The sequence below is a fragment of the Pleurodeles waltl genome, chromosome 11 (assembly GCF_031143425.1).
Source record: "Pleurodeles waltl isolate 20211129_DDA chromosome 11, aPleWal1.hap1.20221129, whole genome shotgun sequence".
In the NCBI taxonomy this organism is placed as follows: domain Eukaryota; kingdom Metazoa; phylum Chordata; class Amphibia; order Caudata; family Salamandridae; genus Pleurodeles; species Pleurodeles waltl.
Genome location: NC_090450.1, coordinates 464,027,275 through 464,099,363, shown reverse-complemented (window position 1 = coordinate 464,099,363; position 72,089 = coordinate 464,027,275).

The window sequence follows — 72,089 nt, the reverse complement described above, 5'->3', positions numbered from 1 at the left end:
CCGTAGCGCTAACTATAATTCAAAGACAGCACTTTTGATTGGCACCCTTTACTTATGCTTTCAGTGGTCTGCAAGTAAAATAATTCCACTGCCAGCTGCTGCGTTTTCCCATCATGAGACACAGTCAAATTACTTTAAAATATTTAACACATTTTAATGTAAACTACAATTTAATTTATTTAAAATAATTATTTTTATCCGAGTACTAATAATGAAATAATATATAAGCACATTAATTCCTCAAAATAAATGTTAATTATATGTTCTAAATATACTAATTTAGTGGATACTATTATTGAAAAAAATACCACGTTACTATTTTTATTTTTATTATTAATCAGTGAATTTAATTAAAATGTGTTTAGTTAATGTAAATAATGTTTAAGGTTCAAAATATTTATAATCTACAGTATATGTGTATGTAATTAAGAATTGAAATAATGTAATTATGTGAGAAGTACAGCCGCATCACTACTTCATGTACTACAAAATTCAGAATACGCTCTAATTGTGTCTTTCTAAGTTGTGTAAGTTTCTCGTAGTCATGGCACGGAGGTAAGACTTTACAACTTTTAGAAGGTACTTAAAAGCATGTGTAACAGTTAAAACTATCAGTAATACTATTTGCTGACTGTTTATTGAATTTCTATGAGAAGGCCGCATTTTCACCGACTATGCCACTTCAGGTACAAAAGGCTCCATTCCTGTAAATTATCTGTTTTTCAGTTATCAATTAAGGAACACTAAAGGAAATTGCTCCTTGTTAATTATAGCAAGGTTCGTGTTAGCACAACATGTTCCCGTAATTACCTCCCTGCTAAAGGAAGGATTATGGGGAGATGGAAGTTCATCTTTCGACGCACCCGCGGCGCACTTCGGGAGGACAGAAGTTGAGCCAATTAGAAACGCGAAGGGCTTGCAAATGAGATTAACATTCACGCTCTAGGTTAGCACTGCGCAGGCCAGTGGGGCGGAAGATGAGGTTGAATTTGGGCCTCCGGGTGAGGGGTACAGATTACATATATTATGCGAAATGCAAACTGCAGCATGCGTGATAATTGTGCACGAGGGCACACCTTGGGCCGTATTTATACTTTTTGACGCAAAACTGCGCTAACGCAGTTTTGCGTAAAAAAAATTAGCGCCGGCTAACGCCATTCTGAAGCGCCATGCGGGCGCCGTATTTATTGAATGGCGTTAGCCGGCGCAAGCAGACCGGCGCTGCCTGGTGTGCGCGAGAAAAACCACGTACACCAGGCAGCGCCGGCGTAGGGGGAAAATGGCGCATGGGCGTCTTAAAATGGGGCAAGTCAGGTTACGTCGAAAAAATCATCGTAACCCGACTTGCGCCATTTATTTTCGACGCCCATCCCCCATCAACATGACTCCTATCATTGTAAAGATAGGAGTCATGCCCCCTTGCCCAATGGCCATGCCCAGGGGACTTCTGTCCCCTGGGCATGGTCATTGGGCATAGTGGCATGTAGGGGGGCACAAATCAGGCCCCCCTATGCCACAAAAAAAAAAAAAAAAAAATACTTACCTGAACTTACCTTAATGTCCATGGGATGGTCCCTCCGTCCTTGGGTGTCCTCCTGGGGTGGGCAAGGGTGGCAGGGGGGGTCCCTGGGGGCAGGGGAGGGCACTCTGGGCTCATTTTGAGCCCACTTGTCCCTTAACGCCATCCCTGACCCAGGCGTTAAAAAGCGGCGCAAATGCGCCGTTTTTGGCCACGCCCACTCCCGGGCGTCATTTTTGCCCGGGAGTATAAATACCACGTAAAGGCCTGGGAGTCATTTTTTAAGACGGGAACGCCTCCCTTGCATATCATTAACGCAAGGAAGGGGTTCACGCTAAAAAATGACGCACATTCCGGGGAACTTTGGCGCTAGACGCGTCTAGCGCCAAAGTATAAATATGGCGTTAGTTTTGCGTCGAATTTGCGTCGAAAAAAACTACGCAAATTCGGCGCAACCAGAGTATAAATATGCCCCCTTGTTTACTAAAGTCACGTGCCATAGAAGCGGCAGGCTCGTTCTTCTCACTCCTTGGCACATCAGTTCCCGTGAGACATATTTTTTAATAAAAAAGGAATCAGTATTTTTTGAGTGAGAAATATAAAGGTTACACTGAGGTAAAAAGAAAATGGGTCAGCCTCGTTTTAAACCAAATGTACCCTGTTTCACTGTTTCGGTATGTGGTGTTGCCAACATTTTGAGTGCATTACTGGGGAGGGCTAGGAGACCCAAAACACTGAACGCCTTACACCGTTCACACTAACAGTGACTTTTTGCGTTTTTATAAAAGAGAGATGGGCAATTTGTGAATATTTTGGGTGAGTCTGATTCGGTAGGTATAGTGTTCATGATTATGTCTGGGTACGTATGTGTTTGTGTTTAGTACTGTGAGTGCTTGTTTAGCCATTTTATGTATAGGCACTCATGAGCATAACACAGGCCCTTGCAGCCCCTGTGGCATGAAGGGGGATGGGGGTAGGGGGGGAGGAGGGGCGGGGGTAACAATTCTTCAGAGGAGCTCGGGCCAATGAATAGGATCTTTAGGTCAGAAGGGGTAGGACGGAAAGACTCAAGGGAGTGGTACTTTAATGGGGTGCTGGTGTTCAAACTGTTATGTAACATGTTGCCAGTTAGGGTAGCATTGAAGGCAACAAGTTAGCCTCAGCAATGCATGAGGTCATACCATTCACATTAGAGCAGCCTCTTACTATGTAGGCCTCGTTTGTTCATTGTGCCATTCATTTCACAGACAAGTGTAAGGAGAATGAAGGTCCATCGATCATCATTTGACAGTGCTTGCAAAGGCATAACTTAAAGTGACAGGCCTCGCCTGCAGAACGTGAAGAGGGGCCTCTGAATCCCCCACATTGCACACGTATTTAACATGACCGAGGGATGTTGCCACGTTTGTCCAAATTCTCTTTTACTCCCTAGTCTTTTCTTTTCATCTTGGACTTATACTTTCCTCACATCCTGAACTTACCACAACCCTCCACACCACGTGCCCGCTTTTATCTTTTTCCAAACCTGTCAGACTGTCTTGCATATTGGCTCAGTAGACTACCATCAGTGTGACAGAGAGGACTTATTTTAAAATCTTTACCTATGTTTGATCAGAATTCTTTTTTAAATTGCTCGGAGAACATGTTTTATGAAAGGATAGTTTCTGTTTTTAAAATGTTTTAACAATATTTACCACTTCTACTTGGCATTTAATAGTACTTGCCAAGCCTTAAACTCCCCCTTTTCTACATATAAGTTGCCCCTTAGGTTGGCCCTGAGTAACCCAGAGGGCAGGGTGCTGTGTGGGTAAAAGGCACAACATATATCTGTGTGTTTAATGTCCTGGTAGTGGAAAACTCCTAAATTCGTTTTCAACTGCTGTGAGGCCTGCTCCTTTCAGAGGCTAACATTACGGCTACCCTTATAATCTGTTTGAGTGGCAGAGTATCATTACAAAGAGGTAAATAGGTCATATTTAGTATGTCCAGAATGGTAATACAAAATCCTGCTGACTGGTGAGGTTGGATTTTATATTACTATTTTAGAAATGCTACTTTTAGAAAGTGAGCAGCTCTCTGCACTTAAATCCTTCTGTGCCTTACAGCCTGTCTCCTATCCACATCTGGGCTGGTTGACAGCTCACTTGTGCATTTCACCCAGACAACCACAAACACAGGATGCTTAGTCACACCTGCACCCATCTGCATACTGAATGGGTCTTCCTGGGCTGGAAGGGTGGAAGGCCTGACACTTACATTTCAAAGGACACTGGCCTGCCCTCACACAACGGTCTGCCAAACACTGTACTGGGACCATGGCAGACAGGGTTGTACTGAAAGGGGACCTTGTGCACTTCGAAACCACTCTTTGAAGTCTCCCCCACTTTGGAGGTACTTTTGGATATATAAACTGGATCCCTGACTCTACCAAACTGGACACTTCTTGGGAAAGAAACTCTGCACTAGAACCTGCAACCTGCCAAGAGAAGCTGCCTGGCTGCCCAAAGGAATCACCTGGACTGCTTTGCTGTAAAGGACTGCTGCCTGGCTGTTGCCCTGCTGACTTGCTGGCCTCTGGCTCTGCTGAGAAGTGCTCTCCAAGGGCTTGGATTGAGTTTGCATCCTGTTTCCTGAAGTCTCAGGGCCAAAAAGATTTCATGTCTGCAAAGAAACTCCTTGTGCGGCGAAAATTGACACACAGCCTGCCAGAACTGACACACAGCCTGTCCAGCGGTGAGAAAATCACTGCATTGCCGAACCGGAATGACGCAGCCTGGCTCCCCGAGTCAAGATCGATGCAGCGCCAATGTTGCGATCAGAACTTTGACGTACAGGCCACCGAAGCGACGCATCGCCAAGCCGGAACAATGCAGCCCAACTTCCTGTGAGAGGAATCGACGCAGCGCCAGCCGCATCACCCACCGGATCGACTCAACAGCTTTGACCTCGCCCCGAACGCCCAGGATTTCCTTGCATTGTCCCTGGGCATCAAAAAACCCCACATCGCAAAGAAGAATCAAACCTGCACGCTGGAAAATCAATGTAATGCCCTTGGCTCATGGAAAAGAATCATCGCATTGTCTGTGTGCGCCGAAAAACCGGCGCACCCTTACCTTTTCCCACGCATCTACTCCTCAGCGGGCCTCGGGCATGTAATTGTGACGCAAACCAGATACTTTGTGCTTGCAGGAGACAATTATTGCTTTTAAGACTTAAAGACTCTTCTTATCATTTCAAATGTAATATTTTAACTTGTAATTATTAAATCTTGATAGTTTTGACCTTAATTTAATCAGATAAATATCCTATATTTTTCTAAACCTGTGTGGTGTCTTTTTTTGGTGTTCTCACTGTTATTGCATGATTTATTGCACAAATACTTTACACATTGCTTTCTAAGTTAAGCCTGACTACTCAGTGCCAAGCTACCAGAGGGTGGGTAAAGGATACTTTGGATTGTGTGTGACTTACCCTAACTAGGATTATGGAGCTTACTTTGACAAGGGTGTAGACCCCATTTCTAACACCCTAAAATTTGAATAGGAGCGAGTGTAGTATCATTGTATTAATAGGTATTAAATAATGTAGAAACATTAAAAACAGCGTCAAACATTGTAAAATAATTTCCAAAGAGGTATATGATGCTTAAATATATGATAAACAATGAGCATCTCAAGTCACCCTTGTTCTTTGCAATACACTGTAGATTTATAGACTTGCCAAAGATGTGACTGCATGAGTATGTAGAAATAGGAATCCCACTGATTTTTTTTAATGGACAGGCAGATTATTGTAATGCATAGCTAAATGAGTATGTAAAAAGTAGCATAACATTGGCATGGTGCTGTGGGCGTTGTCCTTTCGTAGGGATTGGCACGAATTAGGAGTAGACTTTTGTGTGTCATGGTTACTCCTCAAAACTTTGGGACCATTTCAACAATTGTTTTCTATGCCGAAGAGTCCAACATCAATGTAAATGGCTGTGTTGTGTTGAGAGTGGATGGAGGGCTGTGAATTCTCTGGAATAAGGACATATAACTTTGCTTTGGTGGGACTCAAAAAGAGAAAGATTAATGCTAAGTCAGTGGAGTCACACATCATTATCATCATCATCACCAACAGCACCCGTTCAAACACCTCAGAGAGCATAAGGAGTCAGAATAGGAGGATTTAGATCTCTTCTGAAAGCCACAGTGTAGAAGGCTGGACTGGCTTGTAGTGAGTACCAAGGGGTACTTGCACCTTGCACCAGGCCCAGTTATCCCTTATTAGTGTATAGGGTGTCTAGCAGCTTACGCTGATAGATAATGGTAGCTTAGCAGAGCAGCTTAGGCTGAACTAGGAGACGTGTGAAGCTACTACAGTACCACTTAGTGTCATATGCACAATATCATAAGAAAACACAATACACAGTTATACTAAAAATAAAGGTACTTTATTTTTATGACAATATGCCAAAGTTTCTTAGAGTGTACCCTCAGTGAGAGGATAGGAAATATACACAAGATATATGTACACAATACCAAAAATATGCAGTATAGTCTTAGAAAACAGTGCAAACAATGTATAGTTACAATAGGATGCAATGGGGACACATAGGGATAGGGGCAACACAAACCATATACTCCAAAAGTGGAATGCGAACCACGAATGGACCCCAAACCTATGTGACCTTGTAGAGGGTCGCTGGGACTATTAGAAAATAGTGAGAGTTAGAAAAATAACCCTCCCCAAGACCCTGAAAAGTGAGTGCAAAGTGCACTAAAGTTCCCCTAAGGACAAAGAAGTCGTGTTAGGGGAATAATGCAGGAAAGACACAAACCAACAATGCAACAACGATGGATTTCCAATCTAGGGTACCTGTGGAACAAGGGGACCAAGTCCAAAAGTCACAAGCAAGTCGGAGATGGGCAGATGCCCAGGAAATGCCAGCTGTGGGTGCAAAGAAGCTTCTACTGGACAGAAGAAGCTGAGGTTTCTGCAGGAACGAAAAGGTCTAGAGACTTCCCCTTTGGTGGACGGATCCCTCTCGCCGTGGAGAGTCGTGCAGAAGTGTTTTCCCGCAGAAAGAACGCCAACAAGCCTTACTAGCTGCAAATCGTGCGGTTAAAGTTTTTGGACGCTGCTGCGGTCCAGGAGGGACCAGGAGGTCGCAAATTGGACCAGGAGGTAGAGGGGACGTCGAGCAAGACAAGAAGCCCTCTTAGCAGCAGGTAGCACCCAGAGAAGTGCCAGAAACAGGCACTACAAGGATGCGTGAAACGGTGCTCACCCAAAGTTACACAAAGGAGTCCCACGTCGCCGGAGACCAACTTAGAAAGTTGTGCAATGCAGGTTAGAGTGCCGTGGACCCAGGCTTGGCTGTGCACAAAGGATTTCCGCCGGAAGTGCACAGGGGCCGGAGTAGCTGCAAAAGTCACGGTTCCCAGCAATGCAGTCTAGCGAGGTGAGGCAAGGACTTACCTCCACCAAACTTGGACTGAAGAGTCACTGGACTGTGGAAGTCACTTGGACAGAGTTGCTGGATTCGAGGGACCTCGCTCGTTGTGCTGAGAGGAGACCCAAGGGACCGGTAATGCAGCTTTTTGGTGCCTGCGGTTGCAGGGGGAAGATTCCGTCGACCCACAGGAGATTTCTTCGGAGCTTCTAGTGCAGAGAGGAGGCAGACTACCCCCACAGCATGCACCACCAGGAAAACAGTCGAGAAGGTGGCAGGATCAGCGTTACAGAGTTGCAGTAGTCGTCTTTGCTACTATGTTGCAGTTATGCAGGCTTCCAGCGCGGTCAGCAGTCGATTCCTTGGCAGAAGGTGAAGAGAGAGATGCAGAGGAACTCGGATGAGTTCTTGCATTTGTTATCTAAGGAATCCCAAGAGACAGAGACCCTAAATAGCCAGAAAAGAGGGTTTGGCTACCTAGGAGAGAGGATAGGCTAGCAATACCTGAAGGAGCATATCAGGAGGAGTCTCTGACGTCACCTGATGGCACTGGCCACTCAGAGCAGTCCAGTGTGCCAGCAGCACCTCTGTTTCCAAGATGGCAGAGGTCTGGAGCACACTGGAGGAGCTCTGGGCACCTCCCAGGGGAGGTACAGGTCAGGGGAGTGGTCACTCCCCTTTCCTTTGTCCAGTTTCACGCCAGAGCAGGGCTAAGGGGTCCCTGAACCGGTGTAGACTGGCTTATGCAGAAATGGGCACCAAATGTCCCCATGAAAGCATTTCCAGAGGCTGGGGGAGGCTACTCCTCCCCTGCCTTCACACCATTTTCCAAAGGGAGAGGGTGTAACACCCTCTCTCAGAGGAAGTCCTTTGTTCTGCCATCCTGGGCCAGGCCTGGCTGGGCCCCAGGAGGGCAGATGCCTGTCTGAGGGGTTGGCAGCAGCAGCAGCTGCAGTGAAACCCCGGGAAAGGCAGTTTGGCAGTACCAGGGTCTGTGCTACAGACCACTGGGATCATGGGATTGTGCCAACTATGCCAGGATGGTATAGAGGGGGCAATTCCATGATCATAGACATGTTACATGGCCATATTCGGAGTTACCATTGTGAAGCTACATATAGGTAGTGACCTATATGTAGTGCACGCGTGTAATGGTGTCCCCGCACTCACAAAGTCCTGGGAAGTGGCCCTGAACAATGTGGGGGCACCTTGGCTAGTGCCAGGGTGTCCTCACACTAAGTAACTTAGCACCCAACCTTTACCAGGTAAAGGTTAGACATATAGGTGACTTAAAAGTTACTTAAGTGCAGTGTAAAATGGCTGTGAAATAACGTGGACGTTATTTCACTCAGGCTGCAGTGGCAGGCCTGTGTAAGAATTGTCAGAGCTCCCTATGGGTGGCAAAAGAAATTCTGCAGTCCATAGGGATCTCCTGGAACCCCAATACCCTGGGTACTTCAGTACCATATACTAGGGAATTATAAGGGTGTTCCAGTAAGCCAATGTAAATTGGAAAAATTGGTCACTAGCCTGTTAGTGACAATTTGTAAAGAGAGAGCATAACCACTGAGGTTCTGGTTAGCAGAGCCTCAGTGAGACAGTTAGGCATCACACAGGGAACACATACCTATAGGTCACAAACTTATGAGCACTGGGGTCCTGACTAGCAGGGTCCCAGTGACACATAACAAACATACTGAAAACATAGGGTTTTCACTATGAGCACTGGGCCCTGGCAAGCAGGATACCAGTGAGACAGTGAAAACACCCTGACATACACTCACAAACAGGCCCAAAGTGGGGGTAACAAGGCTAGAAACAGGCTACTTTCTCACACAACCCCCCCCCCCCCCAAACGAAGGACAATAAGGCTAACCTTGGCCAGTTGAGACTTTATTGTCTAAGTGGTGATAAGTAGAGAGTAGCTCTGCAATAGACTGGTTACTCCCTTTATCATCCACTATATGGTTACTTCCCTGTGGGGATGTAAACCACCCTGTTTGATGTTTTTTAGCTAAGTAACAATGTGAAGATGTATTTTCAGAGTTTCTATCAGTAAGTTTTAGTTTAGAGCAGTGGGAATTGTCCACTGAACCTATTTGTAGTGATGGAAATGCCAGACAGGGATGCTGTCTCAGAAAAGCCATAGCTGGGCAAAAACATTGTCCATATGGCTGGAAGAGAGAACAGGGATGCTGTTTCTCTTGGGTTGGAGCAGGGCAGGGATGCTGTCCTATCAGCTCCACACTAGGGCAGAGATGCTGTCCTAAGTGTTGTGAGGCAGTGCAGAGTTTCTGCACTAAAGTTTCTCTGGGAGGGTTGGAGGGATGCTCCATGTTAACTAAAATGGTGCTCTGTTTCTCACCAATGTCAATTATCCCACAGAGAGGTACTTCTACCTCAGGGAGTACAGCTTTGCCAGCTGACGCTTCCCTTGGAACAGGTGTCACCCCAGGAGAGGTTTCTCCCACCACAGGAATGGTATCCTGAATGGCAGGGTGGTTAGGGGATACTGTGATACCCTTTTTACCTGTTGATGGAGAGGGATCCTGAGTTTTCAGGCCTTCTCTCCATTGCTTTTTCATTTCAGTAGAAATGAGAGGGAACAATTCCTTTGGGATGCCCAGCATGGCTGCATGGGCATAAAACTCTACATCAGCCCAACCTGAGGCCTCTAGGTCATTACCTAAGAGACAGTCTACAGGTAAGCTAGGTGATACCACCACCTGCTTAGGGCCAGTCACTCCACCCCAACAAAACTGAATTAAAGCTAAGGGAAGAAACTTAGTGGAGTTATGGACATCAATAATCTTATACTGTTGTCCAATGATGTGTTGTTCAGGAGGCACTAGGTTTTCAGTCACCAAAGTGATACTGGCACCTGTGTCCCTGTAGGCCAAGGCCTCAACACCATTTATTGAAACTGTCTGCCTGTACTTATCCATTGTAAGGGTACAAGCAGCCAGTGTGGCAAGGCCAATGCCACTAGGTGTGACACAAACTGTCTTGGGACTGACTACCCCAGTTTCTATGATGGACCCATAAGTGAACCCAACTACACCCTTTGCTTGACTGTTGCCAGCAGTCCCACCACTAGTACCACTACTGCTAGGGGCACTAGAGCTTGACGTATTAGTGGTGGTAGGCTCAGGGGGTTTACCTGGACAGGACTTATCCCCTGGCCTATGGCCTCTATTTTTACACACAAAGCACCAAGGCTTTTTAAATTGTGTAGGTTGAGAAGAAGAGGAAGAATTTGTTTTATCCCCACCCCCTGAAGAGTGTTTAAGATTTGAAGTGGGATCTTTGGTTTTACCCTTATCCCCATGCTTATCTTGAGATTTTTCACCATCTTTCTTCTTATTGTTCTCTTTGTCACCCCCTGTATGAACTTTTCTGTTCACCATTGTTCTGACCCATTTGTCTGCCTTCTTTCCCAATTCTTGGGGAGAGGTCAGATCAGAGTCCACCAAGTACTGGTGCAACAAATCAGACACACAATTATTAAGAATATGCTCTCTCAGGATCAAGTTATACAGGCTGTCATAATCAGTAACTTTACTGCCATGTAACCACCCCTCCAAGGCCTTCACTGAATGGTCAATGAAATCAACCCAGTCTTGTGAAGACTCCTTTTTGGTCTCTCTGAACTTTATCCTGTATTGTTCAGTGGTTAAGCCATAACCATCCAGGAGTGCATTCTTAAGAACTTTGTAATCATTAGCTTCATTTTCTTTTACAGTAAGGAGCCTATCCCTACCTTTTCCACTCAATGATAGCCATAGGATAGCAGCCCACTGCCTTTGAGGGACATCATGTACAACACAGGCCCTCTCAAGTGCAGCAAACCACTTGTTAATGTCATCCCCCTCCTTATAAGGGGGAACTATCTTGTGCAGATTCCTAGAATCATGCTCTTTTGCAGGATGACTATTGGGAATACTGCTGCTGCCACCATGAGTTTCTAAACCCAGTTTCTGTCTCTCCTTCTCTACTTCTAAGGACTGTCTATCCAAATCCAGCTGTTGCTTCTTGAGCTTCAGTCTGGTTTGTTCCACTCTCAATCTATTGAGCTCCCTTTCTAACAATCTGTCATCAGGGTGGGTGGGAGGGACATTCCTAGACACAGAAGTATGATGAGAATGAACAGAAGGAGACCTGTCCCTTACAGAGGGCACCCTAACAGCTTGGCTGACAGTGTAATGTGAGAGCACACCATCTGTATGATGTGACTCCACCTCAGTACCAACTATGCTAGACTGTCTAGTAATGGGCAGGCTAAGAAGTTTCTTTCCTGAATCTTTTCCTGGGGGAGTCCCTGGATCAGATTGTGAACCATTAGCTACTTTTTCAACAGATGGGGCACTTTTAGCCTTATCTTGTTATCTAAGCATGTTAAGTAACAGTTCCAAGGATGGATTCTTCCCTACACTCAAACCTCTCTCTCTGCAGAGACTCCTTGCTCCTTTCCAGCTAAGGTGATCATATGCAAGTTTGGACAGATCAACATTTTGGCCTGTGCCAGACATTTTTAGAGAGAGTTAAAGTGATAGACAAAGAAAAAAAGTTTTCAGAACTTTTTAGAAAGACAGAAAAAAAAACTTTTAAAACTTTTTAGAACTTTTTAGAAAGTTTAGGAGTACTTTTCAGCACTTAGAAAAGAGTGAAAAGAGGAAATGCAAAACTTTTTGGTTATGTGTATATACACTGAACTTGTTTTGTATATTTTTCTCTTATGAAAAGTACAATGACAAGAGTGGTAAGCAGTCTCAAAGCACTTATCCCACTGCTGCACAACCAATGTAGGAGGCTGGACTGGCTTGTAGTGAGTACCAAGGGGTACTTGCACCTTGCACCAGGCCCAGTTATCCCTTATTAGTGTATAGGGTGTCTAGCAGCTTAGGCTGATAGATAATGGTAGCTTAGCAGAGCAGCTTAGGCTGAACTAGGAGACGTGTGAAGCTACTACAGTACCACTTAGTGTCATATGCACAATATCATAAGAAAACACAATACACAGTTATACTAAAAATAAAGGTACTTTATTTTTATGACAATATGCCAAAGTTTCTTAGAGTGTACCCTCAGTGAGAGGATAGGAAATATACACAAGATATATGTACACAATACCAAAAATATGCAGTATAGTCTTAGAAAACAGTGCAAACAATGTATAGTTACAATAGGATGCAATGGGGACACATAGGGATAGGGGCAACACAAACCATATACTCCAAAAGTGGAATGCGAACCACGAATGGACCCCAAACCTATGTGACCTTGTAGAGAGTCGCTGGGACTATTAGAAAATAGTGAGAGTTAGAAAAATAACCCTCCCCAAGACCCTGAAAAGTGAGTGCAAAGTGCACTAAAGTTCCCCTAAGGACAAAGAAGTCGTGTTAGAGGAATAATGCAGGAAAGACACAAACCAACAATGCAACAACGATGGATTTCCAATCTAGGGTACCTGTGGAACAAGGGGACCAAGTCCAAAAGTCACAAGCAAGTCGGAGATGGGCAGATGCCCAGGAAATGCCAGCTGTGGGTGCAAAGAAGCTTCTACTGGACAGAAGAAGCTGAGGTTTCTGCAGGAACAAAAAAGGCTAGAGACTTCCCCTTTGGTGGACGGATCCCTCTTGCCGTGGAGAGTCGTGCAGACGTGTTTTCCCGCCAAAAGAATGCCAACAAGCCTTGCTAGCTGCAAATCGTGCGGTTAGCATTTTTGGACGCTGCTGCGGCCCAGGAGGGACCAGGAGGTCGCAAATTGGACCAGGAGGTAGAGGGGATGTCAAGCAAGACAAGGAGCCCTCTTAGCAGTAGGTAGCACCTGGAGAAGTGCCAGAAACAGGCACTACAAGGATGCGTGAAACTGTGCTCACCCGAAGTTACACAAAGGAGTCCCACGTCGCCGGAGACCAACTTAGAAAGTCGTGCAATGCTGGTTAGAGTGCCGAGGACCCAGGCTTGGCTGTGCACAAAGGATTTCCGCCGGAAGTGCACAGGGGCCGGAGTAGCTGCAAAAGTCACGGTTCCCAGCAATGCAGTCTAGCGAGGTGAGGCAAGGACTTACCTCCACCAAACTTGGACTGAAGAGTCACTGGACTGTGGAAGTCACTTGGACAGAGTTGCTGGATTCGAGGGACCTCGCTCGTTGTGCTGAGAGGAGACCCAAGGGACCGGTAATGCAGCTTTTTGGTGCCTGCGGTTGCAGGGGGAAGATTCCGTCGACCCACAGGAGATTTCTTCGGAGCTTCTAGTGCAGAGAGGAGGCAGACTACCCCCACAGCATGCACCACCAGGAAAACAGTCGAGAAGGTGGCAGGATCAGCGTTACAGAGTTGCAGTAGTCGTCTTTGCTACTATGTTGCAGTTATGCAGGCTTCCAGCGCGGTCAGCAGTCGATTCCTTGGCAGAAGGTGAAGAGAGAGATGCAGAGGAACTCGGATGAGTTCTTGCATTTGTTATCTAAGGAATCCCAAGAGACAGAGACCCTAAATAGCCAGAAAAGAGGGTTTGGCTACCTAGGAGAGAGGATAGGCTAGCAATACCTGAAGGAGCATATCAGGAGGAGTCTCTGACGTCACCTGATGGCACTGGCCACTCAGAGCAGTCCAGTGTGCCAGCAGCACCTCTGTTTCCAAGATGGCAGAGGTCTGGAGCACACTGGAGGAGCTCTGGGCACCTCCCAGGGGAGGTACAGGTCAGGGGAGTGGTCACTCCCCTTTCCTTTGTCCAGTTTCACGCCAGAGCAGGGCTAAGGGGTCCCTGAACCGGTGTAGACTGGCTTATGCAGAAATGGGCACCAAATGTCCCCATGAAAGCATTTCCAGAGGCTGGGGGAGGCTACTCCTCCCCTGCCTTCACACCATTTTCCAAAGGGAGAGGGTGTAACACCCTCTCTCAGAGGAAGTCCTTTGTTCTGCCATCCTGGGCCAGGCCTGGCTGGGCCCCAGGAGGGCAGATGCCTGTCTGAGGGGTTGGCAGCAGCAGCAGCTGCAGTGAAACCCCGGGAAAGGCAGTTTGGCAGTACCAGGGTCTGTGCTACAGACCACTGGGATCATGGGATTGTGCCAACTATGCCAGGATGGTATAGAGGGGGCAATTCCATGATCATAGACATGTTACATGGCCATATTCGGAGTTACCATTGTGAAGCTACATATAGGTAGTGACCTATATGTAGTGCACGCGTGTAATGGTGTCCCCGCACTCACAAAGTCCTGGGAAGTGGCCCTGAACAATGTGGGGGCACCTTGGCTAGTGCCAGGGTGTCCTCACACTAAGTAACTTAGCACCCAACCTTTACCAGGTAAAGGTTAGACATATAGGTGACTTAAAAGTTACTTAAGTGCAGTGTAAAATGGCTGTGAAATAACGTGGACGTTATTTCACTCAGGCTGCAGTGGCAGGCCTGTGTAAGAATTGTCAGAGCTCCCTATGGGTGGCAAAAGAAATTCTGCAGTCCATAGGGATCTCCTGGAACCCCAATACCCTGGGTACTTCAGTACCATATACTAGGGAATTATAAGGGTGTTCCAGTAAGCCAATGTAAATTGGAAAAATTGGTCACTAGCCTGTTAGTGACAATTTGTAAAGAGAGAGCATAACCACTGAGGTTCTGGTTAGCAGAGCCTCAGTGAGACAGTTAGGCATCACACAGGGAACACATACCTATAGGTCACAAACTTATGAGCACTGGGGTCCTGACTAGCAGGGTCCCAGTGACACATAACAAACATACTGAAAACATAGGGTTTTCACTATGAGCACTGGGCCCTGGCAAGCAGGATACCAGTGAGACAGTGAAAACACCCTGACATACACTCACAAACAGGCCCAAAGTGGGGGTAACAAGGCTAGAAACAGGCTACTTTCTCACACAACCCCCCCCCCCCCCCAAACGAAGGACAATAAGGCTAACCTTGGCCAGTTGAGACTTTATTGTCTAAGTGGTGATAAGTAGAGAGTAGCTCTGCAATAGACTGGTTACTCCCTTTATCATCCACTATATGGTTACTTCCCTGTGGGGATGTAAACCACCCTGTTTGATGTTTTTTAGCTAAGTAACAATGTGAAGATGTATTTTCAGAGTTTCTATCAGTAAGTTTTAGTTTAGAGCAGTGGGAATTGTCCACTGAACCTATTTGTAGTGATGGAAATGCCAGACAGGGATGCTGTCTCAGAAAAGCCATAGCTGGGCAAAAACATTGTCCATATGGCTGGAAGAGAGAACAGGGATGCTGTTTCTCTTGGGTTGGAGCAGGGCAGGGATGCTGTCCTATCAGCTCCACACTAGGGCAGAGATGCTGTCCTAAGTGTTGTGAGGCAGTGCAGAGTTTCTGCACTAAAGTTTCTCTGGGAGGGTTGGAGGGATGCTCCATGTTAACTAAAATGGTGCTCTGTTTCTCACCAATGTCAATTATCCCACAGAGAGGTACTTCTACCTCAGGGAGTACAGCTTTGCCAGCTGACGCTTCCCTTGGAACAGGTGTCACCCCAGGAGAGGTTTCTCCCACCACAGGAATGGTATCCTGAATGGCAGGGTGGTTAGGGGATACTGTGATACCCTTTTTACCTGTTGATGGAGAGGGATCCTGAGTTTTCAGGCCTTCTCTCCATTGCTTTTTCATTTCAGTAGAAATGAGAGGGAACAATTCCTTTGGGATGCCCAGCATGGCTGCATGGGCATAAAACTCTACATCAGCCCAACCTGAGGCCTCTAGGTCATTACCTAAGAGACAGTCTACAGGTAAGCTAGGTGATACCACCACCTGCTTAGGGCCAGTCACTCCACCCCAACAAAACTGAATTAAAGCTAAGGGAAGAAACTTAGTGGAGTTATGGACATCAATAATCTTATACTGTTGTCCAATGATGTGTTGTTCAGGAGGCACTAGGTTTTCAGTCACCAAAGTGATACTGGCACCTGTGTCCCTGTAGGCCAAGGCCTCAACACCATTTATTGAAACTGTCTGCCTGTACTTATCCATTGTAAGGGTACAAGCAGCCAGTGTGGCAAGGCCAATGCCACTAGGTGTGACACAAACTGTCTTGGGACTGACTACCCCAGTTTCTATGATGGACCCATAAGTGAACCCAACTACACCCTTTGCTTGACTGTTGCCAGCAGTCCCACCACTAGTACCACTACTGCTAGGGGCACTAGAGCTTGACGTATTAGTGGTGGTAGGCTCAGGGGGTTTACCTGGACAGGACTTATCCCCTGGCCTATGGCCTCTATTTTTACACACAAAGCACCAAGGCTTTTTAAATTGTGTAGGTTGAGAAGAAGAGGAAGAATTTGTTTTATCCCCACCCCCTGAAGAGTGTTTAAGATTTGAAGTGGGATCTTTGGTTTTACCCTTATCCCCATGCTTATCTTGAGATTTTTCACCATCTTTCTTCTTATTGTTCTCTTTGTCACCCCCTGTATGAACTTTTCTGTTCACCATTGTTCTGACCCATTTGTCTGCCTTCTTTCCCAATTCTTGGGGAGAGGTCAGATCAGAGTCCACCAAGTACTGGTGCAACAAATCAGACACACAATTATTAAGAATATGCTCTCTCAGGATCAAGTTATACAGGCTGTCATAATCAGTAACTTTACTGCCATGTAACCACCCCTCCAAGGCCTTCACTGAATGGTCAATGAAATCAACCCAGTCTTGTGAAGACTCCTTTTTGGTCTCTCTGAACTTTATCCTGTATTGTTCAGTGGTTAAGCCATAACCATCCAGGAGTGCATTCTTAAGAACTTTGTAATCATTAGCTTCATTTTCTTTTACAGTAAGGAGCCTATCCCTACCTTTTCCACTCAATGATAGCCATAGGATAGCAGCCCACTGCCTTTGAGGGACATCATGTACAACACAGGCCCTCTCAAGTGCAGCAAACCACTTGTTAATGTCATCCCCCTCCTTATAAGGGGGAACTATCTTGTGCAGATTCCTAGAATCATGCTCTTTTGCAGGATGACTATTGGGAATACTGCTGCTGCCACCATGAGTTTCTAAACCCAGTTTCTGTCTCTCCTTCTCTACTTCTAAGGACTGTCTATCCAAATCCAGCTGTTGCTTCTTGAGCTTCAGTCTGGTTTGTTCCACTCTCAATCTATTGAGCTCCCTTTCTAACAATCTGTCATCAGGGTGGGTGGGAGGGACATTCCTAGACACAGAAGTATGATGAGAATGAACAGAAGGAGACCTGTCCCTTACAGAGGGCACCCTAACAGCTTGGCTGACAGTGTAATGTGAGAGCACACCATCTGTATGATGTGACTCCACCTCAGTACCAACTATGCTAGACTGTCTAGTAATGGGCAGGCTAAGAAGTTTCTTTCCTGAATCTTTTCCTGGGGGAGTCCCTGGATCAGATTGTGAACCATTAGCTACTTTTTCAACAGATGGGGCACTTTTAGCCTTATCTTGTTATCTAAGCATGTTAAGTAACAGTTCCAAGGATGGATTCTTCCCTACACTCAAACCTCTCTCTCTGCAGAGACTCCTTGCTCCTTTCCAGCTAAGGTGATCATATGCAAGTTTGGACAGATCAACATTTTGGCCTGTGCCAGACATTTTTAGAGAGAGTTAAAGTGATAGACAAAGAAAAAAAGTTTTCAGAACTTTTTAGAAAGACAGAAAAAAAAACTTTTAAAACTTTTTAGAACTTTTTAGAAAGTTTAGGAGTACTTTTCAGCACTTAGAAAAGAGTGAAAAGAGGAAATGCAAAACTTTTTGGTTATGTGTATATACACTGAACTTGTTTTGTATATTTTTCTCTTATGAAAAGTACAATGACAAGAGTGGTAAGCAGTCTCAAAGCACTTATCCCACTGCTGCACAACCAATGTAGGAGGCTGGACTGGCTTGTAGTGAGTACCAAGGGGTACTTGCACCTTGCACCAGGCCCAGTTATCCCTTATTAGTGTATAGGGTGTCTAGCAGCTTAGGCTGATAGATAATGGTAGCTTAGCAGAGCAGCTTAGGCTGAACTAGGAGACGTGTGAAGCTACTACAGTACCACTTAGTGTCATATGCACAATATCATAAGAAAACACAATACACAGTTATACTAAAAATAAAGGTACTTTATTTTTATGACAATATGCCAAAGTTTCTTAGAGTGTACCCTCAGTGAGAGGATAGGAAATATACACAAGATATATGTACACAATACCAAAAATATGCAGTATAGTCTTAGAAAACAGTGCAAACAATGTATAGTTACAATAGGATGCAATGGGGACACATAGGGATAGGGGCAACACAAACCATATACTCCAAAAGTGGAATGCGAACCACGAATGGACCCCAAACCTATGTGACCTTGTAGAGAGTCGCTGGGACTATTAGAAAATAGTGAGAGTTAGAAAAATAACCCTCCCCAAGACCCTGAAAAGTGAGTGCAAAGTGCACTAAAGTTCCCCTAAGGACAAAGAAGTCGTGTTAGAGGAATAATGCAGGAAAGACACAAACCAACAATGCAACAACGATGGATTTCCAATCTAGGGTACCTGTGGAACAAGGGGACCAAGTCCAAAAGTCACAAGCAAGTCGGAGATGGGCAGATGCCCAGGAAATGCCAGCTGTGGGTGCAAAGAAGCTTCTACTGGACAGAAGAAGCTGAGGTTTCTGCAGGAACAAAAAAGGCTAGAGACTTCCCCTTTGGTGGACGGATCCCTCTTGCCGTGGAGAGTCGTGCAGAAGTGTTTTCCCGCCAAAAGAATGCCAACAAGCCTTGCTAGCTGCAAATCGTGCGGTTAGCATTTTTGGACGCTGCTGCGGCCCAGGAGGGACCAGGAGGTCGCAAATTGGACCAGGAGGTAGAGGGGATGTCAAGCAAGACAAGGAGCCCTCTTAGCAGTAGGTAGCACCTGGAGAAGTGCCAGAAACAGGCACTACAAGGATGCGTGAAACTGTGCTCACCCGAAGTTACACAAAGGAGTCCCACGTCGCCGGAGACCAACTTAGAAAGTCGTGCAATGCTGGTTAGAGTGCCGAGGACCCAGGCTTGGCTGTGCACAAAGGATTTCCGTCGGAAGTGCACAGGGGCCGGAGTAGCTGCAAAAGTTGCGGTTCCCAGCAATGCAGTCTAGCGAGGTGAGGCAAGGACTTACCTCCACCAAACTTGGACTGAAGAGTCACTGGACTGTGGGAGTCACTTGGACAGAGTTGCTGGATTCGAGGGACCTCGCTCGTTGTGCTGAGAGGAGACCCAAGGGACCGGTAATGCAGCTTTTTGGTGCCTGTGGTTGCAGGGGGAAGATTCCGTCGACCCACAGGAGATTTCTTCGGAGCTTCTAGTGCAGAGAGGAGGCAGATTACTCCCACAGCATGCACCACCAGGAAAACAGTCGAGAAGGCGGCAGGATCAGCGTTACAGAGTTGCAGTAGTCGTCTTAGCTACTATGTTGCAGTTTTGCAGGCTTCCAGCGCGGTCAGCAGTCGATTCCTTGGCAGAAGGTGAAGAGAGAGATGCAGAGGAACTCGGATGAGCTCTTGCATTCGTTATCTAAGGAATCCCAAGAGACAGAGACCCTAAATAGCCAGAAAAGAGGGTTTGGCTACCTAGGAGAGAGGATAGGCTAGCAACACCTGAAGGAGCCTATCAGGAGGAATCTCTGACGTCACCTGATGGCACTGGCCACTCAGAGCAGTCCAGTGTGCCAGCAGCACCTCTGTTTCCAAGATGGCAGAGGTCTGGAGCACACTGGAGGAGCTCTGGGCACCTCCCAGGGGAGGTACAGGTCAGGGGAGTGGTCACTCCCCTTTCCTTTGTCCAGTTTCGCGCCAGAGCAGGGCTAAGGGGTCCCTGAACCGGTGTAGACTGGCTTATGCAGAAATGGGCACCAAATGTGCCCATGAAAGCATTTCCAGAGGCTGGGGGAGGCTACTCCTCCCCTGCCTTCACACCATTTTCCAAAGGGAGAGGGTGTAACACCCTCTCTCAGAGGAAGTCCTTTGTTCTGCCATCCTGGGCCAGGCCTGGCTGGACCCCAGGAGGGCAGATGCCTGTCTGAGGGGTTGGCAACAGCAGCAGCTGCAGTGAAACCCCGGGAAAGGCAGTTTGGCAGTACCAGGGTCTGTGCTACAGACCACTGGGATCATGGGATTGTGCCAACTATGCCAGGATGGTATAGAGGGGGCAATTCCATGATCATAGACATGTTACATGGCCATATTCGGAGTTACCATTGCGAAGCTACATATAGGTAGTGACCTATATGTAGTGCACGCGTGTAATGGTGTCCCCGCACTCACAAAGTCCGGGGGATTGGCCCTGAACAATGTGGGGGCACCTTGGCTAGTGCCAGGGTGTCCTCACACTAAGTAACTTAGCACCCAACCTTTACCAGGTAAAGGTTAGACATATAGGTGACTTATAAGTTACTTAAGTGCAGTGTAAAATGGCTGTGAAATAACGTGGATGTTATTTCACTCAGGCTGCAGTGGCAGGCCTGTGTAAGAATTGTCAGAGCTCCCTATGGGTGGCAAAAGAAATGCTGCAGCCCATAGGGATCTCCTGGAACCCCAATACCCTGGGTACCTCAGTACCATATACTAGGGAATTATAAGGGTGTTCCAGTAAGCCAATGTAAATTGGAAAAATTGGTCACTAGCCTGTTAGTGACAATTTGTAAAGAGAGAGCATAACCACTGAGGTTCTGGTAAGCAGAGCCTCAGTGAGACAGTTAGGCATCACACAGGGAACACATACCTATAGTTCACAAACTTATGAGCACTGGGGTCCTGACTAGCAGGGTCCCAGTGACACATAACAAACATACTGAAAACATAGGGTTTTCACTATGAGCACTGGGCCCTGGCAAGCAGGATACCAGTGAGACAGTGAAAACACCCTGACATACACTCACAAACAGGCCCAAAGTGGGGGTAACAAGGCTAGAAAGAGGCTACTTTCTCACACACAGGTGACCTTGTAGTGTAGCCATTTTTAATATAGCATTTGCGCGTTTGCTTTAAGCATTAGGCCTCTGTGCACTTTGTTCTAGATTCATTTTATTTAGCCTCGCACTGTTATTTTTCAATAACCAGTTTCACTGTCTTGTTTTATTTTCCTTTGTCTCACTGTTTAGCCTACTTCAGCACCGGAGTTCTCAAACAATACATTCTTGCTCACTCTGTGCTTCAGTCAAGGATACAGTCTGGTACATTGCCGATAGACGTGGTAGGAGTTTAGTCTTTAGGTTCGTAGACGATACACATTCTTACGTAGGGACGTTTCTTAGCACATCGACGTGTTAGTTATAAAAACACTTCCTAGTCCTAATACACGTAAGAGGGAGATTCCGACCCAGGAACCATAACTAGACGCTGACTGCCCTGTTGCAGATGCTGATCCAGATCACAGGCCTTTGTTCAGGTATGAGGGTTGATGTCCTCCCGGGGAATCTGAAAGGCAAGCTTAGAGCTTAACATGCTGTGCTCAAAATAGAACCTAGTAGAGAGAACGTAATCTGGTAACACTATGATAGCGTTATTTCTATGTTTCACTCTCCTCGTTACTATTTAAATCCTGCTGTGTTGTATGGTTCTGGGTATTGCGGCTCACGCCTTATTATCTAAAATGCAGTCATTTTATTAAATCAATCTGTAAAACTTAACTGCCTTTGTCATTTGTATATGAGACCACACTTGGTATGAGAGAGCTGGTTGGGATCTGAGTGACCACGACTTCCCTGAGAAGCTCTAAGATGTCATGCGCTCGGATGACCAATCATCCCTTCCCTTTGGGAGAGATGAGGCATTACTAGTTAGCCGGAGCAAAACCGGATTGAGGGTGACAGGGATCCTTCTCCGTGGGTTAGACTTAGTCCCCCACACTGAGAACGACCCTGATACCCAAACATCCAGTAGTCTCATTTAGGATAATGAGAGCCAACGCGACAACCTAACTGACACCCATTAATAAGAGCAACCATGCCTTGCTCCTAACACCCTATGGACGACCAACCATCTGTGGGTATCCAAACCTCACATTTTCATTTAACGTTGTTCTTTAAATTTTAATTACCTCCCATGAAAGCTTCCACTACATGGTACTGTGGTACTGTGCAAGCTTCCACAAGGAAACATGCCCTGCAGCACATTACCCTTTGTTGGAAACTTGTACAGTAGCTCCTGCAGGAATACTGCAGAACCTCACAAGAGGGCCAACTGGGTACAGTGGGAGTACAGCAGTACCTGACTCCCAAATGTTAAAGAAAAAAAGAAATTTGAATCTCTTGGGCCTCTACGGAGGGTGAGGCGTGCACAAATATTCTTTTTTTTTACCTTCTGAAATAGAAGTATATTCGAGGGGAAGCAAGATGCAGCCGGCTGATCCGGCTGTAATGCAGCTCTCTGTCCAGTCTCTCAGAAGATGAAACACGGCAGTTGAAGAGCAATAGAGAGGCTGCCTAGCGTGCTATGCTCCCTGATCTGGTGACCAGGCTCGTACGAATGTTTCAGGAAAGTTGCCCTGGAATGTTCTGTTCTGCTTCCACCTTCCATCTCTGCAAGCAAGTCCTTTGTTCCTGGGAGCGACTTATGATGGGGGCCGTAGCATTTCTGAGAGCCATGGACTTTAGACATGGCCTCATCGGAGACCTTCACACTGTACGGATGGGTCCTAAGATGCCCAGTGAGGGGCTTTCTAAGAGGGTGCCGACACAGTCATCCCTACGGGCCAGAGGCTTCGAATTGGCAGAAGCAGGACATCAGAGTGGAAGGCAGCCCCTCCTCAGGTAGTAAAACTAAAGCCATGGAGAAGAAGGAAGTTTCCGCTACCCTCACCAGCATCTGTTGCTACTATTATGGATTTATTTGGTAGTCCATTCCCCTCTTCTCTGGTGAGAAAGAAAGCTTAATATCTGGCGGTGCGCTAGGGGAGCGTTCTGATCCTACCATTCTTGAGACCTCAAGCCTGCAGGCCATTTTGCACCAATCCAGGGAAGGTATAAAAACAATGGAGAATATGGCCTTTATCACAAGGAAGTACATTCTGGCCAACACTTGGGGAACTCTTAGGTAAGTCATTTCCAATCTATATAGGAAGGGCAAGAGGTTATGTTTATAAGGGGTCACAGTACCGTGAAGTTGTTACAAACTGATCCTGAGGGTAAGGTTGCAGTACGAAATCTGGCTTGAACCCTGGGGTAGCAGGAACGGATATCACGGGTGGTTGAATGAATCCGGTCCTCCCCCTGATTACCGCAAGCTGACTAGTACCGATAAAAAAAACCACATTAGCAAGGGAAAGAAAGCCTGGCCTCACCTGGACGGTAATGATCATTTATTTTCCTTCAATGGTACTGATTTGTCTGAGGTGGATTTCGTGGTGCTCTCTGACTCTAGCGACCAGGCCTTAATGGATGAGGCCCAGGGTGAAGTGTTGTCCTGCTCCCTGTAAGATGGACAAAAATAACAAATGGAGAGCAGCCAATGGGAAAGAATTAAAATGGAATTATTCTGCAACAGGCCACTTTGAAGGAGATCTACCTGGAGCCTCCCTTGAGATGCATAGCTCTAAACCCCCACTCTGGAAGCGATTTATCAATGTATAATGTCCCATCAAGAGGAAACAAGGCTTGACAGCTGTAGGGCCCAGACGGCCACTTGTAAGTTGCAAGGGGAAATATGTAAAATTGCAAAGTACTGTGCCGCCGTAGGTGGACGGCTATCAGATTTGGAAGCTCGGAAGACAGCTCTTGAGGCAGACTTGGTAGGAGCCCGAGGTCAGGTGGAGGCACATGAGGCCCAGGTTGTAGACATTCAATGGAAACTTCAGGATCAAGAAAATCAGCAGCGCCGCAGCAACCTGAGGGTCATAGGTGTAGCCAAAGGTAAAGATGGTTCCATCACCAGAATTTTCATTGTGGAATTGTTCCAAAAGGCCCTCCCTGAACTGGTGGACTGAAACTGGTCCCAAGATACTCTACAGGTCCATAGAACCCCCTAAGTGTTGAAACAGTCTAAGTCAAAAACAGAAAAGACTTAGGGAAATACTAGCCTACATTGGGAATTTCTTGTTAAGACATGCAGTCTATGAGAAAGCAAGACTAGACATCAAGAGAACCATTGGGATGTTTGTTTTTTTGTTGAACCAGATTTCTGCCACTTTCCAGTGGAACAAAGGTGGCGTCTCTGACAATTTATCAAAGCACTTCAGGACAAAGGGGCTCAGGCCTTTCTGCTGAGTCTGGCACGCTTGAAAGTGGTTTGGAATAATGGTACGTGGATGTTTAGGTTATAGCAAAGGAATTTTCGGACAAAATATAATGCATTTGATTTATTTGTATTGAAAATGCTTCTTGTAAGGTAGTATTCACGCTAGGTTTTGTTTCGGTGTTCACTCTCGGCCTGGGCAGGGGAGGCTGCACACATCTCATCAGAAATTTGTTTGGTCTCTTAGCTTCTTATGGTGGGGTGGGGTGGTGGTTGGGGGAAGGGAGATAGGGGTGTTGGATTGGTTTGGGAAGAAGGGAGGTAGAAGTAGTGGGAAGTTTGGGTGGCAAATTTTGGAGGGGGAGGGTTTAGGTAGAGGGAGGGGCAGAGTGTGGGTGAGGCATTGGAGTGTTGAGTGGATTCGCGAGCTGAGAAAAAGTATATCCCAAATTGAAATGTTGATGTGCAACATAGTGAAACCAAGTAATATAATGAAAACTGTTAAGGCACCTGTAATTGTCATGTGGAACGGGTGGCAGGTTAATTCTATAGATATGAGGTATGCAGTTCATCAAGACCCTGGTATTATCATGTGTTGTCAGACCAAACTCTGGTTAAATGAGTAAATTGTCTTTCTGTTCGGCAAATGTTGCTGGCCTAAATGACAGATTGAAACAACAGAAGGTGCTAGAGAAACTCAGACCTGTGGCCTCAGACTTCATCTGTTTGCAGGAAACGCATGTTCCCTGGGGCAAGCGGTAATGGGTTGCAGTATTTGGTTACAGTGAGTTCTAGGTAGACGTCAATGATTAGAGAGGTGTCTATTTTGGTCAAAAACTATATTAAGCCTGAAAACATAAACAGGTTGACTAATGGGGAGTTGGGCTGTGGTGGGGTACTCTGCTGTTGGAGCTAATTTTACTATCTGTTCCATTTATGGCTCCAATCAGGACAACCCCAGGCCCTTTGCAGAGTTGGAGGTTGAATTAGCCTCCTGGCCTGCTCCGTTGATCATTTGTGGGGATGTGAACGTGCATTTAGATGTGGGCTGGAAAACGATACCCAGATATTGGGTGAAAAACCTTTGGTGTCTCAGGCATTGACCTCTCTTATGGCTAGCCATTGGTTGGTAGATGTATGTCTTTAAACCAGTTTGTATAAGAGAATTTGACACTAAGATGCTAGCCTACATGGATGATATCACGGTAATTACCTCAGATCCCCATAGTGCACTTCCTGAGGTTGAGAGGTTGGCGGTTGAATTTGAAAAAAGCTTTGGTTATCTTCTTAACCAGGAAAAAAAACAGATAATATTGACCTGGCAGACCCTTGCAGAGTTGGTGTAATTGCATATATGGCTGTAAAGATATCACCAAACATCTATATTATATATCAGATCAGTCTAGACCCCTTACTAAGGAAGATAAGTTCGGCCCTGCGGCGAATTGAAGGGCTAGATTTAACCTTGATCGAAAGGTGTAATGTCCTTAAAGTGACAATTTTACCTAAGGTGCTCTATGTATTCCATACTATACCTCTTGAATTAGTTCATATTTGGCTCTGGAAACTCAATTCTATTTGTATAAATTTAATTTGGCAATATAAGAAAACTAGGCGGGCTTTTAAATTTCTGTGTTTTCCTCGGGAACGGGTGGGATGGGGCAGTTCTGAATTTCTCATTTTATTATTGGGAAGCCCTTCTCCGGAATATAGCTATTCTTTTCTCGGCAGAATGGGATCGCAGGACATGATTAGATGAACATTTAGCTCCCCCCACCATCTACGAGTCAGCATTTGTCACCCGGGCGAGTGGCTGCTTTTTACATAATATCGAGCCTAGCTAATACAGAAAAGTAAAATTCAAGGTTGTAACCACAACCTGGAATACGTGGTATCAAATCCGTAAGCTGTTTTGTTAGAAATGGGGTCTTTGGTTGACAGTCAGGTTACCCCCTGTTTAAGCAAACTAGCACAGATGGCTCATCAGGAAATGCAGACTACACCCCAGCTCCTTTTGTGTCACTGTATAGTGTGAGGTGCAACCAGTCCAACTTAAAATCAACTTTACTAAAAGATGTATTTTTAAATTGTGAGCTCAGAGACCCCAAACTCCACATGTCCATCCGCTCCCAAAGGGAATCTACACTTTAATCAGATTTAAAGGTAGCCCCCATGTTAACCTATGAGAGGGACAGGCCTTGCAACAGTGAAAAACTAATTTAGCTATATTTCACTGTCAGGACATATAAAACACATTACTATATGTCCTACCTTAACCATACACTGCACCATGCCCTTGGGGCTACCGAAGGCCGACTTTAGGGGTGTCTGACATGTAAGGAAAGGGAAGGTTTAGGCCTGGCAAGTGGGTACACTTGCCAAGTCGAATTTACAGTTAAAACTGCACACACAGACACTGCAGTGGCAGGTCTGAGACATGATTACAGAGCTAATCATGTGGGTGGTACAACCAGTGCTGCAGGCCCACTAGTAGCATTTGATTTACAGGCCCTGGCACCTCTAGTGCACTTTACTAGGGACTTACTAGTGAACCAAATATGCCAATCATGGATAAGCCAATTACATACACATTTTGTAAAGGAGCACTTGCACTTTAGCACTGGTTAGCAGTGGTAAAGTGCCCAGAGTAACAAAAACAGCAAAATCAGAGTCCACACATATCAACAACCTGGGGAACAGAGGCAAAAAGTTAAGGGAGACCACGCCAAGGATGAAAAGTCTAACATGTAGGATATTAAATGGTACCACACATAAACACCACTTTGGTGGTCGCCGCTTTTTCTAAAATCATATGATTCCATTGGTAGACAATGGGAACAATCTTGTCTCAACAGACTGGGGTATTTCTATTCTTTTATTGAGCTTCAACAGGATTATGGTTTAGGACATTGAACCTTCTTCAAGTATTTACAACTAAGAGATTTCTTGACGAGAATCAACCAGAGTATAATTTCATTTGAGAAGGTTCCTTTGTTGGATGTTATCCAGCAGGCAGTATGTAAAACTGGCCTCATTTATAAGAGTTTAATCAATACCACAATAGATGATCTAGAGCATCCGGAAGCAATTTGGACACAGAAGCTTGGGGAGGAAGGTATAGATCTACAAGCGGCAATGGCCATCGGAAGGGAAGTACTGCTCTCTTCTAGTTTGCGAGTGTAGCACTATAAAACCCTTTTTAGACTCTATTTTACTCCAGCAAAGCTCCTCGTATGGGGCGAGAGGGAGGGCAATAAATGTCCCAGATGCATAGAAGGCCCAGCAGATATGATATGTTTTATACCTCTGAAAAGCTGCTGTCTTTTCAGAAAGGAAAAGAGCTATATTGACAACAAATATTTGGAAAAGAGATTGAAATTACCCCTGCCATGATGCTTCTCTCTCTGGCATGATCAATGTTTTGAGGGGAAGCTAACTCAGGTGTATTTTTTTTCATTTCATTGGCCATAGCCAGCCTTCTTATCACAACAGCCTGGTAAAACGCTGAACCTCCCATAGTTCACCTTTGGTTTGGGCATTTGCTGGCTGTATATAATCTGGAGAGTTCATTATATAATTGTAAGGGGAAAGAAGCTAGCAGCCGTGGAAAATCAGTCGGGCTCGCCCTGACTAGGTGACTTTTCAATAAACCAAGACATGAGGACTGGTTGGCAGTTAAGTGGGATTAGATAGAAGATGCGCTGATATTGTTTCAATGTGCTCTCTATTATTAATTATCATCTCCATCTATATTCATATTTTAATGAATGTACTACATTTGCTTGAATTCAGCTGTTTACTGTTACTGGATTCCGCTGGCTATTGTATGATCATTTGGGATATATCTATAAGGAAAATGAATCTCTGGGGCCCCTCTGTTTCCCTGTTGGGCTTGGTCATCCCCAAACTATTTTCCTTCACCCTCCTATTTTCTGAATCATTTTTGCTGTCTTTAGGACTTTGCTCACACTACTATTGCTAACCAATATTAACATGTTTGTGGTCTCTCCTTTATAAATGTTAGAACTGGCTTACACCCAATTGGCACATTCAATTCACTTATAAACCCCTAGTAAAGAGGTACTACATGTACCTAGGTGCTGTAAATTGAATGCTACTGGTCAGCCTGCAGCAATGATTGTGCCACTCACATCAGTAGTCTTTTAAACATGTCTCAGGCCTGCAAGGCCTACCTCTCCCATAGGATAACATTGGGTAACCCTATTACATTTATTTGGAGTAAAGTACCTAGGGTTAGGTTCTATTTTAGCTAGGCCCGACTCCATCTTAGCCCATGGATATCACCCTGTTCCCTGTTTTTGCAAAACCATTGTCATGTCTGTTTGATAGCACCATTGTTGCCAGACCTTATCTTTCCTAGGGACATGATATCCTCCAACTCTTTGGTCAGTGACTGATACAAACTCTAAAAGTGACATTCATTTGGATCAAATGTTGATTCCTACTTAAGTCAAGGATACATAACAAACAATCTAAGGAGTATAGGCCAAATTGACATTCTTTTTCCTCTGCAAGGCCATAAAACCATTGTCATAAGAGTATACTTTGATTTCCACAATCTAGCACACATGTTCCAATCACTGATAAAAATTTAGGCTATAAGGATTGTAATTTGCCCACGCGGTAGAGAGGTCCTTCACCCAGATTAACACTGAGATTCTGACAGAGATGATCCCACCTCTTGCCAGCACACATCACACTTTGTAGACAACACATGTCGCCTGAAGCTTAAAGCTGGTAGGGTCCAGTCCTGGAGGAACTCCAATTAACTGCCACCTCAGTGGGTGTTTGCCCTTCACAGGGAACTCTAACACTGGCTTCATGCGTTCACCAATAAAGACAGCCTTTGCTGTCAATAAGGTATGCAGTGCGTCCCTTCACACTAAGAAACTCTAGGATGAAAGTTTCCTTGCCTTTCATGCTCTCTGGGTACAGCACATAGAAATAGGCAATAGAGTGTTAAGTTCTAGATAATAATTTAATTATGTTTTAGCAATGCTGGAAATGTTAATTTTGTTCTTGTTACTGTAACATGTATTTTGCTGTTTTTATAATATTCTATGAGTTTGTTTCAAATATGCTAAGAAACAGAATTTTTCTGTAGTAATAAAGACTTTTAACATCAAAGCACTGTGAATATCAAAATGAGGTTGCTGCTGTTTCCACTGTGCCCCTGATCCCTTCAAGGGATTGTTAGCAACCCAAAAGAAACAATTACACATTGAATAGTGTCTTGGGGGGGCTCCAATGACTATTCCTTCACACTCACCGCTGTTGTATTGAAGTAAGTTCGCCAGTATCACCATGGGTGGGATGGGACCCCTAGTAGAGTTACGCAAAAGTCGTAATTTATGCAACAGTTGGTGCCCAGTGTGGGCTACGACTTTGGTCCCTTTCTACCCACGGGTGAAGACCCACAGGAGTCAATCAATCAATCAATCAAAGGCATTTGTATAGCGCACTGCTCACCCGGAGGGTCTCAAGGCGCTGGGGGGGGGGGGAACGCTACTGCTCGAACAGCCAGGTCTTGAGTTGCTTCCTGAAGGCGAGATGGTCTTGCGTTGTCCGGAGGTGGATGGGGAGGGAGTTCCATGTCTTGGCTGCCAGGTAGGAGAAGGATCTTCCTCCGGCGGTGGCTCTGCGGATGCGGGGGACGGTGGCGAGAGCGAGGCTGGCGGAGCGGAGCTGGCGGGTGGGCTTGTGGAAGGTCAGGCGGCTGTTGAGGAACTTGGGGCCCAGGTCGTGGAGGGCCTTGTGTGCATGGGTGAGGAGTCGGAACGTGATTCTTTTGTTGACGGGGAGCCAGTGCAGGTCTCTTAGGTGTTCGGAGATGTGGCTGTGTCGGGGGATGTCCAGGATGAGTCGTGCTGAGGCGTTCTGGATCCGTTGGAGTTTCTTCTGGAGTTTGGCGGCGGTGCCGGTGTAGAGTGCGTTCCCGTAGTCCAGCCGACTGGTGACGAGGGCCTGGGTGACCGTCTTCCTGGTCTCGGTGGGGATCCACCGGAAGATCTTTTGAAGCATGCGCAGGGTGTTGAAGCATGAAGATGAGACGGCGTTGACTTGTCTGGTCATCGAGAGGGAGGAGTCCAGGATGAAGCCTAGGTTGCGAGCGTGGTCCGTTGGCTTGGGGGTGGCTCCCAGGGCGGGGGGCCACCAGGAGTCGTCCCAGGCGGATGGTGATGATCCCAGGATGAGGACCTCCGTCTTGTCTGAGTTCAGTTTCAGGCGGCTGTTCTTCATCCATTCGGCGACGTCTTTCATCCCTTCGTGTAGGCTGGCTCTGGCGGCGTCCGGGTCGCTGGTGAGGGAGAGGATCAGCTGGGTGTCGTCGGCGTAGGTGATGATCTTGAGGTTGTGTTGACGTGCGATGGTTGCGAGGGGGCTCATATAGACGTTGAAGAGGGTGGGGCTGAGCGATGACCCTTGTGGAACTCCGCAGATGACTTCGGTGGCCGCTGACCGGAACGGGGGAGGCGGACTCTCTGGGTTCTTCCGGCGAGGAATGAGGTGATCCACTCCAGGGCCTTCTCCTGGATGCCGGTGTTGTTCAGGCGCTGTACCAGGGTGCGGTGGCAGACAGTGTCGAACGCTGCGGAGAGGTCCAGGAGGATGAGGGCCGCAGTTTCCCCATTGTCCATTAGGGATCTGATGTCGTCTGTGGCTGCGATGAGGGCGGTCTCCGTGCTGTGGTTGGCTCGGAAGCCGGATTGCGAGTGGTCGAGGGATCCGTTGGTCTCGAGGAAGGCAGCTAGCTGTCTGTTGACTGTCTTCTCGATGACTTTGGCAGGAAACGGGAGGAGCGAGATGGGGCGGTAGTTCTTGAGGTCGGAGGGGTCTGCAGTTGGTTTCTTCAGCAGGGCACTGATCTCGGCGTGTTTCCAGCACTCCGGGAAGGTGGCGGTGTTGAAGGAGGCGTTGACGATGTCACGGAGGTGGGGTGCGATGATGTGGTCGGCCGTGTTGAAGATGTGGTGTGGGCAGGGGTCCGTAGGGGATCCGGAGTGGATGGTGTTCATTGTGCGTGTTGTGTCTTCGGTGCTGACTGGGGTCCAGGTGCGGAGGGTGGCGGTGGGGGGCATCGGTTCAGTGGTGGGGTTTGTGGTTGGTGGGCCGAAGCTGTTGTGAATGTTGGCGATCTTGTCGTGGAAGAAGGCTGCGAGGGAGTCGCAGAGGTCTTGCGAGGGAGTGATGTCATTGTTTCCGGCGTCGGGGTTGGAGAGCTCTTTGACGATGCTGAAGAGTTCCTAGCTGTTGTGGGTGTTGTTGTCCAGTCGTTCCTTGAAGGCTGTCTTCTTTGTGGCGCGGATCAGTTGGTGGTGTTTGCGGGTGGCGTGTTTGAGGGCCGTCATGTTGTCTGTGGTCTGGTTGGTGCGCCAGGTGTTCTCCAGGGAGCGGCAGTTCTTCTTGGAGGTGATGAGCTCGTCGGTGAACCAGGAGGCTTTCTTGCTGCTGCGTCTGCTGGGGGGGTTCTTCTTCAGTGGTGCGAGGGCATCTGCGCAGTTGGTGATCCAAGAGAAACCAAGAGTAGCCTGGCCTCTTGGTTTGTGCGCCGATCTCCATGCTGACAGCTCCACCTGTCAAGGCACCTTACACCTACAGTGCGAGCCTCTGGTTTTAGACTGCTGTTGTCCTCTTCCTCCTCCGGTACCTGATTTTGTTTGGATTTAGTCTTTTGTTACACTTTTGGTACACTTACTCTGCTAATATTATTTTTTGCTCTGTTAAGTCCGTTGGTATTATTTACTCAGTAAAGTCCTTTGGCATTTAGTCATTTCTTTATTGCTTTAGTGCCTTTAATGCTTTTGTTTAGTGTTTGTTTGGAGGGGACTTCTGTCTGCCCACTCCTGACTGTTCTTGCCGTTTCTGCCAAAACCAGGTGGCTTCCTGCCTTCGGCCCTCTTGCCTCCCTGACAGCCGCTCCCTCCTCCCAGGACTACTTACGCAGGCTGCTGTGCAGCCGCACAGTTGGCACGCCGCTGGCATGCCAAAGGGAAACCCATCTGTGCCCGTCCATGCCTGGACTGCGCCCAGTGCCAGGAACCCTGGATCTACCACCATCCACTGCTACTTGATATCGGAGCTCACCATCCTTACACCCATCCACTCAGCGTTGCCTGATGTTGCACCTTACCTATATCCACTACAGTCCCTTTCAACTGCCACCACTGCCACACTGACCCGACTTTGCCCAAAAGAACGGCCATGCCCATCTCTACAATAGCACTGTCTACTTCAATGGATCCTGCTCATCTTCCAATCCCACTGCAAGCACTCCACCGAGGTATGGGACACCATCCCTACCCTTGATCACGACATCATCTTCCTCACAGGGACCACCTCTGCACCCGATATTGCCATAGCCGCACTTAACAGTTGCAAAATCTGCACCCTTGATTGCCCCCAACAAAACTGGAGGTGGCATTGCCATCATATACAAAGATACTCTCCACTGCACTGTCACAATGGTCTACAATGCACAGCTCATTGAACACCTCAATTTCCAGCTGTGCATAGACCCCAATACCACCCTCAAAGGCACCCACACTTACAAGCCCCATGACTCCAACCCAGATTCTGCAATGCCATACCTGGACTTATCGCCAACCTTGCCATCGACACCGAACACTACATCTTCCTAGGAGACCTCAGTTTCCACCTAGAAGACTGCAATGACGCAAACACCAAACACCTCCTAGACAGCATAAACGTCATTGGTCTTAATCAAAAAGTCAAAAGTACCACACACACTGCAGGTCACATGCTGAACACGATATTTACCTCCGGCAACAATATTAACTTCAGTCACACCACAGAAATCACCTGGTCGGACCACTCCTTCATCCATTTCACCACCCCACCACTCCCAGACGCCTCTCCAGACCCCCTTGCACCTCCCAGCAGAGCTGGGGCAAGATTTCAGAGAGCCAGTGGTCAGATGCCCTCATCTGACATTAATATTGCCAACCAAAACGTCAAGATTTGGATCTCAGACTGCACAGAGTAGCACCTAGAAAAACTGTCAAAGCCAACAGACCCACCAAACAAGCAAAATGGTACACTCCAGAACTCAGATCCCAGAAGCAAGCAACTTGAGAGAAGCTGGCGCACCACCAAATCTCTCAGCAGCAGAACCGCCTTCAAATACTCACTCAATCAGTACCACAACTGCCTAAAAGAAGTTAGGAAGCTAGACTTTCTCTACAGAACCCAAGCCAGCTCTAAACTCACGGCATCCTCAATATCTCCATCGCATCAGCCACATACCCTGAAGAAGGGAAACATGCCAGAGTCAAACCCCTCCTCAAAAAACCCTCTGCTGACCCCAACCAACTCAAAAATTACTGCCCAATCTCAGTGTTTCTCATCCCAGTAAAAGTTATTGAGAAAGACATAAACCAACAGCTCACCACTTACCAAGAAGACCACGATATTCTGGAACAACCATAACACTGAATCTGCACTGATTACTGCCACGCCCAACATCAGAACCCTTCTAGACCAGAGAGAAGCAGCCTCCCTCATACTCCTCGACCTCGCTACAACTTTTGACACAGTCTCCCATCACGCACTGATAGGCATCAGAGGAAATGCCCTGAAGTGGATCGCTTCCTTCCTCTTTGGCAGAACTCAGAGAGTCCTTCTTCCCCTTCCCCTCAAAGCCTCAAAGAAGGACATCATATGCGGAGTACCCCAGGCCTCTTCTGCCAGTCCCCCCCTCTTCTACGCCGACATAACCATTGTGAGCTTGGCACAACCAGTCAGGCTTATCTCAAAGGCAATGTGTACGGTATTTGTACCAACACACACACTAATACAGTGAAAACACTACTATATGGACACCATACCAGTTTAGAATATAGGGGCTCATTCCGACCCTGGCGGTCAAAGACCGCCAGGGCCGCGAATGACGGAAGCACCTGCTTTACGGCCGCAGTCAGAAAACTGGGTCTGGTGGTTTCCCGCCGGAATTCCCCCGGCTGGGCGAATCCGCCATGGCGGCGATGGGGATTCTGACCCCCTTACCGCCAGCCTCGCCAGGAAGAGGCTGGTGGTAACGGGTGTCTAGGGGCCCCCTAACAGGCCCCCAGCCTGCTTTTCACTGTCTGCCTAGCGACAGTGAAAAGCGCGACGGGTGCAACTGCACCCGTCGCACACCTGCAACACCATTCGGAGCCGGCTTCAGTGTTGCAGGCCCCCTTCCCGCTGGGCCGGCGGGCGCTAACAATGTTAGCGCCCGCCGGCCCAGCGGGAAGGTTGGAATGGCTGCAGCGGTCTTTTGACCGCGGAGTGGCCAAATGGTGGTTCCCGCCGCCCGCTGGGGTCAGAATGACGCCCATAGTCGATATTTATCTAAATCAAACAATACCAAAACAACAAAATTCCAACATACACAAGTCAAGATTTGAATTTTTAAAGTAAAAAAGAGTCTTACTATTTAGAAAACAATGGAAACGTTGTTGGTACACAAAGTACCTGGTTTGCGTCAAAAATAAAGCTGCACAGGTGCATGTGTCAGAAAAGTCAGTGATGCGTTGATTCCTTACTCGCAAGTGAGGCCGTGTGTCTTTTTTTCTCCGGTCGGGTAGAAAGTGTGTCATTTTTCTCTCCCGCAAGAGAGTGATTCATCGATTTCCAGATGGGACACCTCAGATCCGCACAGGTCCACAATGATTTTGAGGCCCATCTACGATGCGTGTGAAATACGGCTGCACAGTGATGGAAAAACTGCGCTGCGAAGGGTTGCATCTTTTTTACCACCACTATGCAGATGGTGCGTCAAAATTTGCCCGGCATAGCATCCTGTGCGTGGATTTCCGCCTTTTTCTACCAGTTTCTCCTTTCAAGGGCCCAGGGACTGGAAAGGGCACCACTTGGAGGGCAGGAGTCTCAGCAGACAGTCCAAGTGCTGGCTGAGGAAGCCATTGATGGCCCTGAGACTTCAAAACAGGAGGCAATCTCAGTCCAAGCCCTTGGAGATTCTTCACTAGCAGGAATATACCACAAAGTCTAGTCTTTATCCTCTTTCAGGCAGAAGCAGCAACTGCAGGCCAACCCAGCAGAGCACAGTCACAGGCAAAGGGACAGTACTCCTCCTCCAGCTCTTCAGCTCTTCTCCTTGGCAGAGGATCCTCTTGGTTCCAGAAGCAATCTGAAAATCTGGGGTTTTGGTTCTACTACTTATACCCCTTTCTGACCTTGAAGTAGGCAAACTTCAAAGGAAAGTCTCTGTTGTTCACAAGATACTGCCTTGCCCAGGCAGCCCTGGCCCCAGACGCACACCAGGGGGTTGGAGACTGCATTGTGTGAGGGCAAGCACAGCCCATTCAGGTATAAGTGGCCACTTCTCCGTCCACTCCAGGCAGATGGCCCATCAGGATATGCAGGCCACACCTCAGCTCCCTTTGTGTCACTGTCTAGAGGGGATTCACAAACAGCCCACCTGCCAGTCTGACCCAGACAGGGAATACACAAGCAGGCAGAGTGACAGAATGGTTTAAGCTTGAAAACACCCACTTTCTAAAAGTGGCATTTTCAAACAGACAATTTAGAAACCAACCTTCCCGAAGGAATTATTTTTAAATTGCGAGTTCAGAGATATCAAACTCCAAATTTCTAGCTGCTCCCAAAGGGAAACTTCACTTAAAAGATATTTAAAGGCAGCCCCCATCTTAACCTATGAGGGAGATAGGCCTTACAATGGGAAAACTGAATTTGGTAGTATTTCACTGTTAGTACATGTAAAACACATCAGTACATGTCCCACCTTTAACATACACTGCACCCTGACCATGGGGCTACCTAGGGCCTACCGTAGGGGTGCCTTACATGTATACAAAGCAACGGTTTGGGCCTGGCAAGTGGGGACACTTGCCACACCTAATTGGCAGGTTAAACTGCACACACAGACACTGCAGTGGCAGGTCTGAGCCATGTTTACAGGGCTACTCATGTGGGAGGCAAAATCAGTGCTGCAGGCCCACTAGTAGCATTTGATTTACAGGCCCTGGGCACCTCTAATGCACTTTAGTAGGGACTTACTAGTAAATCAAATATGTCAATCATGAAAATGCCTATAACACATGCAATTTACACAGGGAGCACTTGCGCTTTAGTGCTGGACAGCAAAGGTAAAGTGCCTAGAGCAGCAAAACCAGCAAAAACAAAGTCCAGCACACAGTCAAAACATGGGAAGCAGAGGCAAGAAATGACAGGGGAGACCATGCCAAGGATGCCAGGTCTAACAACAATGAAGTGTCACAGGCTTATAATGGCTGGTGTCAGCCTTCTTCTCCAACAATCCAATGTTTGTCTTTCTGTTTCTCCCTTTTTAATTTGGAACATTCCACCCTCCGTGGGTGGAATGTTCTAATAGTCTTATAGCCCTTCTGCCTAGGGTTATACTGGTTGTTAAGGGCCCCTCTCTTTACTATAACTCAGGTTCAGGGCCTTTAACGATGGATACCCTTGGAAGTGGACAAAAAGGCTTTATAAAAGATCTGGAGAGTGACACTGAGGGGCATAATATAATGCCCTAGTGCCACCTTGCGCCACTTTAACGTCATTATTTTTTATGTTAATGTGGCCCAACAAGGCCGCTGTATTTACGGGGTGGCACCCTGTACCCCTTCGCGCCACATTATACCTGCGCCAGGCATAATGTATGTAAAGAGGGCATTCCTCTGATAAGGGAGCCAGAAAAATGGAATAAGGAAATCTGTGAGATTTCCTTGTGCCATTTTTTATGGCACTTTTAACACCTGCTCAAGAGCAGGCATTAAAAGTGGGCTTTCATTCTCTAGAATGGAGCCCTATGTACTCTGGAGGAATAGCGCCAATATTTTGGTGCTACTCTTGCAGAGTACATCAATATGGTCATGTAAAATTACGCTATTGACTCCTACCCTGCGCTATGGTGCGCCTTATTTTAAATACAGCTCGCACATGGTGGCGGTAGGGAAGGTGCTATGGGGTGCAGGTGAAGTGGTGCTGCACTCTGTTCAGCACGACTTTCTGTAAATCTACCCCTAAGTTTTCACTATACCCAAACCTCCTCTTGGGTTTTATAGAGTGCATGCCATAATGTGAATTATTGGTAGCAAAATGAATTGCAGTTTGTCACCAACTTAACAGTGCCTATTATAATAAATTGAAAATAACAGTGGACCTGCAGAATTTGCCAGGATTTTATCCTGTGATGGCGACGTTACAAAAACACTCCACTTCAGCTTCTGCTCAACCCACCACCAACCCACCCACATACAAGGTCACCAGACTGGCACCCCTGGATAACGAGCAAAGAAATGACCTAGGCTGGATAGCACTGTATACTAGAAGCCAGAATAGCACCAGACTTGAAACAAAACCTGGAAAATAGTGAAAACCAGAGGACAAGCCTCCTCAATGTATGATCCTAGGTTCTAGAAATAATCAGCCTATCAACATTAGTTGTGCCCTAACCCATTGAAATTCAGAAGAAAAGCTGACGTCACAATTCTTCAGGCAATACTACATTTCCACACAAAATCCTTACCACTCACAAACATCCTGCTTCCTTTCAAACAGTTCTGAATCACAATTTTGGCTCCTGACTGTGTTCAGCGCTCCATTCTTCGTTGGCAAGGTTTGTGCTCCACAAATACCTATGTATCCACGCACGTACCTTGCTTTCTACGAAAATTAGGAAAAATAGATCCTAAATGATGGGTCAAGCAAACTTTTAAAAAGAGAAGGGGGTCGGTTGGATCCAATGTTTGTATCCTACGAAGAGCTTAAGTCGCCAATCAGAATTGTTAAGGCAAAACAAAATTCAAGAGTGCATCGGCAATTGCCTGCCATCGATGGCCTCTAAAATGTACTATGTTAACTAGGTCATTTTGAGAACAATGACCACAGTTATATTTTAAATATTAAACAGCTGTTCGTACGACTTAATAGGCAATGTGCAACATCTGAAACTTAATGAAGGGCCCTCTTGGATAGTTAACCAAGCTGACAGGTTCCATTTGCAATGATTGGCTTTTATGCTCTGATCCTGGGATGGAATGAATCACACACTGACTATTTTGCACTATTAGCTATTACCATTTTATCCCCAATTCTTAAATATCGGCACTGAACTCATGGCATTTGATAATGTCCCTGCTGAAACATGCATTCTCTCTTCAAGTCTTTCCATTATTTATTCCTTATGTATACTGTACTCTGCTGAAATATCGTACATGAATTTATGGATATGAAAAATGTTCAGCAATATTGCTGAAATATCTCTGAACTTGGCATTTCAGTACGTGGCTGAAATCATAACTGTGTGTGTTTGTAGGGAGAGCGAGGAGGGGTTGGCCCGCGGATGGAGTTAATGGGGCATCAGTGCTGAATTAATGTTCTGTCCTTTTCCGAAAGGCCGTGAGCCGTGTTCAGATTCCAGCTCTGTTTGAATGGGTGAAGTGGTCTCAAATTTCCCACAAGAACGCTTAACAGTACAGTAATTTACATTGGTGTGTGTACGTATTTGTTAGCTCATTCCCTCGAACAGAAATGTTATGGAGAGGTTATTTCAAAAGGGGCATGCAAATACAGAAATGGATAGTAACAGGAAATCAACCTTTCTTATTGAGGTAAACGCTACATGGCGGTTATAAAAGGTGCATTTGGAGAGAGAACAAAACGTGATGGGTGAAATACTTAAATTTAGCTCAGCCACAGATAATTAAGCTGTCAATCTTTTTGTCATGCTTTGTGCCACTCCAGATAGGCACAAGCCATATGTAAATCAGCCGTGGTGCTGCTCCAATAGGAACAGTCGATCCTGAGTTGCGAGACCGAGGTGGTCATTCTAACCCTGGCGGTAAAAACCGCCAGGGTGAATGACCGCGGGAGCACCGCCGACAGGCCGGCGGTGCTCCCAAAGGCATTCCGACCGCGGCGGTAAAGCCGCGGTCGGACCGGCAACACTGGCGGTCTCCCGCCAGTGTACCGCCGCCCTTTTGAATCCTCCAAGGCGGCGCAGCTAGCTGCGCCGCCGAGGGGATTCCGACCCCCCCTACCGCCATCCAGTTCCCGGCGGTCCGCCCGCCGGGAACCGGATGGCGGTAGGGGGGGTCGCGGGGCCCCTGGGGGCCCCTGCAGTGCCCATGCCACTGGCATGGGCACTGCAGGGGCCCCCGTAAGAGGGCCCCTACAAGTATTTCACTGTCTGCTTGGCAGACAGTGAAATACGCGACGGGTGCAACAGCACCCGTCGCACCTTCCCACTCCGCCGGCTCGATTACGAGCCGGCATCCTCGTGGGAAGGGAGTTTTTCCCTGGGCTGGCGGGCGGTCTTTTGGCGACCGCCCGCCAGCCCAGGGAAAAACTTAGAATACCCTCCGCGGTCTTTCGACCGCAGAGCGGTATTTCGGAGGGGGAAGTCTGGCGGGCGGCCTCCGCCGCCCGCCAGACTTAGAATGACCCCCCGAGTCTCTTCTGAACGGGAACAAAAGAAACCCCAGGCCGACTTCCATATCTATTTGATCTTCATTAGTAGATTGCAGCTTGGTTCCAGTGGCACAGTGAGTACGGGGAGGTGAAAGTGCAGAAGACAGAGAAGGATTTACGAATGGTGAGATGGTGGTGTCTTTGCAATAAAATGGGTCAGCAAGGGGTTATAGAAGATAATAGCATTTGAAAAGGGAAGTGGGAGTAGAAATGTGCTGGCCACATTTCGACATCTTGTTTTATTTATTTTCAGATTTATAAAGCACGATGAATAGTGAAATCTGGGGGTAGCTGTGGAGGGGTGTCTTATTAAGAAGATGGAGATTCTGCTGCGAATACAAAATTGAGGGACTGCTGCTGAGCTTTACGTTTCTGAAAGATGTTATCATGTTTCCAGCAATGATAAGGATAGGGTCTTAAGAGTAATGTATAGCACTGGTTTCGTCACTTTTGCAATAATTACCACTGACAGGCAGCATCTGCTTTGGCACTGATCTGTACAAGTACTAATTCACATCCTGGTCGGGCAAGTGAGTTCTGTTTTGGGGAATTATGTCCAAAATCTCCGTCTGGTTTCAGTTATGGTTAACTAGGCAACAATTGTGTCAATTGGGATCTTTTACCTCCACCGTCCTCATGCCTGACCTACTAATGGACCTAAATGAGAGCAACAATAGTTCCGTATAAATCGCGGTCTAACTTTATCATTAAAAAGAGAAGGTACTTTAATCTTACGGCAATGGAATATTACACATATTATAATCACATTGGGATACATATACTATGTTGTGGGACAATAAACGTCTATGGCTGATGATAGCTATTCTCCACTGGGATTCTGGAGTCAATGCTTCTGGGGAACAGTTCACGCCTCTCATAGTCTCTTTGTGCTTGTTCCATCAGTGGCCCAGGTGACCCTTGCATTGGAAGCCTCCTTCTTTGAATTATCTCGTCCTAGGTGCCTTCTAGTTAAAAGCATTCACAGTTTTAGTCAAGTACTTGGATCTTGGTTCAACGTCTAACCTTTTAGTACTGGGCCAGAACCTGACATATACACAGACATGTGGGTTGCAGTTTGTTCTTTGCCATTCTCTTTCACAAAGTTGGTCATAACAACCCTGGCGGTCGGTGTTAAAGCGGCGGTAAGACCGCCAACAGGCCGGCGGTAAAACATTTGCAATTACGACCGTGGCAGAAACCGTCAACAAAGACAGCCACTTTAACACTCCGACCGCCACGGCGGTACAAACAAACAGCGCGGCGGTCACCGTCAACAGACAGGCGGGAGACAATGTACCGCCCACACTATTATGACAGGCCAATCCGCCACCTTTTCTGGGGCGGATTCACTGCGGATAAAAACACGGCGGAAACAGGAATCCCAAAGGGAGAACGCTCACCTCTACACACCCCACGAGGAACGAGGACGCCATGGACCCGGAACTCCAAATTCTCCCTGCAATAGTCTTCCGGATCCTCTACCAGGAGCACGAATGCCGGCGGCGAAGACCACGGTGAGTACTGCACCTACGACACAGGGGAGGCAAAAAACAGGGACACACACACGCAACACCCCCACCCTCACCCACTACAACACACACACTAATGCATATCAATACATCACAGTTACACCCCCGAACCCCACGGAAGAATGCAAAGACAATAGAAAATGAGTGTAACCATTGTAATATATTAAAAGCAAGTAGGCAGAAATACAGGGAGTGCAGAATTATTAGGCAAGTTGTATTTTTGAGGATTAATTTTATTATTGAAAAACAACCATGTTCTCAATGAACCCAAAAAACTCATTAATATCAAAGCTGAATATTTTTGGAAGTAGTTTTTAGTTTGTTTTTAGTTTTAGCTATGTTATTGGGATATCTGTGTGTGCAGGTGACTATCACTGTGCATAATTATTAGGCAACTTAACAAAAAAAAATATATACCCAGTTCAATTATTTATTATTACCAGTGAAACCAATATAACATCTCAACATTCACAAATATACATTTCTGACATTCAAAAACAAAACAAAAACAAATCAGTGACCAATATAGCCACCTTTCTTTGCAAGGACACTCAAAAGCCTGCCATCCATGGATTCTGTCAGTGTTTTGATCTGTTCACCATCAACATTGCGTGCAGCAGCAACCACAGCCTCCCAGACACTGTTCAGAGAGGTGTACTGTTTTCCCTCCTTGTAAATCTCACATTTGATGATGGACCACAGGTTCTCAATGGGGTTCAGATCAGGTGAACAAGGAGGCCATGTCATTAGATTTCCTTCTTTTATACCCTTTCTTGCCAGCCACGCTGTGGAGTACTTGGACGCGTGTGATGGAGCATTGTCCTGCATGAAAATCATGTTTTTCTTGAAGGATGCAGACTTCTTCCTGTACCACTGCTTGAAGAAGGTGTCTTCCAGGAACTGGCAGTAGGACTGGGAGTTGAGCTTGACTCCATCCTCAACCCGAAAAGGCCCCACAAGCTCATCTTTGATGATACCAGCCCAAACCAGTACTCCACCTCCACCTTGCTGGCGTCTGAGTCAGACTGGAGCTCTCTGCCCTTTACCAATCCAGCCACGGGCCCATCCATCTGGCCCATCAAGACTCACTCTCATTTCATCAGTCCATAAAACCTTAGAAAAATCAGTCTTGAGATATTTCTTGGCCCAGTCTTGACGTTTCAGCTTGTGTGTCTTGTTCAGTGGTGGTCGTCTTTCAGCCTTTCTTACCTTGGCCATGTCTCTGAGTATTGCACACCTTGTGCTTTTGGGCACTCCAGTGATGTTGCAGCTCTGAAATATGGCCAAACTGGTGGCAAGTGGCATCGTGGCAGCTGCACGCTTGACTTTTCTCAGTTCATGGGCAGTTATTTTGCGCCTTGGTTTTTCCACACGCTTCTTGCGACCCTGTTGACTATTTTGAATGAAACGCTTGATTGTTCGATGATCACGCTTCAGAAGCGTTGCAATTTTAAGAGTGCTGCATCCCTCTGCAAGATATCTCACTATTTTTGACTTTTCTGAGCCTGTCAGGTCCTTCTTTTGACCCATTTTGCCAAAGGAAAGGAAGTTGCCTAATAATTATGCACACCTGATATAGGGTGTTGATGTCATTAGACCACACCCCTTCTCATTACAGAGATGCACATCACCTAATATGCTTAATTGGTAGTAGGCTTTTGAGCCTATACAGCTTGGAGTAAGACAACATGCATAAAGAGGATGATGTGGTCAAAATACTCATTTGCCTAATAATTCTGCACTCCCTGTATATATATACACCATATACATAATATATACCAAGCATAGTAGTACAGGTAGTGCACTAAGAAAGTCCGTGGAACACTGGGACCACACGGTATGGGCGAGGCCCACACAAGATCCCCGACCATGACGGAGAGAACACTGCAGGGGCATCAGAGAGCAACTAAACAGGCACCTCAGGGGGAGGGAAAGGGGGGGCACCTCAGCCGCTTGAGTGCCCAACGCCAAATCCACGAGGGGGCCACATGCCCACTGTTCAATCCTGGGGAGTGCAAAGCCACAGTCTCTCAAGTCTCTACAGTGGGTGGTTTGCCCACTGCCATATCCTGGGGAGTGTAAAGCCACAGTCTCTCAAGTCTCTACAGTGGGTGGGTTGCCCACTGATATATTCTGGGGAGTGCAAAGCCACAGTCTCTCAAGTCTCTACAGTGGGTGGTTTGCCCACTGCCATATCCTGGGGAGTGCAAAGCCACAGTCTCTCAAGTCTTTACAGTGGGTGGTTTGCCCACTGTCATATCCTGGGGAGTTCAAAGCCACAGTCTCTCAAGTCTCTACAGTGGGTGGGTTGCCCACTGCCATATCCTGGGGAGTGCAAAGCCACAGTCTCACAAGTGGATGACAGTCTCCACTGGGTCTGGAAGGGGCATGGTGCCCAGAGTGCTTCATCCTGCCAAGGATTGGGGTAGTGGATGCTTTTCTCCACTGGTTCTGGAGGGGGCTTGGTGCCCAGAGTGCTACATCCTGCCAAGGATTGGGGTAGTGGATGCTTTTCTCCACTGGTTCTGAAGGGGGCTTGGTGCCCAGAGTGATTCATCCTGCCAAGGATTGGGGTAGTGGATGCTTTTCTCCACTGGTTCTGGAGGGGGCTTGGTGCCCAGAGTGCTTCATCCTGCCAAGGATTGGGGTAGTGGATGCTTTTCTCCACTGGTTCTGGAGGGGGCTTGGTGCCCAGAGTGCTTCATCCTGCCAAGGATTGGGATAGTGGATGCTTTTCTCCACTGGTTCTGGAGATGGCTTGGTGCCCAGAGTGCTACATCCTGCCAAGGATTGGGGTAGTGGATGCTTTTCTCCACTGGTTCTGGAGGGGGCTTGGTTCCCAGAGTGCTACATCCTGCCAAGGATTGGGGTAGTGGATGCTTTTTTCCACTGGTTCTGGAGGGGGCTTGGTGCCCAGAGTGCTTCATCCTGCCAAGGATTGGGGTAGTGAATGCTTTTCTCTACTGGTTCTGGAGGGGGCTTGGTGCCCAGAGAGCTTCATCCTGCCAAGGATTGTGGTACTGGATGCTTTTCTCCACTGGTTCTGGAGGGGGCTTGGTGCCCAGAGTGCATCATTCACCCGTGACGGACTCAGTTGCGTCAGTGCCCTTGCCGCTCATGGGCCAGCGGTGCTTGAGACAGCGGTGCCCTGTTCAGCAGTGCTTGAGATGGTGGTGCCCTGTACAGCGGTGCTTGAGATGGCGGTGCCCTGGGCAGCGGTGCTTGAGACGGCGTTGCCCTGTTAAGCGGTGCTTGAGATGGCGGTGCCCTGTGCAGCGGTGCTTGAGACGGCGGTGCCCTGTGCAGCGGTGCTTGAGATGACGGTGCCATGTGCAGCGGTGCTTAAGACGGCGGTGCCCTGTTCAGTGATGCTTGAGATGGCGGTGCCCTATGCAGCGGTGCTTGAGATGGCGGTGCCCTGTGCAGCGGTGCTTGAGGTGGCGGTCTCCATTGCAGGGTCTCAGCTGCTGGCGGTCCTTCATGGCCCAGCGGGGCTTTTGCTGGCGGTCCTTCATGGCCCAGCGGGGCTTTTGCTGGTGGTCCTTCATGGCCCAGTGGGGCTTTTGCAGGTGATCCTTCAAGGCCCAGCGGGGCTAGTGCTGGTGGTGGCCTCCTGGGCAGCTGGGCTGTTGCTGGCAGTGGCCTCCTGGGCAGCTGGGATTGTGCTGGCGGTGGCCTCCTGGGCAGGTGGGCTGGTGCTGGCGGTCCTGTCCTGGGCAGCTGGGATTGTGCTGGAGGTGGACTCCTGGGCATCGGGGATGATGGCGGTCTTCTCCACCGTGCTGCTCTTCCCAGACTTGCTGGGTTTCTTGTGGCCCTTCCCCACCTTGGAAGGTGTCACAGCTGACTCCACACTTCCACCGGGACCCCTGGGAGCGGCTTTGGTGGCTGGAGTCTTCCCCCTCTCCCGCCGGGCACTGGCCAACTTCTGATGCTTCACAGGTGGGGGACTGTCTGTGCTGTGGCTCTGTGCCACACTGGCTGCCCTGGTGGCCGGTGCACTCCAGATTCCGGTGACTACAGGCACCACTGGTCCCGGAGATGTTGTGGCTGAAGTGCTACTTCGGGACCTATGAGACGGACAGGGTTGGGGAGGTGTGGGAAAGAGGTCAAGGTTGGACAGGAAATGTTTTTTGGACACACTGGGATGGGTAGCTGGAGGGGGTTTGGGAGTGGAGGAAGAGGTGGTGGTTGTAGGAGGTGTACGTTTGGTGACTTTGGGTGAAGGTGCATGCGCTGGAGGCTGTCGTGAGGTGGAGGGCTGTTGGGTGGGTGTGTGCCTGCGTTTGTGTATCTTGGGAGGGGGCGTCACAGACACACTGGGAGAGGACACAGGGGACGTGTGAATGGTAGTGGGGGTGGTGACTGCATGTGAGCGGTGTGTGGTGGTGGGTGTGCTGGAGAGGGACGTAGTGGCTGTAGAGGTAGTGCATGCAGGTGTGAGTGTAGACGAGACTGGGAGGGAGGAGGGAGATGAGGAGGAGGGGGACACAGTGGAGGCAGTGGATGTTGGTGCATGAGGGCCTGTGGGATATGTGGTGCTTATGTTTGCCTGAGCTTCCCTTGTGTGTTGACGTGTGTGCATGCTGGTCTGTAGGTGTGCTTGGGATAGGCTGAGGTACAGGGGATTGGGTCGGGGTGGAGGAAGTTGGAGGGGGGAGGATAGAGACAGAGACAATGGCTGCCATCAGTTCTGAGGCCAGAGTCTGAAAAGCTCGCTGAAGGGCCGCCTGACCAGAATGAATGCCCTCCAGTAATGCATTGGTTTGTTGCAACTGCCTCTCTACACTCTGAATGGCATTCAAAATGGTAGACTGCCCAACAGTGAGGGACCTGAGGAGGTCAATGGCCTCCTCAATGAGGGCAGCAGGGGTGACTGGGGCAGGGCCTGAGGTGCCTGGGGCGAAGGTGATGCCCACCCTCCTGGGTGAGCGCTAACGGGGCGAAGGCTGAGGGGCTGTTGGGAAGGCGGTGCTGGTAGGGGGGGGTGGAGGCTGTACCTGTAGATGCGGGGGGCACAGATGTTGCCACCACCACAAGGGAGCTCCCATCAGAGGTCAAGTCTGTGTTGCTGGTGTCAGCTCCTGTCCCCGCCGTGGAGCTTCCCTCACCCTCCGTCCCACTGGTGAACTCTGAGTCCATAGTCTCTCCCTCCAGGGCCATGTGGAATGCAGCTCCCTCGTGCTCCGGTGCCACTGCTCCTCCGCCTGATGATGCTAATGCACACAAGAACAGGGAGACCACAAAAAGAGGGGGAAGACAGAAGAAAGATATGTTGAGTGCATGCATTACCGCTACCGTTGGCGGACACGACAGACACAGAAGCCCCCTGCACTATGCCGCGCTCTTGGGCACCACTGTTCAATTCCTGGGAAAGGGCCTACAAGGCTATGGATGACATCTGCACACTTAGATGACACAGGGGCATGACTAGGTGTACTTGGTACTCTACAGAGGTGGGGTGCCACATGGCCTGCCTTAGGGAGGGGCCTTGCCTACGGAACTCGCCCTGGCCTAGGGAAACCCACAGTCCACCTCCCCCACCCAGACACCTCCACTGCATGCAAAGTCAGCAGAATGAGAGTGTACTCACCCCCTTGTGGCTGCTGTGATGCCCTCAAGCGCCCATCCAACTCCGGGTAGGCCACCGCCAGGATCCTGAACATCAGGGGGGTCATGGTGCGACAGGCACCCCTCCCACTTTGGGAGGCCATCCCCAGCTGAGCCTCTGCCGTCTTCTTGCTCCAGCGGCGAATGTCCTCCCATCTTTTCCGGCAGTGGGTGCTCTGTCTGTGGTAGACCCCCAGGGTCCGGTCGTCCTTGGCGATGGCACGCCAAATATCTTTTTTCTGGTGGGCGCTGATCTACATGAAATGTACAGGGGTAAAAGAGAAGTTATTACCAGCTGCACCATCAAAATGATTGGCCCCCATCCCTACCCTTGCCATGTGGCACATGCATTCACCACCTTTCATGCACGCAGCACTCGCCCCCCTTCTTTCTTACATCCACCCCTCTCCACACAGGCATAGCCCATACAACATGCTCCCTGTGTACTTACCTGTTTGTCTGGAGGACCGTAGAGTAGCGTGTACTGGGGGAGGACCCCATCCATGAGCTTCTCCAACTCCTCCGATGTGAAGGCAGGGGCCCTTTCCCCAGTCGCACGAACCATTGTCTCTTCCACACCGAGGTCACAGCAGCACTTGCAGTGTAGGTCCTCTCCTGTCGAAAATCAGGTATCGAGTGATTCAACAGATAGAAAATGGCGGTCACGTCCGCGGTGGTGCGTACCGTCACCGCCGGCGTACATCGTCATTGGCTCCTGGGACCCATAGGGTCCAATGTTAACCAATGCAGCATTGCGCAGCGGTCTTCGACCGCCCACCGCAATGGTGTACAACGCCAGTGCAGTTACCTCACTTCCCATTGTCCCACTTTAGTGATCAGGCAGCCGCCATTTCAGGGGCCCACATGGCTTCATTTCCAACTGCGTCACACATACCTAGGCCTAGACTCAACACACATACAGGCCACCTTCTGTGTATGATTGGTGTTCTAGGTAAACTGTGGGTATGTACCTCTGAGTTGTTTGACTCTGTGCTTGCTGTTGTCCTTCATAGGCACCGTCCGCTGGGACGTGTGAGGAGATGGTGGCATCCTCCGGTGTACCGACCGTTGGTGGACCTGTCGACGAGGGAGGAGCGACATGTGATTATCACATACAGGCTTGACCGTGCCACAATCCAGGAACTGTGTACCCAGTTGGAGCCAGACCTGTTGTCAGCAATCCGCCATCCCACAGGAATCCTCCCTCAAGTGCAGGTGCTGTCAGTGCTCCATTTCCTTGCAAGTGGGTCATTTCAAACAACAGTGGCCATAGCATCAGGGATGTCCCAGCCTATGTTTTTCAACGTATTGTCCAGAGTGTTGTCTGCCCTTCTGAAACACATGCGGAGCTACATCGTTTTCCCCCAGGTGGAGGATTTGCCTACAGTGAAAGGTGATTTCTATGCCTTGGGACACATCCCCAACATCATAGGTGCCATTGATGGGACCCATGTGGCTTTGGTCCCCCCCCACAGGAGTGAACAGGTGTACAGAAACCGGAAGAGTTATCATTCTATGAATGTACAGATGGTATGTTTGGCAGACCAGTACATCTCCCATGTGAATGCTAAGTTCCCTGGCTCAGTGCATGATGCCTACATCCTGCGTAATAGCAGCATCCCTTATGTGATGGGTCAACTCCAGAGGAAATGTGTGTGGCTATTAGGTGAGCACCTGGAGGCAAGCCAGTGGGGATGGTTGTCTGGGTCTGGGGATATCCCTCCAGGTTAGTGCGTGCCTAACAGTTGTCCCTCGCCATTTGCAGGTGACTCTGGTTACCCCAACCTGTCATGGCTACTGACCCCAGTGAGGAATCCCAGGACAAGGGCAGAGGAACGCTACAATGAGGCCCATGGGCGAACTAGGAGGGTGATCGAGCGGACCTTTGGCCTCCTGAAGGCCAGGTTCAGGTGCCTCCATATGACAGGTGGATCCCTATTCTACTCACCAAAGAAGGTGTGACAGATCATCGTGGCCTGCTGTATGCTTCACAACTTGGCTTTGCGACGACAGGTGCCTTGTCTGCAGGAGGATGATCCAGATGGCGCTGTTGTTGCAGCTGTGGAGCCTGTGGACAGTGAAGACGAGGAAGCAGAGGAAGAAGACATGAACAACAGGGACTCAGTGACCCAGCAATATTTCCAGTGAGACACAGGTAAGAGTACAGACCTGCCTACTACATGTACTTTAACACTACTACCTGTCTACTGTCTGTCGTTTTCACCCAGTGTATGGCCACTGAGTTGCCACTTTCCCTTACGATTTCACAGATGTGGGTCCGACTGTGTGACATCTGCTTAGATCCCTCGTGGACTAGAGCTGTGTGACATAGGTATGTTGATATTATAATTGAAAGAGCATTTTGTCACTGCAATTGATAATACACTATTTCGAACTCACAGACAGACTCCAGATTGTTTTGTGCTTTAAGTGTGTTTATTTTAGTGCTCAATATTGGAGGGGGTAGTGAAATGGTGAGGGGTGATGGCGGAGAAATGTCCATGGCAGAGTCCACTCAAGTAGTCTCACAGGTGCATTGCTCAAATGGGCATAGGAAGTGGAGCTGGGGCAGTTTAAGGATGGACAGGGTGACAAAGTGGGACAGTAGGATGACAATCAGGGTGGTCTCATTTCTTGGCTGGGTCTTGGCATTGTGCTCTGTCTTTGTCCTGGATCTCAGGGACCGTTTGCGGGGTGGTTCTCCCTCTGCAGGGGTGGGGTGCTGGTGTGGTGGTCCTGTGGCGGGGCGTCCTGTCCACCTGCGCCGGCGGAGGTGGTGGGCAGATCATCGTCCATGCTAGTGTCAGGGGTCCCTTGTAGTGCCATAGTGTCCCTCCGGGTGTTGAGTACTTCCTTCAGCACCCCTACGATGGTGCCCAGGGTGGAGCTGATGGTTCTGAGTTCCTCCCTGAAGCCCAAATACTGTTCCTCCTGCAGGCGCTGGGTCTCCTGAAACTTGGCCAGTACCGTTGCCATTGTCTCCTGGGAGTGCTGGTAGGCTCCCATGATGGAGGAGAGGGCCTCGTTGAGAGTGGGTTCCCTTGGCCTGTCCACCCCCTGTCGCACAGCAGCCCTCCCAGTTCCCTGTGTTCCTGGGCCTCCGTCCCCTGGACAGTGTGCCCACTACCACTGCCCCCAGGTCCCTGTTGTTGTTGGGATGGTGGGTTATGCTGGGTTCCCTGTAGTGGTGGACACACAGCTGATTGACGTGTCCTGGGGACGGAGGTATGGGCCCGCTGGGTGGGTGCTGTGCTGGTGTTTCCAGAGGGGGGAAGGTCTGTGGTGGCCTGTGCCAGTTTGAGGTGAATCGACTGTCCCGAGGTCCCCGATGGGCCGGGCTGGTCATCTAGATCCAGTTGGACAGAGGTGCTGTCCACACTGTGGGCCTCTTCTGTTGGTGGAGTGGACATGTGTGGACCCTCCTGTCCGGTGACGTTGGGTAGGGGTCCTGCAGGGGTATAAAAGGATGGTTATTATATCTGTGTGTGTCATGGTGTGCAATGGGTGGGTGACTGTGTACCCCAGTGCTTGCATTCCTGTGTGGGACCTTGTGTGATGATGGTTTAGGGGGTTGTATGGGTATGTGCAGTGGGCATGCTTTAGTGATGGGTGTCCATGCTTTGTTGTTGCATGCAGGGCTTGGTGTTGGGATGGGTGGTTTGTGATGTTGGGACATATGTGAGGAGTTGGGGTGCTGGGGGTGAGGGTGAGGGTATGTGCTGGCATGCAGGTAGGGTGGGGGATGTAATAATTAAGATTTGTCTTACTAGAGTCCATTCCTCCACCTACTCCTGTGAGGCCCTCAGGATGCAGAATCGCCAAGACCTGCTCCTCCCATGTTGTTAGTTGTGGGGGAGGAGGTGGGGGTCCGCCGCCAGTCCGCTGAACCACCTGGTGGTGTCTTGAGACCACGGAACGCACCTTCCCCCGTAGGTCATTCCACCTCTTCCTGATGGCCTCCCGATTTCTTGGATGCTGTCCCGCTGCGTTGACCCTGTCCACTATTCTTCACCATAGCTCCATCTTCCTTGCAATTGAGGTGTGCTGCACTTGTGCTCCGAATAGCTGCGGCTCTACCCGGACAATTTCCTCCATAATGACCCTGAGCTCCTCCTCCGAGAACCTGGGGTGTCTTTGCCGTGCCATGGGGTGGTGTAGGTGATGTGTGGGGTGGAGTGTGTGGTGATAAGTGTGCTGATATGTAGTGGTGTGTTGTGTGAGATGCGTGGAAGTTCTGTGGGTGATGGTGTTGTGTGCCTGTGGATGCTGTTGTTCTTGCTGGTGGTGTCTCTCTCTGGCCTTCTTTCGGAATTTGTGGTTGTGGGGGTTTGTGGGTGATGTGGGTGTGTGTTTTATAATGTAACGGGTGGGTGGGAGTGGTGTGTGTATGTGTATCAGGTGTGTGTCTTTCGAATTGTCCAATGTGGTAGTGTTTTGTAGGAGTGTGTGTATTTTGAGCGCGGCGGTGTGTACCGCCAATGGAATACCGCGGTTGAAAGACCGCCTCGTGGATTCGTGTGTCGTGATAGTGTGGGCGTATTTCTGTTGGCCTGACGGTGGAGGTTTTGTTTTCGCCAGTTTATCACTGACCTTTGGTGTGGCGGACTTGTGTGGGTGTCTGAATTTTGGCGGATTCTGAGCTGTGGGTCATAATAGCTGTGGCGGAATTCCGCAGGCCCGGCGGTGTGTTGGCGGTCTTCTGCACGGCGGTAAGCGGCTTTTACCCCCAATGTTGTAATGAGGGCCAAAGTATGTTCCATATACCCTAAGGAAGGTCTTGTACCTGTAGGAGACTCTCGCAGCAGCCCAACAGTGGAACGGGACAGCAGTCAGTTACCACAGATCATCAATGTCACTCACAGGTGTCACTGGTGGTTATGTTCTAGCTTCCTATCACTGTAGAAATAACTGCTTTCTCCTAATCATTTCACAAAGGGGTTTTGCTGAATTATGAAGTGTGTTGCCGACCTAAGAAGGAGGCTGGCTGCCAAAAACATGATCCTTGGAGCTCAGCATTCTTCAAGAGTCCACTGCTGTGGACTGTCTTGCACTAGTCAGTGAGAAATAACTGGAACATTGATACTGGGGTTCCATCCTATATTTATAATGGTCTAGCATTGGAAATTATGGATCCCACAGTCATTCTTAATTGTGGATTTTGTCTGGTTTCTGAAAAGTGGTTTGCAATTCACATTGCCTACTCAGCCACTTGCCTTCGTTCTGCAAGTAGCCAGGCAGGAGTGTGTGGCTGGGTGTTTCTTGACAGAACGTGTAAAACAATGGCACAACTGAGCATCCGTCATCTGGCTGACATGCAGTGATAGAGTGTGTTGGAATTTGCCATTTTTGCAGGGTCATCCCCAATCTTTTTGCCTCCTGCCTCCTATTATTTCTGACCTGTTGCTATTGGTTTTTGAACTCTGAGCATTTTACCACTGCTAACCAGTGCTAAAGTGCATATGTTCTCTGTGTAAATTGTATGGTTAATTGGTTTATCCATGATTGGTATATTTGAATTACTAGTAAGTCCCTAGTAAAGTGCACTAGTGGTGACCAGGGCCCATAAATCAAAGGATACTAGTGGGCCTGCAGCACTGGTTGTGCCACCCACATAAGTAGCTCTGTAATCATGTCTCAGACCTGCTACTGCAGTGTCTGTGTGCAGTTTTAACTGTAAATTCGACTTGGCAAGTGTACCCACTTGCCAGGCCTAAACCTTCCCTTTTCTTACATGTAAGACACCCCTAAGGTAGGCCCTAGGTAGCCCCAAGGGCAGGCTGCAGTGTATGGTTAAGGTAGGACATACAGTAATGTGTTTTATATGTCCTGACAGTGAAATATTGCTAAATGCGTTGTTCACTGTTGCAAGGCCTGACCCTCTCACAGGTTAACATGGGGGCTACCTTTAAATCTGATTAAAGTGTAGATTCCCTTTGGGAGCAGATAGACATGTGGAGTTTGGGGTCTCTGAGCTCACAATTAAAAAATACATATTTTAGTAAAGTTGATTTTAAGATTGTGTGTTTGAAAATGCCACTTTTAGAAAGTGAGCATTTTCTTGCCTGTTTGTGGATTCCCTGTCTGGGTCACTTTGACAGTTGGACTGGTTGCACCTCTCGCTAGACAGTGACACAAAGGGGCTGGGGTGTAGCCTGCATATCCTGATGAGGCATCTGTGCTAGGAGGGAGGGGAGGAGTGGTCACTTACACCTGAAAGGGCTGTGCCTGTCCTCACACAATGCAGTCTCCAACCCCCTGGTAAGTGTCTGGGGCCTTACCTGGGCAACGCAGGATTTTACAATCAATAGAGCCTTTGCTTTGAAGTAGGCCTACTTCAAAGGAGAAAATGGGTATAAGAAGGGCACCCAACACCACAGAATATAGAACACTTCTGGAAACCAAGAGGAGCCTCTGCCTGGAGAAGAGCTGAAGAGCTGAGGAAGAAGAGCTGCCCTGCCTGTGACTGTGCTTTGTGGAGCCCTCCTGCAGTTGCTGCTTCTGCCTGTGCTAGAGGACAAAGACAGGACGTTGTGCTGCCTTCCTTCTTGTGAAGAACTCTCCAAGGGCTTGATTTAGAGCTTGCCTTCTGTTGTTTGAAGTCTCAGAGACATCAAAGACTTCTCTCTGCCAGCACCTGGAGTCTCTGGAGAGACTCCTACCCTGCTAAGTGGTGTCCATCCAGTTCCTGGGACCCTGAAAGGAGAAGCTGGCAGCTTAAGAGGAAGAAATCCACGCACTGACCGCCATGCGGGGAAAAGATTGGCACAACTCCAATCTGTGGCTGAAAAATCGACACGCCGCCGGCCTTGCGGCTGAAAATCGACGCTCGCCTGCAACACGACCCGAAGATTGACACCCGGGGCTGGAGAAACGACACCCAGCATCCCTGATGGAGGCTGGTGAAATCGCAACCTGCACTTTGTGGTTTTTGGATCATTGTGCGGCTGATTTCCGATGCAAGTTCCGCTGGGAGTGTAAAAACAACGCAATGGCTGCCCGGACCTGAGAGTGCTGACCGGATCGACGCATCGCTCTCCTGTGGAGAGAAGAAACGATGCGCCCGACCCGATAAAAGGGGAAACAACACAAGGTCTTGATTGTGAGTGATATTGACGCATCGCAAGCCCTTTTTGAGGCACCCTTGCCTGTGCGGAGTTATTTTTGATGCACCAAAGGTATATTTTCACGCTAACAACGTTAGTGTGTGTTTAAAATTACATGAAGACTCTTTTTGCATTTTTTAGTGATAACTTGACTTCTGTATTGTGGATTTTTGTTGGTTTGGTCTTGTTTTGTTTAGATAAATATTCTCTATTTTTCTAAACATGTGTTGTGGCATTCTGTAGAGTTTTCATTAAATTACTGTGTGTGTTAGTACAAATACTTTACACCTATCACTCTGAAGTTAAGCCTACTGCTCGTGCCAAGCTACCAAGGGGGTAAGCAGGGGTTAGCTGAGGGTGATTCTCTTTTACCCTGACTAGAGTGAGGGTCCTTGCTTGGATAGGGAGTATCCTGACTGCCAACCAAAGACCCCATTTCTAACATAGTGCATCTCTGCACTCCGAGGAAGAAGAATGGAGCAGGGAGGAGGTGGAAACTGTTATCCAATTCATAAGGGGCTTTGGTCTCCTCCTTGCTGTCACAGGAACCTGCTCCATTTGAAAGGATGCTCAGGAATAACCTAATTTACACTGCTGCCTGACATGCTTTTTCCATCCTCCATTTTGTGACCATTTTTTTAACCACTCTTAAAAAGAAAATGTTCTCCCCACTCAATCTGCTAAACAAGGAGTGAGTTTATATATGTCAGCAGGATCTTCCATTGATGGAGTGAAGGATTCAGGTGAGAGAGACTGGAAGAACATTTTTTTAAAGTAGATTAGGCCATTTCCATGCTGTCAACAGGAAAAATGTCGGTTTCCAATATCTATAAATAATTTCTGTCATCACTGCCAGTAATTCTCAACCTGGCTTGAGGACAATAGTCACTTTCAACAAACGTGGGGTGCATTTCCTGTGCTCCTCTAAACCACACAGTTTGCTCTGGGTCTCACTCTATGCCACAGGCCTGCAGCAATAACAAGGATTCCATGGGCTGTACTGCAAGCACAGAAAATGGGCCCTCTATCACCCAGATTAAGAAATACAATCATCCATAATTGGAAGGTATTGGCCCCTTCACACCACAGTGCCCAATAACACTGCATCTGCCGCACTAAGGATAGGTATGTCCCTGCTTCAATGGACCTTTTCACCCCAAATCCCTTTGACTTTCCTACACATCTTCATACCATTCTTCTCTTTTCCTCTACCCTGCTCATCTCCATTGTCTATTGATATTTTCATTCTCTACAAGTTCTCGGCCTAGCCTTCCCTTCATACGATCCTCTCATCTTTCATTCTGTGTCCTCTGCTCCATATATATTGACTTTACCATACTGTTCCTCATTCTTTCCCATATCTCTGCATCATTCATTTTATATCTCCATGTTTCTCTCCTCATAATTCCTTTGTATCTCTACACTTTCCACCTTTGTCTCTCCCCAAACCCTCACCACCTTCTCTCCACTGCCCCTACCGCCATGCTACTCCTCCCTGATGTATCAATCAATCAATCAATTAATCAGTGTATTTGTAGAGCGCACTACCACCTGTGAGGGTCTCAAGGCGCTGAGGGGGGGTGCTAGCCAGGTTTTGAGCCGCTTCCTGAAAGTCAGCAGGTCTTCGGTCTGTCGTAGGGGCAAGGGAAGGGTGTTCCAGGTCTTGGTGGCGAGGTGGGAGAAGGATCTGCCTCCAGTAGTTGCTCTTCGGATGCGGGGGACCGTGGCGAGGGCGAGGTCAGCTGAGTGGACTTGGCGGGATGGGGTGTAAAAGGTGAGTCGTCTGTTGCGGTGGGCTGGACCGGTGTTGTGGAGCGCTTTGTGTGCGTGAGTAAGGAGCTTGAAGCTTATCCTTTTGTTGACGGGGAGCCAGTGTAGGTCTCTCAGAAGGGGAGTGATGTGGCTGTGGCAGTGGGCATCGAGGATCAGGCATGCGGAGGCATTTTGTATGCGTTGCAGTCGTTTGAGGAGTTTGGCCGGGGCTCCTGCGTAGAGTGTGTTTCCGTAGTCAAGTTTGCTGCTGACGAGGGCTTGGGTGACCGTTCTTCTTGTATCTGTGGGGATCCATCTGTAGATCTTGCGGAGCATGCGGAGGGTGTTGAAGCAGGATGAGTAGACGGCGCTTACTTGCTTGGTCATGGAGAGTGTTGAGTTGAGGATGATGCCCAGGTTGCGTGCGTGGTTGGTGGGTGTTGGGGCTGCTCCCAGAGCGGTCAGCCACCAGGAGTTGTCCCAGGCTGAGGGGTTGGGCCGAGGATGAGGACCTCCATCTTATCTGAGTTCAACTTCAGTTTGCTGTTCCTCATCCATTCGGCGACGGCCTTCATTCCTTCGTGGAGGTTGGATTTGGCTGTGAGGGGGTCCTTGGTGAGGGAGAGGATCAGTTGGGTGTTGTCGGCGTAGGAGATGATGTTGAGGTTGTGTAGCCAGGCGACGTGGGCGAGTGGGGCCATGTAGACGTTGAAAAGTGTATGGCTGAGGGACGCACCTTGGGGAACACCGCAGATGATCTTGGAGGCTTCAGAGCGGAAAGGGGGGAGGCGGACGCTCTGGGTTCTGCTGGAGAGGAAGGAGGTGGTCCACTCCAGAGCTTTGTCCCGGATCCCTGCGTTGTGGAGGCATGTGCGTAGGATGCGGTGGCAGACAGTGTTGAAGGCAGCTGAGAGGTCCAGGAGGATGAGGGCTGCGGTTTCGCCGTTGTCAAGCAGGGCCCTGATGTCATCAGTGGCGGCGATGAGGGTGGTTTCAGTACTCTGGTTGCTGCGGAAACCTGACTGGGATGGGTCCAGGATTTTGTTTTCTTCGAGGTAGTGGGTCAGTTGTCTGTTGACGATCTTCTTGATGACCTTGGCTGGGAATGGGAGCAGGGAGATGGGACGGAAGTTCTTGAGGTCTCTCGGGTCCACCATGGGTTCCTTGAGTAGGGGTTTGATCTCAGCATGCTTCCGGCTTTCGGTGTAGGTCCCGGTCTTGAAGGAGATGTTGATGACTTTGCAGAGGTGGGGTGCGAAGGTGGCGCTTGCTTTGTTAAAGATGCGGGCATGGGTCTGATGGAGATCCAGAGTGGATGGTGCCCATGGTTTTGATTGTGTCGTCTTCGTTCACGTTGGCCCAGACGAGCAGGGGGTCATAGTTGAAAGTGGGTGGAGAGTCTGAGGAGTCGGTGATTTGCGGGGTGGTCTGGCTGTTGAAGCTGTCATGGATGTCTGTGATCTAGTGGTGGAAGAAGGCGGCGCAGGAGTTGCACAGGTCTTGTGAAGGTGAGATGTCGTTTGTGCTGGAGCTGGGGTTGGAGATTTCATTCACGATGTTAAAGAGCTCCTTGCTGTTGTGTGCATTGTTGTCCAGGTGGTCTTTGAAGGAGGTTTTCTTGGCAGATCTGATGAGGTGATGGTGATTGCGGATGGCGTTCTTGAAGGCGGCATGGTTGTCCGGTGTCTGTTTGAGGAGCCACTTTCTCTCCAGTTTCCGGCAGGTTTGCTTGGAGGCTCGAAGGTCCGAGGTGAACCAGCTGGCTCGCTTGTTGGCACCTCTGTTGGAAAGTTTATTGAGCAGCGCGAGAGTGTTGGCACAGTCGTCGATCCAGCGCCAGAGGTTGCAGGCTACGAGGTCCGGATTGGTGGGTTCGGTGGCTGATTTTCGGGCAAGGCTGGTGTTTAGCTGGTCTCGGCTGATTTTGCTCCAGTTGCGGGAGGGGATCTGTTAGATGTGGTGGTGCGTGGTGGGTTTCTGGAAGGTGAAGTGGATGCAGCGGTGATCGGTCTATTGAAGTTCGGTGGTGTGGCTGAAGGTGACGTGGGGGCTAGTGGAGAAGGGTCCAGCGTATGGCCAGCGGAGTGTGTTGTGGTAGTGACGAGTTGTCTGAGTTGGAGGGTGACGAGGTTGTTGATTAGGGTGGTGGAGTTGGGGTCATTGTTATTCTCCAGGTGAAAGTTCAGGTCGCCGAGGAGGACGTAGTAGGCAGAGGCTAGGGCGTGCCTGCTGACAAGGTCGGCGATGGAGTCGCAGAACTGAGCCGTGGTCCGTGGGGTCTTTAGATGAGGGTTCCTCTGAGGGTGGTGTTGGGGTTGGTGTGGATCTGGAAGTTCAGGTGCTCAGCGGTGCTGAGGGTGTCATCGTTACAGGTTGTGACCCTTATGGTGTTCTTGTGGACGGTGGCAATTCCACCTCCGACTCTGTTGGTGCGATCCCTGCGGGTGATCTTGTAGCCATCCGGAAAGGCAATGGCGATGTCTGGGGCCGAGCAGGCATTCATCCAGGTCTCTGTCAGGAAGGCGGCGTCCGGGTTGGAGGTGTTGAGCAGGTCCCAGAATTCGACGGCGTGTTTGCGTGCGGACTGAGTGTTAAGTAGGATGCATCAGAGGTAGTTGTGGTCAGGCTCGGCAGGAGGTTTGGCGATTTGGAGGCTGGTGAGGCTGCAGTTCCGGCAGGTGAAGGGTCCCTGGGTGTGCTTAGGGGAGGCCAGGAAGCAGGCGTGTGCTCGTCCGGTGTTGAGTGCGCGGAGGGTGCTGGCAGTGTAATGGCGTTGCTGGCCGTGGTGGTCTTGGGGACCAGGGGTCCTGGTGCTGGGCGTGGTCTGGACGCGGACGGGCACAGACGGCCTTGCTTTAAGCACGCCCGCTGTGCGCGTCCACTGCGCGGCTGTGCAGCGGCTGCCATATAAGGGGAGGCAGGAGGGAGCGGCAGCAGGTAAGAGGGAGGGGGCAGTGAATGGGCGAACGGGGGCGGGGCCGCAGGGACGCAGCAGCGGGAAAAAGGGAAATTAAAGTGAAGGGGGGCGCAGGGACGCAGAGGCGTAAAAATGGTAAATTGAAGTGGAGGGAGGGGGCGGGGCCGCAGGGATGAAGTGGCGGGGCAGAGAAAACAAAAGGGAACCTGGAAGAGTGGCAGCACCGGCACGTGCTGCAGGGGAGCAACCTGCCTGAAGCAGGGTCAAGGGTCGCTCCCTTCACTGCGCAGCGGCTGCCATATAAGGGGAGGCGGGAGGGAGGGGCAGCAGGGAGGAGGGATGGCGCAGCGAATGGGCGAGCGGGGGGCTGGGCCGCAGGGACACAACATAGGGAAAAAGGGAAATTGAAGTGGAGGGAGGGGGCGGGGCCGCAGGGACGCAGCTGCGGGAAAAAGGGAAATTGAAGTGGAGGGAGGGGGGTGGGGCCGCAGGGAAGCAGCGGCGGGGCAGAGGAAACAAAAGGAAACCTGGAGCAGCGGAAGCACCGGCATGTGGTGCAGGGGAGCGACCTGCCTGAAGCAGGGTCAAGAGTCGCTCCCATCACTGTGCAGCGGCTGCCATATAAGGGGAGGTGGGGGAGAGGGGCAGCAGGGAGAAGGGAGGGCACAGCGAATGGGCGAGTGGGGGACGGGGCCGCAGGGACGCAACAGCGGGAAAAAGGGAAAATGAAGTGGAGGGAGAGGGGCGGGGCCGCAGGGACGCAGTGGTGGGAAAAAGGGAAACTGAAGAGGAGGGAGGGGGGCGGGCCGCAGGGACGCAGCGGCGGGGCAGAGAAAACAAAAGGGAGCCTGGAGCAGCAGCAGCACCGGCATGTGGTGCAGGAGAGCGACCTGCCTGAAGCAGGGTCAGGGGGCGATGTATGCATTCTACAATGTATTTTGGCCTTCTCCTTTGTTTTTTTCCTGGCATCACCAAAGTCCTTTTCATTCCTACTTATTCTTCCCCTTTCTTAACTCCCTTCTACTTTTTCACATTCTATCCTGCATCTCTGTTTCCATCTGTATCCAGTAATCATCCACCTTTCACTCTCCTCCCACGTATCTGTAGACCATTAGGGGCAGGTTTAAGAACCCCTAGCACCTCCTTGAGCCACATTAGCATAATGTGTTATACGCTAATGTGGACCAATGAGGCCATCTGCATGCTCTCCTTTGTTGGTTCCACTGTGTATTGCTTCCTTCTGCCTATCATTCTCTGTCTACTCTCCCCTGTACCCTCCACTCGTTTTCCCCTCTTCCTATTTTGTCCTCTTTCCCGCTTTCTCTTCTGTTGTTTCTCTAAACTTTTACTTCTGTGTTTTATCCTGTATTCTCTACCCATCCCAGTTTTCTCTCTGCTTTCCTATATCTGTGATATATCTCTACCCATTTGCTTTTTCCTGGATCTCTCCGTGATCTCCTTTATCCACGCCCCACTCTATCATTTTCTCTTCTATATATCTCCATGCACTTTGATTTTCTCACCACTGTACCTCTTCATTCACCCCAGGTTCCCTCTATTCTGTCACATATCTCTTTGCTCTCCCCATCTTTTGCTTATCCTCTGCATCTTGCCGCGCCTTCATATTCTATTCCCTGCCCAGTATCTCCTCATTAACACCATTATCTCTTTATTCTTTCCTCTAACTCTTTCTCCTTTGCATCTCTCCATTCCTGCCTCTTTTCTTACCCATTTGTCACTCTATCCTAATTAATTCACTCACCGCTGTACCTTGTCTCTCTCTACTCTCCATTGCAATCTCCCTGTCACAAATTTTCATTATGCTCTCAATGATTGCTATTTCTGAAATTGGGCCTCAGGAACTGAACAATAAGATGCTGTATGATGACTTCGGGAAGGCTTTACTTGCCAAAGTGACAGCTCACAAATGTCTGTGTTCACATGCATTTATGTGTGAATGCAAATGAAGCATGTTTTTAATCTCTCTATTGATCTTTTTATGTTGATGGAGATGACTTGGGGATTAACAATAATAAACAATTTAGATTTCTGTGAAGACCATTTGGCCACACAATAATGACCAAAAATCGGGAATTAAAGTTAAGTGATTTATTTCCAGCCATTAAACAATCCAATCTATATGTAGGTCATGGAACTATAGAAAAGATACAGAATTACAGCTGGCAAAATGAAATATCACAGTTGTTTCAGTCTCATCAACTTAAGATACAAAACAATAACTACCATAGCAGTACAAAAACTGAGAATTAGAAATAGGTGTTCCATAAAGAAATCCATTCTCTCTTCTAAATATGAAATAATTCTAAAATCCTTTGGTCAGAATTTTAAGTCAGGAATAAAGATGGTTAGAATGGAGTTCAGGGAAATATGGGCCTAAGTGTTTAGCATGAAGTTTCACCCTTGCAAGTAGAAGGGAAGCTGTGAGGTCTGTACCCCTCGAATTTCCAACAGCATAAGCATTAATTAAAACAACCGGAATCTTCAACATGTTAAGTTATCAGTTTACTCCCCTCCAGGAACTTTGGATCCATCATCTGCATTGGCAACAGTGGATGAATTTCTCATCCCACAGATCCTGGACAGTTACTACAACCTTGGACATCCTACGTTCCGGAAACACGATGAATAGGAGACTTCAGCTACTCGTTAAATCTTCATGTCTCTTGCTAAGATCTATTCTTTCAGACCTTGCTATTAGCAAAACTAATACATAAGACAATACTTTTTTTTCACTAGCTAACGAAGCCTTGAAAAAACGCACCTGCAAAGAAGTAGAACACACTATCCAGGCAATACATATTTTCAGAATTAAGACCTTTAGTCAGTTAAGTTGGCCTGACTTCAACCAAACATGTAATGTGCATTTCGAATACATGGTTATATATGCACATGTTAACTTTCGAATAGGCATAAATGTGAAGAAGAGAAATACATGTTACTTTAATAGTTGCAAATTAAAGAACAAATGTAAAACATGAACAATTAATACATATAAGCAGCTTATATAAACATTAGTATGCATGTTAATAAAACTTCAGCTTTTCAGTGACTACATTACATTAATGTGTTTAACATCAATCTATCTTAATAATATTAAAGTACACAGTGAAGGTAGTGTCAAGTGGAAATGCATAATTTACACAATGATGACGTGTAAAGGATGGAGTCTAAATTGCGCTACTCCAATCCTCGCTCTGATGGAGATGTGACCCATCACAATATAACATAAATTAATCCATATCAAGAGAAGTCAAGTCAAGACTTTGATGTTTTCAATAACTTCCATGTAGTATTTTATGGATGTTTCAGGTCATCATAAAATCAAACCGACTCTCCTCTATTTCCTGTCCCTTCTAGTTATTTTCAACCCCTTTGATTGCTGTCTTTCTTTCCTTGCCTTTAGATATTTATGTCCCTTGAAGATGATGAACAGACATATCGCACAGATTGCAATAACAATAAGAGGTCTCAAAACAGAACCCACCATTCAACTTCCAAGGTTTTCAACCCAATATAAGAACACCCATCTCCAATTGCTTCCCAAAAAACTATAGCTTCCAGTTCCTGTAAATCTCCTCTTAGGTCTATAATGTTCTTAATGTATTTCTTAAAGTCCTCACTTTTTTAAGGGATGTAAGTGCTGCATTGCTGGATCTTTAACATTCTCCAGATGCTGCTCTCTTTTGCTAAAAGAATATATAGCTTAAAACCATGGATCTCATAGATCTCATTTCAGTATCTACATCCACTAAAGCACCTGCTATACTGGTGGACAGTTTATCCACTATGGTAGACAACTTTCTAATCTTGGTGTCATTTAAAATCACACATATAGATGAAATCATTGCACCAAAAATGTCTCCCTTTACTTCTCCAACACTAGCACCTCATTTAGGTCTGGAATTCTGTTCCCATACAGGATCATTCAAATGTTCCATATGATATATTTTTAGGAAGACTACAACAAATAATATATGCCATACTATTTTACCCATGTGCTGCTTGAAAAATGCATTTTCTCCACAAATACATTAAACCTCTCGAATAACAGGATCCTTACCTGCCAAAAATAATTCCCAATCTCCTCTAGCCTCAATTGTCTGATCACATTCACTCTTTCCCATGAATATAATGTCAACTGAAGATTTCTCTGTAAGTATGCAAAATTGATGTTTCCAATACAAAGTCAATGCAGCTGACGTCATGCCACTTGATGCTCAATTTCTTCTCTAGACCACTTATGCAGGTCCTTAAGGTCTTTTTCTGTCTTTGACTTAGATTCCATATTTTTCCTCTTGTTTTCAACTAAGTTGAGAAATTTTTCCTCAACATCTGTCAAAATGCAAGTCAAATTGTTTCGGTGAGCATAGGCAGTGTCCAATGTCATGGTGGGTTTAAAGAACCTCACATTTATCCCTATCTCTTTAACACTGGGCAAATATTAAAATGCTCAAGTATGGGAACTTCTGAAAAAAATAAATCATTATTCAAAAAATAATACTGTAAATGACCGTGTCCATAGAAAGTCCTCAATGAGAGACTACAAGTAACACCATAAGTCAGACGAACATGATGGTAAGCGATGCCAATAGGAAGAAGTGTTTTAGGAGTAATTGTAGGTCTTGTTTCTACTAAACTAGAAGATGTAGGGGAATACAATCCCATGAGCAAAAAAATAATCAATACTACAACTAAAGCTAATAGCACACCTGCTATTATGTACCTGCATCTACTTCAGTTACTAGTTTCCAAACTTCTCTAAAATCAGACCTTTGAGTAGAAATTAGCAGCAGAGTCGTCTCTGTATGTTCTACTTGTGCAAATGGCAAAACAAAGTTCAATCGTCATGCAATGAAATTAAGTACAAAATCGTCATGCGATTTCCTTAGAGCTACTCCATCTTCTTCTAAATGACACCCTTATGCTCCTTCTGCAGCCTCAAGCCTGGGGACAATTCTTAGTTCTTTTAACAATGTCCTTTTTATTATTTACCAATCAAAGTTCAATTCAAATAATTAGTAAGTTTTCAACTCAGTTCTTTAAATGAGAGTTCAGTTTAAACTCAGTTCAGGTTGCAGTTAACTTTTTATGGCGGCTCAACTGGTATCTCATTCTTGTCTTTCAAATCACATGTTTCCCCTCGGTCATCATGAACAGCAAAGCATGTCCATTCAGGGTATGGGTACCTCCACGTGACACTCTAGCTCTTTTTGATCACCTGAGGGCTGGTTGCTCACTTTCACTGCCACTCAGGTCATACTCCTCAGTTTCCTCTGGGACAGTGCTCAGTCCTCGTTCTTTAAGCAATTGCAAATCTCCCTCTTTCTTGCCTCCTCGACCAATTGTCCTCAGGTTCTGCTAGACGCTTAATCAGGGTCTGAGTCTGACTTAGGTAGTTGTTCAGGCGAAGACTCCTCAAAGGTCAGTTCATCAAGACCCCCTCAGGCTGATGATGTGCTGTCACAGGCTCTTGCTGAGTCTCAGTACTTCATGCATCCTTGTCTCTCTGTAAGTTGTGGGTTGCACTTCTGGAAGAGATACTGTTACATCATCAAGGAGATTCTCCATTCTCTAAGTGTGAGCTGCATAAATCCAGTTGAGAAGACCCCCACATTTGGCAGCCGTGTTAGTCACTAGGTTAACCCTGTACAGTCCATGCCATCGAGGCTTCAGACATGTTTTTCAAACATGCTTCTGCACCAGGACCCAGTCGCCAGGGCTGAGGTCATGGCAGTGCTCCAGAAGTGGAGAGTCTGTAACAGCTTCAACCTGGTGGGAGACAGAATGGATCATATTAGCTAGTCCCTTGCATTAGTCAAGAACCATGACATACATAATGTACAGGCACTGCAGACAGTCTCAGCTCTCCCCATGATTTCCTCATGTGGCAACAATCTTATTTTACTGTTAGGGACACTGCTAAGGGTCATTAGCACTAGAGGCAAGGTGTCTGGCCACTTCAGAGATGTTGGTTTCTGGTTGGCTAGGATATGCACCTAAACCAGGCAGAACCCACCCACTCTAGCCAGGGCAAGGGAGTTACACATCCAAGATAACCCCTGCTCACCCCTTTGGTAGCTTGGCACGAGCAGTCAGGCCTAACCCGGAGGCAATGTGTAAAGGGTTTGCACAACACACACAACACACGTTACACAAAATGTACACCACAAAGTAAACACAATACTGAGCTATGTAAAATAAACTGTATTGCACAAAACATAATTAGACCAACATTACACGTAATTAATAGCCTGCTACCGTAGCAGTTGTCAGAACGTTACACAAGTTACTAATACTCTGCAAGAATACGCAGTTGTCACATTAGAACACATAAGTACTCAGGATTCTGCAACATAAGCAGTAGTCAGGAATTACAGTAAGAATTCTATGCACTTGTCATGAATACCTTGTACATACCCATAAAAGGAACATTAGAGAACATATCACAAGCCATAAAAAATACATATCAGCATGTCATGCCCATAAAAGGAACATCAGCACATATATGTACCGTCATAAAAGCAGGTAGGAAACATATAAACCCCCCAAGGTCCATCCTAGGCTCACTGAGCCAATACAGCCTTTAAAAGTACCTGTTTTCATGAAGAAAAGGCACTCCTCATGCCTAGAAGAAGAGCATGGGGCCCCGGCACTCCCATACGTGGAACAGGGGCCACGCAGTGCTCAGGGGTGAGTAGGGCAGTCTGCCCCCTCTCTAATGTGAAAAACAAGCCCCTCCTGGGGCCCACGATCTTGGTGGGGGCATCCCTCGGCCTCCACACGCCCTTCACACGGGGTGTGGGCCAGGCAAGGCCCAACAAGTAGATATGGGGGTGAGAAGAAGGGGTCTCCGTCGAGGTCTCCCTTCCCTGTTCTGAATCAATTGATGCCCGGCTTCGAAAAGAAGGAGCGTCCCGCTCCTATGGCAGAGACAGGGGGTAAGGAGGCATTCCTCTCGCCTTACCCTGAGTTCTGCTCCTCAGGAATGGTGATCGGAACCCTCCTGGGGCCCGAAAGACACACTCACCCACACCTGATGTGGTGCGTGAGTGTTTTTGTGGATCCCTGGGCCGCCGCGATGATTTAAACAGAAGTGGAGGGTGGCTGGTGCCCCGGGGGAACTCCAAGAAGCAGACCGTGCCCCGGGGGTACCAATAGGAGCATGCTTGATCCATTTACCTTTTTCTCGTGCCCCAGAGGCACTAGAAGGTGCGCGATCCTCGCGCTTCGTGAATAGAGGACGCCCGGGCTGCGGTGGCAATTTGGGGCATCAAAAGAGTGCTTTTCAAAGTGCTAAGACCAGATCTGTATCCCGTGTTGCAGCAGTGATTCTCCAGCCGGTGAGGAGCGCTTCAAAAAGCGCAAGGGGGCCAATTGTCGAGCCAAGCACTTTCCAAAGTGCTGCCCTCGGCATTTAATGAAGCTGGAGCACTCCTCCTGCTCTTAGATAATTACAGGGGCCAGGGCACTCTGTCCCTGGGACCAGAGAAAGCAAGAAGAAGCACAGGGCTGGTGGGCCCAACTAAAGGGCAGCACAAGGGTTGCAGATGGTGGCAGTTCCTCCTAGTGACCAGGCAGGTCACAGGTCAGCACAGCAGCAGCAGTCCAAGGTGGTCTCCTAGTGAGTTCATTCAGCAGCGCCATGTGTCCAGTTTCAAGTCCCAAGAATGTTGAAAGAATGTCCAAAGTGTGGGGAAAATTCCCCTGTACTCATACTAAGTTTACAGTGTGTTTTACAATGGGGAGGAGAGGGGGTTCCAACCAGTTCCAACTGGTTCTGGGAGTGCCCTTTCTCTCCTCCAGCACATGCTCCAAGCATCAGTAGAGGGTAAACGACCATATTGTGTGAGGCCAGGGCACAGCCTTTACAAATGCAGGTGTGCCCTGCCTTGCCCTTCTCTCAGCCCAAGAGGACTATACAATATGTAGATGCACCTCTATGACACCTCCCCCCCCTTGTGTACAGGTTGTCTGAAAAGTATGCACAAAGCCCCAACTGTCAGTCTGCCTAGACGTGGATTGGAGGCAATCTGCAAAACACCAGAGTCATAAGCACAGATACATGCACACATTCTAGAAGTGGCATTTCTGTAATAGTAATAAAAAATAAACCTACACCAATAATCAGCATTTCTTATCACTATCACAACCATACCAAACATGCCAACGCTACCCCTCATAAATCAGACAATACCCCCTTACACATAAGGCAGGACATTTCTAATGCAATCCTATGAGAAGGCAGCACTCACAGCAGTGAGACACCAAGTTAGGCTGTTTGTCACTACCAGGACAGGCCACGCTACCTGGCACATGTCCTGCCTTCTACATACATGGCACCCTGCCCATAGGGCTAGCTAGGGCGTACCTTAGGGGTGACTTACATGTAGTAAAAGGGGAGTTCTGGGCCTGGCAGGTAATTTTAGATGCCAGGTCCCTGTGGCAGAAAACTGCGTACACATGCCCTGCGCTAGCAGACCTGAAATAGGTTTAAGAGGCTACTTCAGTGTGTGGCGCAAGCAGCACTGCAGGCCCACTAGTAGCATTTAATTTACAGGCCCTGGGTATAGGGATACCACTTGACGATGGACTTATAGGTAAATTAAATATGCCAATTAGGTATAAGCCAATCATACCAATTTTACAAGGGAGCTCACATGCACCTTAGCACTTGTTAGCAGTGAAAAAGTGCTCAGAGTCAAAACGTCAGCCAACAAAGATCAGAAAAATAAGGAGGCAAAAATCTGGGGAATGACCCTGTAAAAGGGCCAGGTCCAACAGCCACCTTTTCTGGAGCGGAAACAACGACATCAAAAGCCTGGCGGAAACACTGCACAGAAGTGAAAGGACTCACCATTGGAGACACAGGGAAGAACCACGTCGCCATGGAACCAGAACTGCATGTTTTCCTGATGATATTCTACGTTCTGCTCCACCACAAACACCAACGCCTGCGAAGATGACGATGGTGAGTACAGATGCCTAGCACACAAGAGGGTGGTGGAATGAGAGTGACACACACGCACCATACCCACCCCATACACACACACCATACACACAACCAGCTGCACAAGAAAACAAGTTAATCCCCCTAAATCGGCTGAAAAATGCAAGGACAAAATGATTTTGCAAAAGTGTTTGTAATAAGATCAACACAGTAGAAATAATAAGTTAGGTAATTTAACAGATATATACAAATTTACAGAAAAAGGGAAACAGTCTAGTCCTCAGTTTGTGTGGGCCACATGGCCACAGGCCAAAGTTGAAGGCCCCACTTGTCACCTGCTTCAACATGGAGAGAAGACTCCAGGGGCATCAGTTGGTAAAGAGGCAGGCACCTCAGGAGTGTGGGGGACACCTCAGCCGGGAGATGAAACAAGACGACTGGTTCTGGAGGAGGCAGCCTGCCCTGTGCTTGATCCTGTGGATTGATGGGCCACAGTCTCTCGAGTGGGTGTCTTGCCCATTGGTTCTGGAGGGGGCAACATGCCCTGTGCTTGATCCTGCGGAGTGATGGGCCACAGTCTCTCGAAGGGGTGTCTTGCCCACTGGTTCTGGAGGGGGCAACATGCCCTGTGCTTGATCTTGGGGAGTGATGGGCCACAGTCTCTCGAGTGGGTGTCTTCCCCACTGGTTCTGGGGGGGGGGGGCAACATGCTCTGTGCTTGGCCCTAGGGAGTGCATGGTCACAGTCTCTTGAGTGGGTGAATACCCCACTGGTTCTGGAGGGGGCAACATGCCCTGTGCTTGGTCCTGGGGAGTGCAAGGGCAAAGTCTCTAGAGTGGGTGTCATACCCACTGGTTCTGGAGGAGGCAACCTACCCTGTGCTTGATCCTGGGGATTGATGGGCCACAGTCTCTCGAGTGGGTGTCTTGCACTCTGGTTCCGGAGAGGGCAGCCCGCACAGCAGCCCATGGAGGCAGTATTACATTGCGTCTGCCAGTGGTGACGGCTACACTGTGGTGGTGCTGCTGATGGGGGGATGCTTCTGCACATCCCCTGCACCCTCAAACGGCTGCACTGTGATGGTGCTGCTAGTGGCGGGAGGTTCCTCCACATCCCCTGCACCCACGGACAGATGCACAACCATGGTTGGTGGTGGGGGCTGCCCACCACACAGCTGCTGGCCCAGGCTCCTTGGCCTTCCTGCCTGCTGGTGCAGGCTCTTTGCCCTTCCTGCTTGCTGGTGCAGGCTCCTCGGCCTTTCGGGTGGCAGGTGCAGGCTCCTTGGCCTTTTGGGTGGCAGGTGCAGGCTCCTTGCCCTTCTTGCCTGCTGGGGCAGGCTCCTTCCCCTTTAGGCTGGCTGGTGCAGGCTCCATCCCCATCAGTACATGTGGCCAGGATCCCTTTCCACCATGAGTGGGTGCGGTTAGGACTGGGCCCATGGACTGTGTGGCTGAGGTTCCCGGCTGGGTTTGTGATGACCTGGCCATAGGTGCAGGACCGGGGGGTGGAGGGGTAGGGAAGAGGTCAATGGTGGATAGGAACAGTTTTTTAGGAACATTTGAGCTGGAAGAGGGAGAAGGAATGGGAGTGGAGGATGAGGGAGTGGTTGTTGCAGGTGTCTGTCTGCTGGATTTGGGTGCAGGTGCATGGGCTGTATGCTGTTGTGAGGTGGATGGCAGTTGGGTGTATGAGAGCTTGCATTTGTGTACCTTAGGAGGGGAGACAGACACAATGGGAGAGGACACAGGGGACGTGTGCATCGATGTTGTGGAGGTGTCTGCCAGTGAGGTGTGTGTTCTGCTTGGTGTTGTGATGATGCTGTTAGTGGATGATGATGTGGTGCATGCAGGTGTGAGTGTGGATGTGGTTCGGAGGGAGGTGATGGAGAGGGAGCAGGGGGAGACAGTGGAAATAGTGGATGTTGTTGTGTCTGCAACTGGATGGTGTTTGCGTGAGTGCCTGTGTGATGAAGTGTGGTACTTGTGTTTGCCTGTTAAACTCTTGGGTGTTGTCTTGTGTGCATACTCCTCTGTCTGTGTGCCTGGGATGGGGTTGAGGAGAACGGGACTGGGCAGAGGAAGTTGGAGGGGTGACAGTAGAAACAAGGAAAATTGCTGCCATCAGAGAGGAGGCCAGAGCCTGAATCGATCTCTGTTGGGCCACCAATCCAGTGTGAATGCCCTCAAGGAATACATTAGTGTTGCATCTGGGCTGCCAACCCCCGGATTGCATTAACAATGGTTGACTGCCCTACAGAGATGGATCTCAGGAGGGCAATAGCCTCCTCACTCAGGGCAGCAGGGCTAACTGGAGCAGGGCCTGAGGTGCCTGGGGCGAAGGAGATGCCCTCCCTCCTGGGTGAGCAGTCACTGGCAACTCGATGAGGGGCTTCTGGGAAAGCGGTGCTGGTACGGGGTGGCAGCTGCACCTGTAGCTGGGGTGGTCACAGAAGTGTCAGCCACCACCAGGGAGCTTCCATTGGAGGAGGTATCTGTGTCTGAAGTATTCCCTCCAGTCTCCACCCTGGTGCTCCCCTCGCCCTCCATCCCACAGGTGCCCTCACCGTCGGTGGACTCCGCCTCCTGGTTCCTGTGGAATGCAGATCCCTCCATTGCTGGTGCCTCTGCTCCTCTGCCAGATGATGCTAATGCACATAAGGACAAGATGAGAAAACAAGAAAGGGGGGAAGAGACAAAGGATACACTGGGTCAATGGATGAACCCACACCACCGTTTGGCGTACACAGCACACTCACACACAGGGAACAGCCCTACGCACTATGCATTGCACTACCAGTGAAATTGCTAGACAGCAAGGCATGGGGAGGGAAACCCACCACCAAATGCAGCATACCTGGGACCCATGATGCCTTGACCAGTAGTGAATGCCTACGAGCTAGGTAACAGGGTTATCCCTTCAGAACCTATACTGCAATGCCAAGTGTGGCCTTGGGGCACCCACTGACACACATACACCACCCGGATACCACCCTAGCATGTGTAAGTTGTAATGATGGGCACTGTACTCACCCCTTTGTGGCTGCTGTGATGCCCTCTAGCGCACATCCAGCTCTGGATAGGCCACTACCAGTATGCGGGCCATCAGGGGAGTCAGGGTTTGACGGGCATGCCTTCCTCATTGGGAAGCCATCCCCAGCTAGGCCTCCACCATCTTCCGTGCCCAGCGTCTCAGGTCTTCCCACCGTTTGCAACAGTGGGTGTTCTTCCTGCCATAGACCCCCAGGGTCCGCACGTCCTTGGCAATGGCACGCCTTATAACCTTCTTTTGATGGGCGCTGACCATATAGGCAATACACACAGGAAAATACCATTAGAAAAACAGTCCTGCCTGTTACACATATGGCCCACCATACCCGTTCCCATCACCATTGCCACACACATAGCCCAGCACACAATGTGTACTCCACCAAGAGGACATCCACCTACCTCCTCTTACACGAGGCCTTCACACACACCATTCCATGCATTCATGCCACATGCATCGTGCCCACAGTGGACTCACCTGTTGGTCTGGAGGCCCATACAGTAGTCCATACTGTGGTAGGACCCCATCTACCAGTCTCTCCAATTCCTCCGACGGGAAGGCTGGGGCCCTTTCCCCAGTCACACAGGCCATGGTAGGTTCCATAAACAGGTCATAGCAGCACATGCAGTGTAGGTCCTCTCCTATGGAAGGTCAGGTAGCAAGTAAGTGAACACATAGAAAATGTCAGTGACGTCTGTGGCGGTGCATACCGTCACCGCCGGCGTACATCACCATTGGCCACTGCACCCCTTGAGCCCAATGTTAACCAATGAGGACTTGCATAGCGGTTCCCGATTGCCTCCCGTAACGGCGCACAACGTCAGCAGAATTACCTCACTTCCACCTGTCCCTCCACACAGGACAGGCAGATGCCCTTTCAGGGAAGGGTCTGTCCCTGGATTAATGCTGCATCACAAGAGATATTAACACCTTCAGGAGAAATCACACTGACCCATTACATGTTTACAGGATGTAAACTACTGTTTTAGCTCCATTGTTCTGTTTGTGACCGGCTCCTCACTCTTTTGTCCCTTAGATTCCTACTGTTGAGGATGAATAGGAGATGGAGACATACCCCCATTCATAGACCCCTGGTGGACTTGGCAACAGTGAGGACAGGCATATTATCCTCACCTATAGACTGAACAGGGCCACAATCACAGAGCTGTGTTCCCAGTTGGAACCTGACCTGGTATCTGCTATCCGTCACCCCACTGCGATCCCCCCCTCTTGTGCAAGTGCTATCAGTACTCCATTTCCCGGCAACTGGTTCTTTCCAAGTGACAGTGGGCTTGGCAGCAGGAATGTCACAGCCAAAGTTCCCAAATGTGCTGACAAGAGTGTTGTCTGCCCTGATAAAACACATATGCAGTTACATTGTTTTCCCCCAGGTTGAGGATTTGGCCACAGTGAAGGCCAAGTTTTATGCAATGGGACATATCCCCAACATAACTGAGGCAATTGATGGAACACATATTGCATTCGCCCCCCCCCAGCAGAATGTACAGGTGTTCAGGAATCGTAAGAGCTTCCACTCCATGAATGTGCA